Genomic DNA, 71639 nt, shown 5'->3' with positions numbered 1-71639 from the left:
CTACTATTACTCCACACATCGACCGCTATCCAGCATGCATCTAGAGTATTAAGTTCATAAGAACAGAGTAACGCTTTAAGCAAGATGACATGATGTAGAGGGATAAATTCATGCAATATGATAAAAAAAACCATCTTGTTATCCTCGATGGCAACAATACAATACGTGCCTTGCTGCCCCTACTGTCACTGGGAAAGGACACCGCAAGATTGAAACCAAAGCTAAGCACTTCTCCCATTGCAAGAAAGATCAATCTAGTAGGCCAAACCAAACTGATAATTCGAAGAGACTTGCAAAGATAACCAATCATACATAAAAGAATTCAGAGAAGATTCAAATATTGTTCATAGATAAACTTGATCATAAACCCACAATTCATCGGTCTCAACAAACACACCGCAAAAGAAGATTACATCGAAGAGATCTCCACGAGAGAGGGGAAGAACATTGTATTGAGATCCAAAAAGAGAGAAGAAGCCATCTAGCTAATAACTATGGACCCGAAGGTCTGAGGTAAACTACTCACACTTCATCGGAGAGGCTATGGTGTTGATGTAGAAGCCCTCCGTGATGGATGCCCCCTTCGATGAAGCTCCGTAACAAGCCCCAAGATGGGATCTTGTGGGTACAGAAGGTTGCGTCGGTGGAATTAGGTTTTTGGCTCCATATCTGATCGTTTGGGGGTACGTAGGTATATATAGGAGGAAGAAGTACGTCGGTGGAGCAACGTGGGGCCCACAAGGGTGGAGGGCGTGCCCTGGGGGGTAGGCGCGCCCCCCCTACCTCGTGGCTTCTTGGAAGCTTCCTTGACGTAGGGTCCAAGTCTCCTGGATCATGTTCGTTCCGAAAATCACGTTCCCGAAGGTTTCATTCCGTTTGAACTCCGTTTGATATTCTTTTTCTGCGAAACACTGAAATAGGCAAAAAACTACAATTCTGGGCTGGGCCTCCGGTTAATAGGTTAGTCCCAAAAATAATATAAAAGTGAATAATAAAGCCCAATAATGTCCAAACAGAAGATAATATAGCATGCAGCAATCAAAAATTATAGATACGTTGGAGACATATCAGCTGTGAACAGGCCTGGTCTGGTATGGGCCTCAATTTGACCCAAAACATGGCAGGTTGTTAACGGGCCAACCCACGAGTGTCTAAAAAACATGGTGGGCCTTTAGCTGGGCTGGCCTTTTTACCTAAAATGGGCCACTATTGGGCTGTGCCACATGTCGACATATCATAGGCGTCTTCCGTCCATTGTAGGAATGACATCTGTCCCAACGATTAGCTGACACGTGCATTATCCGGTGAATGAGAATTTTACACATGGAAAATCCCCATTGGTCGGGGCTGTTAACGGGTTATTGGATCCAAACCGGAACCCGATAGCTTAACGGCGACCCGTTACGGTGGATGCCACGTGTCGGTCACCCTTGACGAAAGCACTTCCATGACGTCCGATTTATTGTCATGGAAGTGGACACTTTCGTGATGATAATTTTGGTAATGTCATGGAACACTTCTATGACATCACAGGTATGACTATCTTGATTCTGTCATAAAATCGTCATGGATGTACATGCGCGACAGAAAACGTGACCTACTGTGACAAACACGTATCATCACGGAACCATATTTTTTTTGTAGTGCGCGCTCTCGCCGGAGTGGGCCACCAAAGTTGCCCTCACGACGTGGGTCCACGTGCCCATCTTTCACCGGCGACGATTGAACAGTGAAATGATATTTGGGGAGCGAGCTAGTGTGCTTGAGACGCCGGCTATGGACTATAGCCGACGCACCTTCTCGCGTAAGCCATAGGCGTACTATACACCGACGGTGCTCCAGGATATTTTGTGCTGCATCTCACATGGTTGGTGATAATAAACTGTGTGGGATCTACTTGATTTTCATCTTGATTTGAATTACATAATGGGGTCACAGCGGCAATGGACGGTGTTTGAATTGCTAGATCTTTTATCTGTAGTGAACATGCAACTATATGTGTGTCGTAAAAGAATTGGAATTATTCAGGGTTCGTTTGAACATTTTACACATTAAATTGATTTTCTAGCCATTTCAGGTGCACAAATCAAAATTAAACTACATGCACATGCTCCGGTGCACCAACATGGGTTGTAAAATCATATGTGTGTCCATGGATTTATGCTTATGTCCCATGCAAGAAATGGGGATGAAATTCGAACACCACGGCACCGTGGCTCTCCGGCAAACGTCGACGTAATTGCTTTTGTCATTCTAGTAAATCCAAAATTCATCCGAAATTCATGAAACTTGGCATGCTATCATGGACCGGCATCAACATACCATGGTAATTTTTTTGTCCCATTTGGGGGAGGTTTGGGTATATGCTTCTCACAAACCAGAGCTTCTCACAACAAGCCTGATGGTTTCGGTAGGGAACGTTTCACCTTTCTGGATGAAACGATATCCATTGCCTCTTCTCGATTCCAATTTTTGTTCCTAGTGTCAACATAGAACAACAGGAGTGTTGTGTCATTTTTGGGATTTTCGGGGTTCGTTTGGACATTTTTATGCATTAATTGAGTTTTCAATGCATTTATGTGCATAAATCAAATTTGAACTACATGCACATGCTCTAATGCATATAAAATGGTTGAAAATTCAAATATGTGTCCTTGGTTGCATGCTTAGGTCCGATGCAAGAAATGGGAATGAATGTTAAACACCCTGCCACCGTCACTCGGTCGCAAACATTAAGATACCTTGTTTTTAAATTCTAGTAAATCCAAAACTCGTCTAAAATTCATGAAACTTGGCATGCTATCATGGAGCGGCATCAACATGTCATGGTAAAAAATTGGTCCCATTTGGGGCAGGTTTGGGTATATGCTTCTCACAAACCAGAGCTTCTCACAACAAGCATGATGGCTTCGGTAGGGAATGTCCCACCTTTGGGGACGAAACAATATCCATTCCCTCTTATTTCTTTCAAAAAATTCTCGTGTCAACATAGAACAACAGGAGTGTTGTGTAAATTTTTGTGATTTTTCGGGGTTCGTTTGGACAGTTTTATGCATTAACTGAGTTTTCAATGCATTCATGTGCATAATTCAAATTTGAACTACATGCACATGCTCTAACGCATATAAATTGGTTGAAAATTCAAATTTGTGTTCTTGGTTGCATGCTTAGGTCCCATGCAAGAAATGGGAATGAATGTCAAACACCCTGCCACCGTCACTCGGCCGCAAACATTGAGATACCTTGTTTTTAAATTCTAGTAAATCCAAAACTCGTCTGAAATTCTTGAAACTTGGCATGCTATCATGGAGCGGCATCAACATGTTGTGGAAATTTTTTGTCCCATTTGGGGCAGGTTTGGCTATATGCTTCTCACAACAAGCATGATGGTTTCGGTAGGGAACGTCCCACCTTTGGGGACGAAACGATATCCATTGCCTCTTATTGCTTTCAAAAAAATTCTCGTGTCAACATAGAACAACATGAGTGTTGTGTCAATTTTTGTGATTTTTCGGGGTTCGTTTGGACATTTTTATGCATTAACTGAGTTTTCAATGCATTTATGTGCATAATTCAAATTTGAACTACATGCACATGCTCCAGTGCATATAAATTGGTTGAAAAATCAAATCTTTGTCCTTGGGTGCATGCTTAGGTCCAATGCAAGAAATGGGAATGAATTTCAAACACCAGGGCACTATGGAATGCCGGCAAAACGTTGAGATACTTTGTTTTTAAATTCTAGTAAATCCAAAACTCGTCTGAAATTCATGAAACTTGGCATGCTATCATGGAATGGCACCCGACATGCTGTGGTATTTTTTGTGTCCATTTTGAGAGAAGGCGCACTCGAATAACAGCCAACAAAGGCATTTTGAAAAAATAGTTGCCACTTTAATATCTCAAATGTTTGTATAATTCAAACCGTGTGCGTTCTGTTAACCATTCACGTGACGCCATGTGTCTTGGTTTTAATGGCTATAGGAGGTGTCGTGATGACAGGTGCTTGACCTTGACTGAAGGAGGCGTGCGAGCGCATTCCGGTGCGCAAGCTGGCCAAGAGGCGTGCAAGTTGTCCTCCAATGCGCAGGCTCACCGGGAAGCATGCGAGCTGTACGCTGCGCAGGCTCACTCGGAAGCGAGCCCTTTGACTTCCATGGCTGCCCGCCTTCCTCTACATTAATGGCGCCCGAGCCCCTGCTTAATACGGGCGGCCTTACTATTCTCCTCCCTCCCGCAGACCTCCACCAACGCCATGGCGCAGAAGGATCATCTGCCACTAGTCTTCAAGTTTGGTGAAGTCGACTCCGAGCTGGAGGAGTTAGAAAATAAGGAGGAATGGGGCCTCATGGACATGGCCCGGAATGAGCTGGTCGCAGCGGTTGCTGCCCCCGCTCCCGTCCCAGCTCCCATACCCGTGCCCGCGCTAGCGACCATCCTCGTAGCATTGACGGGCCAGTCGCCGAGCACTATCGCAGAGCTGGAAGACGCGGGCGTCAGCGAGGTCTCCGCGGACCCGCGCGAGCTCATGTACATGCCAGCGCCAGCGCCCATGCCCGTGCGGGCCCCTCCACCCACCGCGGCGCCGGTCCCCGTGCGTTTGGCTGCACCCGCCGCGTCCGTGCCCGTGCGCGCGCTCCCCTCGGTGGCATGGGACGTCGCCGTTGACCTCTACCTCTCTGCGCCGCCAGCTGCCGTCCTCCCACGCCCAGCCCGTCGATCGCGCGATGACATGATGTTTGATTTACAAGTGAAGAACATTCTGTGCTGCATTAAAGACTTCAACAACGGCATCCCGGAGGACGACAACGACAATGAAGGCACAGCACGCCGCCTCCGCTGCTGCCGGAAAAACTTTTTTTCTTGGGTTTAATACGGTATCTCGATCATATGAATATAAATTCACAGTATGACTGAATGAAAGATATGGTTTGAGCGAACTTGCGTTTTTCTCTCTTAATGTACAGACTTATCAAACAATTTTCTTTTGAAAAAAACATCAATGGTTTTTAAATATAAAACACTAATTGTAAACGTTTTAGTTAGAACACCCGTATGCAAACCGACAGCTTCCCCAGGAAGCCAAGGGAAAATGTGCCGAGCAGGATTTGTGCAACACTTGATCGCAAACGTTTTAGATAGAACAACTATATGCAAAGTGAGAGTGGGATTTGTGCATCTCTTCGATGCAAACGGTTCTTTTGGATGACCCATGTGCAACCACTTACAAACAATTTGGGTATGTTGCCATTTGTCAAACTGGAAAGATTGACATTTGTTGATCTAGTAACATTGCCATTTGTCAACCTTGTAACACTGCGATTTGTCAAAATATGAAGCTAAAAATCACTAGCAGTATCTAATTTTTGCAACTAAAATTTAGTAATTAAGCATAGATTTCATTCATAGATTAAGCAGTCGTTCTTAATTTATATAAACAGTTCAACTCGACAGCTGAACCGACCAAACTTTTCCCCAATTGTTGCCAACCACGTACTGAAATAGCTAGTTCAACTATATATACTAGCTAATTTTAAGTACGTTGTACAGTTCCACCACATCTATGGTCAGATGAACTGAACAAAATAGCCCCTAAATACTACTACTACTATGGAGGGGCTTTGTACTACTTCCGGCTGCCCCTCCTTTGCCGAGTGCGCTCAGCAAGAGGCAGAGGAGGGGGAGCCTACCGACGAGCTGGGCAACTGCAATACGGTGCCTGCCGCTGCTGCAGCTTCAGCGACGCTCACCTCGAACGCCCTCTGCCGCTCCAGACGACGCCTCTCGAAGTGGTGGTTCTCCTTGTAGATCTCCTGATTCCTCACCTCTGAGGCGGCGTGTGTCGCGGCCACGGTGGCGGTAAGGCTCTTTGCGTGCTCGACGAGGCGCTCCTCCTCCTCCCGCAGGAACTCGGTGTAGCGCGCAAGGTCGCTGACGCACGTGCGGGCATCCACCTCCGCCTCCTACCTTCGGGCGGCAGTGGCGGAGCGGGTGATGACCCGGGCGGTCGACGGTGGGCTGGAGGCCACGGCGACTGACGATGGGGTGGCGGCCACGACTACCACCTCCCGCCTTCGGGTCGCGTTGGCGGAGCGGGTGATGGCCATGGTGGCCGGCGGTGGGGTGGCGGCCACGACGACCACCTCCCGCCTTCGGGCCGCGGCGGAGGAGCGGGCGATGGCCCTGGATTTCGACGGTGGTATGGAGGCAACGACGGCCGCTAACAGCTGCCGACGGGCAGCGGCGATGGAGCGTGTGGTGAGTGTTCTGCGCACACCCAACAGCGACGCCACGCGCACTACACTACGTTGGGGACTGCGCCGCCACCGCAGTGTAGCCTCCCAGCTGGAGTTGTCCTCTGATGGCGGCGGAGTGGCTGAGCAACGACGACGGACCAGTGCCATTGGCGATTGTGGGAGAAGCAGACGAGATAAGCTACAGGGAGGGAGGGGAAAATGCGACGCAGGACTCGCCGGCCGTGAGGGTTTATATAGCAGGCCGGTAAGCATTGGGATTTTGGGGGATTTCACTGAGTCGAGCGGGAAGCTTGCGTAGGAACCTATGAGGTTGCGCGGGAACGGGCTCACCGACGATTCATTGGCGCCACCGTTTGGCCAAAAGAACACCCCCGCGCGCTGCGCAAGCTTGCGCTATAAGCCGTCTGCGGCAGCGGGGTGACAAGACGTGCGAGAGGAGGACGAAAGGCCACGTACACATATGGTTAATAAAAAAATGTTTGCGGTTTAATTACCTACTATACCCCTGTCCCGGTTTATAAGTAGGATTTAACTAATAAAATATGAATGCATGTCGCCAAAGATTATATAGTTGGATTCGTATTTGAACATAGTTTCCAATTATATAATTTTTATAACCTGCATTAACATTTTGTTGGTTAAATTTAAGGGCAAAGTATGGCATAGAATATAAAGGGGACTATAGACCAAGACGGAGGTAGTAGCACATGGCCGCTCTCTACGCAGCGACGCAACTGTCGGCCGGCTTGTAGGCGACCATTTCCTGTGTGTTCAACGGCTCTATGCATGTGGTTGCTTGCGGTTGAGGCGGCCACGACGCGCTTTGCTCGCCTCCCACCGCGCGCGCTCTTCTCTCGCGTCCCTCCGGGTGCTCTGCCTCGTCCCTCCACGCGCGTTGCCGGTGTCTGGGGCCGGCACATGATCACGCACGTTTGTGTGCATGTGGTTGCGCCGGGCGCGGCGTGATAATGCAGTTACCCGCTGCAAAAACTGCCATGCGGACGCACCGAGAATCCAGGCCGCCCGGCCCCCTTTTATTCCTACGGCCATTTACCTTCATCTCTCATGTCACACGACATAATAAGCACACCCATGAGGACACATACATAGAGGACATCCAGCGGTTCCAATGGCGCTCCCCGTGGCTCCAATGGCGCTCCCAGCGGCCGACGATGACAACGGCGGGCAGTTCACCACGCAACACGTCGTGGACACCCACATGAGGGGGAAGGCTCTCTCGGTGGTGTACACGAATGATCCGGTCTCGGTGGAGAGCTCCATCAAAACTATGGAGCAGTTCCTTGCCGAGGACAAGTACCAAGTGGTCGGCTTCGACCTCGAGTACACCATGGGTCATGCCGGGCACGATCAGAAGGTTGCCGTCGCCCAGTTGTGCGTGCGACATGACGTCCTCGTCTACCACTACCACCTGGCCAGAAGGCCTTGCGAGCATTTCTCCAGGTTTATCAACAGCTCCGACTACAATTTCGCTACGGTGGACACCACCAACGATCTAAAAGCGCTCAAGGTTTCGGGCTTGAAATGCCTGAATCTTGTGAACATCCAGCACCACTACAAGGTCTGGGGGAGCGACAACAACAAACTGAACTCCCTGGTTGACCTCGCCTCGGCCATCATCGACCCCTACTAAGCGAAGACGAAGGAAGAGAGCAAGAAGGACAAGAACGCCTAGCACAGTGTTTGGCACGAGAGACTGGATGAACAACACGTCAAGTACGCGGCCAAGGACGCGTACACAAGCTACGAGATGTATCGGCGGATCGTTGACATGAGGAATTGTCTTCTTCCTGCCCCAGATGAAGGATCGAGCCACATAGCAGTGGCGGGAGAGTCACAAGAAGTAGATGACTGGACGATCATTTCTCCTACTTTAGAATGCATGCAATTGTTTATTGAGGTGTGTGTGAATGATCTGTATAGTCACTTATGTAATTGGATGTGTATTTCAGTTTTATATATATATATATGTGTGTGTGTGCGTGTGTGTGTGTGTGTGTGTACGCATACATGTTCTTCTTCTATAGACAGAGCAAATCACACGGCTTATTAGCAGCAATCGTATGTGTTATTATTGGTCTTCGCACACATTTCTGATTACGGACCTGTTTGCCGCGTATCACACACATCTTGTTCAGTTGAACCGTTTCCACTATGTTGCCTAATCACACACAGTTCATCCTAGTGAACCGTATGTTATATATCGCACACACCTTCATCTGGTTGCCCGTTTCTTTTGTTTCTCCTTATCACAAACAGTTCATCCGAGTGAACCGTATGCTATATATCGCACACGCCTTCATCTGGCTGCCCGTTTCTTTTGTTCCGCCTCATTGAACTGAACCGTAATCCCTGCATTGCACACGCAATTAAAATCGGAACCGTGTTTGATGCATCCGTCATCGCAAACATTTTGCACCTTTTTGACGGGTTTTTTACACCACCGTTTGCGACTATGGCATCCCACACAGTTTTGTCGAAGGGTCTTGTCGGTGTGGAACGACACCTATGGGATCACAGGAATCCCTACTACGGTTGCCGGGCGCGGGGTTGCAAGAGGAGCAGGGCTAGTAGACAGCACAAGGATCGTTTACCCAGGTTCGGGCCGCGAGGATGCGTAAAACCCTAGTCCTTCTTTGGTGGGTGTATTTTAGAGAGTTCTTGAGCTCTCGAACTAGCTGTGGTGAGTGCGTGGTTCGAAAGAGCCGAATCCTTCTCCAGTATGCCATGGGCCTCCTTTTATAGTCGGAAGGGCTGCCACAGTGGCACACAGGAGGTGGAAAGGCGTACAGTGCCCTGAGCTTATCACTCGTATTACAGGACAAGACGCATTTAATGCGTAGCTTAGGTGTCCTCTTGCTTTATTGGGGACGGGGGCGAGGCCCGTCCCGTCCATCGCCGCTCCTCCTCGCTTTGACACGTGCCTTGGCCAGCGATGTGTGCGGCGCCATGTAGGCAGGCAGGCAGCTGAGGTGGCGCAGTGGTGGAGCCTTCATGAAGATCTGCATGCCGCCACGCAGGCGCTCGATGAGTTGGCCTGGGGGCTGCATATTGCCACGCAGGTGCCCGCCCAGCTGGTTGGGCTGGCAGCTGCATGTGAACGGCGGTGGAAGCTTGGTCGGCGTGGGCCTGGCGGTGGCCTTGCTGGCGTCCTTGGCGAGGGCCTTGCCGTGTGGCCCGGCAAGGGTCTCGCCGTGTGGCCCGGCAAGGGTCTTGCCATGGCGCGCTGTCGTCCCCGACAAGGGCCTTGCCGGGGGTCTGGTGGCCTCCCTCGGCAAGGATCTTGCCGAGGATCGTCGTCTTCTAATCCTCATCTGATCTTGAATATTTCTTCACAAAGATCTGCATGCCACCACGGAGGTGCCTCTCGAGCCCTGGCCCAACGTGATGTTGGAGACCGTGGGCTCAAGGGTGGCCCGCTCTGTTGGTGCGGGGCGAGCTGTCCCGGCAAGGATCTTGCCGGGGCTACTGAGGCTGCCCCAGCAAGGGTCTTGCCGGGGGAACCTGCTTCGTCCCTCTGCTCTTTGTGGACTTGGCCTTGGCATTGCTCTGATTATCTTGGGCTTTAGTCTTACCTTGGCTCACCTCCCCTGTTCTGCTTGGCGTGACCGTAGGCGCGGCTCTGACTGCCCGTGCACAGGTATAGGGGTACAAAAACGCACCCCTCTTTTTGTACACCGACAAGAGCCCTCGGGCCTGGGCCACATATAAGCGTGACACGTTGTTGGGTCAGACCCAAAACGGTGCGGGGGCAGGCGGGGCGGTTTTTACCGCGGTAAGACTTTTCACGCGCGGCGCTTCACACGACCCGCGCGCGTGGCGCGGCGTGGAGGGGCATGCGTGACGTGGGCGGCATGCGTGGGGCGGTTTCCACACGCATGCGTCATATCGTAGTAAAGAGGTGGCTCGCGCCTTCCCCGTAAAAAGAGGGAGGCGTGGAGGCGCGGCTCATTTACTGAACGGGGCTGGGTCGCGGTCTTCAAGGCGTCCACTCCCCACGATCACGGGGTGGGGAGAGGTCGCTTCACCCGTCCCCTCAGTTCTGCATGTCCGCCTCGCGTCCTTCATGCGTCTGGGATGGCAAGCGGTGGAGGCGGGAAACCGGGCCGTCGCTGGTTGGGGCAGCGGGTCGGTCCTGATTCCCTGCGCCTCCGGTGGCTGGATTGGCCGAGCGGGGCGGCCGAGCCCCGACCCCGCCCCTTTATAAAGAGGGGGAAGGGGGATGGCGTCCCGCATTCTTCTGTCATCTATCTCCTCTTGCTTCTGCTTCTTCCTTTCACTCGCCATGGAGAAAGGGAACCCGGGTCCCTCGACATTGGCGGAGAGGGTCGCCGCTCAACAGCGCGTCCCTCCTCCTCCTGAGCCCGTGGTGGTGGAACCGGCCGCGAGAGGAAGGGGGAGGGGGCGAGGCCGTGGGTGAGGCCGGGCAGAGGTCGTAGTGCTCGGGGAAGAGGAGGACGGGGCGGCGCGCCAGCTTCGCCCCCGCCAATGGTGCCTTTCCTGATGGAAGGCCATGTCGGAGACCAGCCCCGTGAGTTCTTCATCAGGCTGTGCCGGCCCCCGCGTCGCCGTCTCTTTCTTCCCGCCCTGTTTGCTCGGGAGATGGAGCATGACTGGCCCCAATCCCTCAGATTGCACATGAGGGGTTGTGGGAATGGGGGCACGTGGCTCGACGTCGACTTCCCGGCTCCTCGGGTCATGTACCTCCATCGTGGGTGGAAGATGTTTGCTCGCATCCACAGCCTGACGGCGGGGCTCGTCCTCTACTTCAAATTAATGGAGGACGGCCTGCTCTCCGTTAAGGTCTTCAGAGAGTTCGGAACTCGCCTGAAGTGCTGCATGGAGAGCTCCTCCGACGGAGATTCCGACGATGGAAGCTCTTCCTCAAGCGAAAGTGATGAGGAGGACAGCGGGGCAGATGATGGGGACGAGTCCGACTAGGCGTCGGACGCCCCGCGCCTGGGCGGGTGCGGCAGCAGCAGCATCTGCACCTAGCCGCTCCTCCGGCAGAGGTTTGCCAGGGGTGGGGCCAGCTCCTTGAACTTCTCGGGGCCGTCTCCTTGGGCGGCTGGCGTCGGGAAGCTGCAGAAGAGGAAGAGGGCGGGCGGCAAGGCCGTCAACTCAGAGTACGCGGGCACCGACGCCTTCATCGCGTATTGCCGGTCCTGTCACCTCGTCTTCCAGCTCCTTTCTCGGCACCGTCATCACCGGCCCACCCGTGGGCAGCCACCGAGGGTGTTCTCTTGGTGCTTTCTGCTGCTCGTAGCTCGCCTAGGCGCCCCTTTTGCCCTCTCGCCTCCTTGACCTGCCTCCTGAGGAGAGGGACAAGAAAGGGATTACGGGCATCTTATCTCTTTTTTAGTTTGTAAGCCTTCGGGCCTTTGTTAAATTTAGAACTTGTAATCCCCTTGCTCATGTTTTTCATTTCGTACGAACTGTACCTGTATGGGATGTTTTCAATGAAAAAGGGATGCTTGCCGGGTTTTTCGTTCGTGGGTAAATCCCACGACAAGGAGCGAATCCTTGTTATTGTTTAAGATAAACGTTTTTCGCCCGGCAACAGGCCTTGCCGTTCCCCCAGTCCACTCGACCGTTCTCGCGCTCTTGGCGGAGGCAGTGATGAAGTGGGCTTTAGGCTCCTCGTTCTACCTCCTTGCCGCCATGGCTACAACCAAATCCGGACCCAGGAAATAATCCTTAGGTATAGGAAAAAGGGGGAGCACGGCAGCCTAGAGATAAAAACGAGGTTTCACATGCCCCAGTCCTGTTCCGAAATGCATGATAGAGGATGAAAGACTTATCTGGATCTGCAGCCCCCGGCAACCTTGTCTTGCCGCGGTTGGATCCTTGTGCTTGCAGCCCCCGGCAACTCTGGTTTACCAGGGTCGATCCTTGTGCTTGCAGCCCCCGGCAACTCTGGTTCGCCGGGGTCGGGACGTCGGTCCGTTTCCTTCTTTCCAAGTAGCTCAGTAGAAGTGCTTATGTGCCCTGCGAACCAAAGGAGGACAGAAAAGGAACAGATAGACGAGCACTCGACCTCTAGGCTAGGGGTTAGTCGCCGCTAAGCACTATCAACCCTAACCACGGAATAGACGCATGCATGCTATAACTTAGGGCGCCAGCGCTTCATTTATTTATGCTCAGGGTCTGCGCCTGGCTTTGTACAAAGGGTCACATGCCTTGCCGGCAAAGCTTGTACAAAAGGTGGCTTGCCGGGAGGCCCGGCAAGCCGCGCCTTATGGGTAAAACTTGCGAAGATGCTCGATGTTCCAGGAGTTGCTCACTGGGACGGCATCTTCGGTCACCAGGCGGACTGCGCCGGGCCTGGTGACTCGCATTACCCGATAAGGGCCTTCCCACTTCATCGTCAACTTGTTGGAATTATTGGCCGACTGAACGCGCCGAAGAACAAGGTCGCCTTCCTCAAAGCTTCGGGCATGAACCTTGCGGCTATGGTAGCGGCGCAAGGCTTGCTGGTAGCATGCTGCTCTCACAGCCGCCCGAAGACGATCTTCCTCAAGGAGCGTCGCGTCATCTTGGCGCAATTGCTCTTGCTCAAGCTCATCATAAGTGAGCACTCGAGGTGACCCGTATATGAGTTCCGTGGGGAGAACTGCTTCTGCCCCGTAAACCAGGGCAAAAGGTGTCTGGCTGGTGGCTCGATTTGGCGTCGTCCTGATCGACCAAAGAACCGCCAGCAACTCATCAATCCAGCGCCTTCCACTCTTGTGCAGCTTGTCAAAGGTCTTCGTTCTTAGGCCTCGCAACACTTCAGCATTTGCCCTCTCCGCTTGGCCGTTGCTCCGTGGGTGTGCCACGGAAGCAAAACAGACCTTGCTACCGAGGTCTTGAATGTATTGCATGAAGGTGTGGCTTCTGAACTATGTGCCGTTGTCGGTGATGACTCTGTTTGGCACAGCAAAATGGCAGACCAGTCCCTTGAAGAACTTGACGGCTGACTGAGCAGTCACCTTTCTCACTGCTTCCACCTCCGGCCACTTTGTGAACTTGTCGATTGCAACGTACAAGTACTCAAAGCCCCCAACAGCGCGGGGGAAAGGGCCCAGTATATCGAGCCCCCAGACCGAGAATGGCCAGGAGAGAGGGATTGTTTGAAGGGCTTGAGCTGGTTGATGAAGCTTCTTTGAATGGAACTGGCACGCTTCACACTTGGTTACTAGTGCCGTCGCATCCTGGAGGGCGGTGGGCCAGAAGAAACCTTGCCGGAACGCCTTCCCGGCAAGGTCCCTTAACCCTATGTGGGAGCCACATATGCCTCCGTGTATCTCCGCCAATAGCTCCAGTCCTTCCTCCCAAGGGATGCACTTCCATTTCACATCATTTGGCCTTCTCCTATACAGGACGTCATCGACGAACTGGTACAGGGCGGACCGATGGGCTACTTTTTCCGCTTCTTCCTGCTCCTCAGGAAGCTCCCCTGTTTGGAGAATTGGACGGTATGATGCGCCCATCCTGGAGCCTGGGGCTCGACGGCAAGGACCAAAGGCATTTCTTCCGCCATGGGAGCGGCTGTCTCTACGGCCAGGGCTTGACGCCCTGCCGGAGCCAGCTGCTCTTGGGCAGGCTCAGCGTCCGCGGCAGCACCCTTGCCGGCAGCCCCAGGGGGCTCGGTAGGAAAGTACTTGTCGGGACCTGACTTCCTCCGCTTGTTCTGCCTCGTTGATGGCTCGACGGATGGTTGAGTTAACCGGAGCAAAAAGGTACCTGGTTCCATAGGTAGCTTGAATGCAGCACGCTTTGACAGGTAATCGGCGATGTCGTTTTCCACTCAGGGGATGTGCTCCGCTTGGATACCGTCAAAGCGTTCCTCCAGCTTCCTCACCTCATCTACGTAAGCTTCCATCAATGGGCTCTGATAATCCTTGTTGACCTGTCTGACAACGAGCTGCGAGTCACCCCTGACGATGAGCTTCTTAACCCCGAGGTCTGCCGCGATCCTGAGACCGACAAGCAATCCCTCGTACTCAGCAGTGTTGTTGGTGGACATCTCCCTGGGGAAGTGCATCTGGATCACATACTTGAGGTGCTCTCCGGTGGGTGCGACGAGCAGCAGACCGGCATCGGCGCCTTGCAGCGAGAAAGCCCCATCAAAGTACATGATCCAGTCGCGGTCTGCTTCCTTGCCGGGGAGAGTGGTCTCCTGGATTTCTTCGTCAGGCGTCAAGGTCCATTCTGCAATGAACTCCGCCAAGACTCTGCTCTGGATTGTCGAGGTACTTTCGAACTTCAAACCGAAACTTGATATCACCAAGGCCCATTCCACAATCCTTCCGGTTGCATCTGGGTTATGCAGTATCCGTTGCAACGGGAGGTGGGTGACGACAGTGATCTCGTGGGCTTGGAAGTAATGATGCAGCTTCCTCGAGGCCATAAGGAGGCCGAAGAGCAACTTTTGCACACCGGAATACCTCGACCTAGCCCCCTGCAAGAGGGAGCTGACAAAGTAAACCGGGTGCTGCATCATCTTCTTCTTCTGCACCACCTCACTCGACTGCGCGGGCACTGCCTTGGTGGCATCAGACTCTGCCGGGGGTCGTGCCTTGCTGGCACCAAGCCCTACCGAGGGAATCTTTGGCTTGCCATCCGCTGGTTCTGCCGCCGTCACTGCCTCCTCGTCGACCTCCCTCTGTGCCACCAGTGCGGCGCTGACCAACTGATCGCCGCCAGATATAGCAGCAACGGCTCTTGTGGTTTAGGCGCAACCAGTATTGGCGTGGAGGAAAGGTATTTCTTCAGATCCTGCAATGCTGCCTCGGCTTCTGGGGTCCACTCCATTGGGCCCGCCTTCTTCAAGATTTTGAAGAAAGGAAGGGCGCGCTCGGCGGACTTGGAGATGAATCGGCTCATGGCGGCAACGCAGCCGGTGAGCCGACGCACATCTTTGATCCGCTTGGGCGCCTCAATCTGCTCAATAGCCTTGATTTTGTCTGGGTTTGCCTCGATCCCGTGCTGTGACACAAAGAACCCGAGAAGCTTGCCGGACGGGACGCCGAAGACACACTTCTCAGGGTTCAGCTTGAGGTTCATCTTGCGCAGGTTGGCAAATGTCTCTTCCAGATCTTGCACAAGAGTTGGCCCGTCCTTGGTTTTGACCACTATGTCATCCATGTATGTCTCCATATTTCTATGGAGCCGAGGTTCAAATCCAATTTGGACTGCTCTTGCGAATGTTGAGCCAGCACTCTTCAACCCGAAAGGCATCCGTAAAAAGCAATACGTACCACATGGGGTGATGAATGTTGTCTTCTCTTCATCCTCTCTTGTCATGAAGATCTGGTGGTAGCCTGAGTAGGCGTCGAGGAATGACAACAGATCACACCCGGCTATGGAGTCAACAATCTGGTCGATGCGCGGCAACGGGAAGGGGTCCTTAGGACAAGCCTTATTGATATCTATGTAATCAATACACAGCCTCCACTTCCCATTCGCCTTGCGCACCACTACCGGATTGGCCAACCACGTCGGGTGGAGCACTCCTCTCACCAAACCTGCTGCTTCCAACTTCCTAATCTCCTCTGTGACGAACTCCTGCCTCTCTAGAGCCTGCTTTCTGACCTTCTGCTTGACGGGCCGCGCGTGGGGGCAGACAGCTAGGTGGTGCTCAATCACCTCCCTGGGAACACCGGGGATGTCGGATGCTTGCCACGCAAACACGTCGACATTCGCCCGCAGGAAGGTGACGGGCGCGCCTTCCTATTTGCTGTCGAGGGTGGAGCCTATGGTGAAGGCTCCTCCCGTGCCATCCTCCCTGACGGGCACCTTCTTGGTCTGCGGCGGCTCGGCTCTGGATCTCTTGCTCTTTTCGGTAGAGCTCTCGGCACGTCCTCGATGGTAGCACAACACTCCGAGGAGGTGCGCTTGCCGGAGTGGGTGCAAGAGGTCTTGCCGGGCTTCTTCTTCCCTCCCGGGCCTTCAGCGGCAGGAGCAGGTGCCTTGGCGGCAGCTGCTGCAACTGCTTCCCGGTAGAGTTGGTCGGCGCAGATCAGCACGTCCTTCTTGTCGGAGGGGACGGAGATGATGGTCAACGACCCGGGCATCTTTAGCATGTTGTAGGCGTAGTGTGACGCCGCCATGAACTTGGCTAGTGCCGGGCGGCCGAGGATCCCATTGTAGGGCAAGGGGATCTCGGCCACGTCGAAGACGATCCTCTCCGTCCTGTAGTTCAACTCTCCTCCAAATGTCACGGGCAGCGTGACCTTCCCCTTCGGCTGGCTCCTCCCCGGACTGACCCCTTGAAACGTGTCCATTTCCTCAAGGTCTCCATCAGGGATTTGCAACTTTTTGATCACGACAGGCGAGATCAGGTTCAGGCCGGCCCCGCCGTCAACCAACATCTGGTTCACCCTGAGGTTGCGTATCATTGGTGAGACCAACAATTGCAAACACCCGACCGCGGCAGTGCGGTCAGGGTGGTCCTCGGCGTCAAAGATGAGGGGCGTGCTGGACCACTTCAGCGGCTTCTGAGCATCGAACGACGGCTCTGCTGCTGTAATCTCACGCGCCCACTGCTTGAGCTGGCGGTGAGAGATATGCAGCGAGGCACCACCATCAACGCACATGGCCTCCGTAGCCTTCTAGAACCCTTGCTCACCAGACTCGTCGTCCTCGTCGTGATCATTGTCTTCTTGTTTCTTGTCGCGGCCCCGGGAGGGCCTCTCTTGCTGGTTGTCCTTGCCGGGGCAGCCTCCTTGGCCGCCACGCTTCTTGCCGGATCCCTCAGCACCGTCCTGGTCCTTCTCCTTGTCCCGCCTCTCGTACTCAGCGTTTTGCTTCTCAGCAAGCAGCTCGACTTGTCGGCAGTTCTGGAGGTCGTGGGCCTTGGTGCGGTGGATCTTGCAGTATTGCTTGCCGGAGCTTCCTGGCTTGTCGGTAGCCGCCAAGGCCCGGCAGGCGGCGCACCCGGCAATCTCCTTGCCGGGGGCGTCTGCCTTGACCTTCTTGCTGGCACCGGTATCGTCGGATCCCTCAACGGCAAGCACGGCCTTGCCTTTGCGTTTCCTGTTGCGATGCCAGCCCTTCTTCGTCAGGGTGGCGGCGTCTTCATCGGTAGAGTTGGTTTCCGCGCCGGCGTCTTCGCCGGGGTACTTCCTTCCCTCTTCAGCTCGGGCGCACCTATCGGCCAGAACGTAGAGCTCCGCCACATCCTTAACTTTGGTCATCGCCAGCTCCTCGCGCATCTTGCGATTGCGCATGTTCTGATGGAACACGCTAATCACAGCGGCGGGATGAACGTCGGGGATGTTGTACTGCACCCGGCTGAATCTCTGGATGTACTTGCGCAGGGTCTCCCCTTCCTTCTGGGGAATGATATGCAGATCACTGGCCTGGCCATGAGCTTGGTGGCCTCCTGTGAAGGCGCCAATGAACTCATGGCACAGATCTGACAAAGAAGAAATGGAATCCACTGGCAAGTGCATCAACCAAGATATCACATTGGGCTTCAGCGCCAGCGGGAAATAGTTGGCGAGCACCTTGTAGTCGCGAGCTCCAGCAGCCTGCATTGCGATGGTCTAGATGCTGAGGAACTCGGACGGATGGGTCTTGCCAGTGTACTTCTCGCCGACGTCGGGCTTGAACGTGCGGTGGGACGGCCACTGGAACTGCCGCAGCTCACGGGTAAAGGCCGGGCAGCCCACCTCGTAAGGTAGGCCGCCGGGGCCCCCCGGTGCCGGGTGGTCCATAGCGGGCCCCGCCCGCTTGTCCGACTGGCGGCGCGTTTCGCGCCGGCGCTCGGCGGTGGTTCGAGCGTCTTCGTGAGCTCGCTCCCGAAGGACCTGGCGCTGGTCGCGGAGGGTCCGCGGGTCGGACGACGTGATGGAGATGTTATCGCAAGCGTCGTCGCGCCGGGCCGACGCCCGCGGCGGCTGGCGAGGAGGAGGAGAGTGCACCGTGGCCGCAGATCCCCCGGTCCTCCCAGCGCCAGCATGTGGTGGCTCGGTGGAGCGCCGACCCGAGGGCCCCGCCGGTCGCGGATCGTCTTTGTTTGCGACGGCGACGAGGCTCCGGATGGTGGCCCTCCACTCGTCGAGCTTCTCCGCAGCAGGAGGGAAGTCGAGGAGCAGCTGCGCGCGCGCCAAAAGCTTCCGCTGGCGTGGGCGGCGGCGACAGCTGCATGGATCGCAGCGCGCTTCGACTTCTAACCATGTTAGAAGGAGCTCCGTTACGACCTAGCGGTTGTGTGCCATTTTCGCCAGCGCTTTGGCGAGCGTGCTGAACCCCTTCATCTTGCGGATGACGCACAGGGCTCTTCCCACGGCGGTGCCCAGGGTCACCAACGTGGTGACGGTGTGCACACCATGGGAAGAGCGCGCGGTGGTCGCCGGTGTGGCCGTCTTGGAGGTCGCTGCGCCGCCCGGAGGTGGCACAACGACACCCCTGGAGGGCCCCGAGCTGCCTGCGGGGGGGCCGGCTCTGTCTTTGGATCTGGCGACATGCGGCCGGTCGTCTGGCATGTGAACGACGCCGTTCGCCAGGCTCTGACTGCCTGGGCGATGCTGGTGCTCGCGGACCGCGACCCGGGTCCTGTCCGCGACCGGTCCACAGCTCGTGTGCACCGGCACGGGCCGTTCGGCTCCCAACGAGCCGATCGCCGTGGCCGTCTTCTTCTTATGAGCCATGGCGACGAAGAACTGCTAGGCTAACTACTAGATCAGATTCTCACAATTGCGCCCCCTACCCGGTGCGCCAAAGATGTCGGTGTGGAACGACATCTATGGGATCACAAGAATCCCTACTACGGTTGCCGGGGTGCGGGGTTGCAAGAAGAGCAGGGCTAGTAGACAGCACAAGGATCGTTTACCCAGGTTCGGGCCGCGAGGATGCGTAAAACCCTAGTCCTGCTTTGGTGGGTGTATTTCAGAGAGTTCTTGAGCTCTCGAACTAGCTGTGGTGAGTGTGTGGTTCGAAAGAGCCGAATCCTTCTCCAGTATGCCATGGGCCTCCTTTTATAGTCGGAAGGGCTGCCACAGTGGCACACAGGAGGTGGCAAGGCGTACAGTGCCCTGAGCTTATCGCTCGTATTACAGGACAAGACGCATTTCATGCGTAGCTTAGGTGTCCTCTTGCTTTATTAGGGACGGGGGCGAGGCCCGTCCCGTCCGTCGCCGCTCCTCCTTGCTTTGACACGCGCCTTGGCCAGCAATGCGTGCGGCGCCATGTAGGCAGGCAGGCAGCTGAGGTGGCACGGTGGTGGAGCATTCACGAAGATCTGCATGCCGCCACGCAGGCGCTCGATGAGTTGGCCTGGGGGCTGCATGTTGCCACGCAGGTGCCCGCCCAGCTGGTTGGGCTGGCAGCTGCATGGAAACGGCGGTGGAAGCTTGGTCGGTGTGGGCCTGGCGGTGGCCTTGCTGGCGTCCTTGGCGAGGGCCTTGCCGGGTGACCCGGCAAGGGTCTCGCCGTGTGGCCCGGCAAGGGTCTTGCCGTGGCGCGCTGTCATCGCCGACAAGGGCCTTGCCGGGGGTCTGGTGGCCTCCCTTGGCAAGGATCTTGCCGAGGATCGTCGTCTTCTAATCCTCATCTGATCTTGAATATGTCTTCACAAAGATCTGCATGCCACCACGGAGGTGCCTCCCGAGCCCTGGCCCAACGTGATGTTGGAGACCGTGGGCTCAAGGGTGGCCCGCTCTGTTGGTGCGGGGCGAGCTGTCCCGGCAAGGATCTTGCCGGGGCTGCTGAGGCTGCCCCGGCAAGGGTCTTGCCGGGGGAACCTGCTTCGTCCCTCTGCTCTTTGTTGTCTTGGCCTTGGCGTTGCTCTGATTATCTTGGGCTTTGGTCTTACCTTGGCTCACCTCCCCTGTTCTGCTTGGCGTGACCGTAGGCGCGGCTCTGACTGCCCGTGCACAGGTATAGGGGTACAAAAACGCACCCCTCTTTTTGTACACCGACAGGTCTCTGATCATAGTGTCGCGTTTGGACCATCCTGCAGTAGTGTCATACCATGGCACCACACAGGGCGTCATGTTTTCCAAGAATGTATTTCATTTTTGTATAGTTGTAAACCCAGTAAACGACGCGTTTATGGTTGACTATTGCCACACATTTCCTTGGAATATATGTCCATTCCTTGTAAAAGGCATGAGAATGTACTAAATAGCACGAGCATGGTTTTCCAGACCGTTCTTGTGCACCTTTTCATGCACCGATTGTTCGAATTTGAATTATGTGCATAATTAATTCCTAGAAAATGCACATAATTCCCTAAATATGGTAAATGAGTTCGGAAAAATGTCAAATTTGAACACGTTGCATTTGAGGCGGTATGTTGATCGTTGGAAAAAAACTGAATGACAAACTAGGACGGAAATTTTGATTCCCCTTCAATCTTAGTGATTTCCCTCTCGAAAGCATTGAACTTCCTCGGTGATGGTTCGATTTATGAAGGGCGTGCATGACGACATAAATCAAACCTTCTTAGCTTTTAACCAGGGCACGGTGAGGCCATACCATGGCACCATGCCAGGCGTCATGTTTTTCAAGCACGTATTTCATTGTTCTATAGTTGATGACCCAGTAAATGACACGTTTGTGGTTGACTATTGCCACGCATTTCATTGAAATCTCTGCCCATTCCTTGTAAAGGCTTGAGAAATTACTAAATACCACGAGTATGGTTTTTCCAGACCGTTCTTGTGCACCTTTTCAAGCACCAATTGTTTGAATTTGAATTATGTGCATTAATGCCTACAAAATGCACATAATCCCCTAAATATTGTAAATGAACCCAGAAAAGTGTCAAATTTGAACATGGTGATTAGCAGGGTTTATGTTCATCGTAGAAAAAAACTCATGGATGAAGGACAAAGGAAATTTGGATTCCCATTCAATCTTGGTGATTTACTATCGCACATGATTCATCTTCGTCGCCTCTGCAAACCGTGTGTGTTCACTCACACATGCAAAAGGAAAAAAGAAAACCCTCGCCCACTTCGTCCCCACTCACTCGTCGCGGACTCCTCCGCAACTCTGCACCCTAAGCTCGACGGCTGTTGGTGGCGGGCGTAGGCCGCGCTCCAAACGGCACATGATTTCGCCCCTACCGTTTTCCGCCGCCTATCTTCACCGACATTCTAGACTCTGGTCGACTGGGGTTTTCTGCGGAATTGGGCCGGGGATTTTTCTCAAGGAGAAGGTAATCAACTTAGTAAAATATTCACTCATCTCTTATCGCAATCCATGTGTCGCTGTTAATCAACCGGCAGAAATCTCCGTGGAATCATTTTTGTTCTAGCTGATTCATGGGTGTTCATTCATGTGTCCACAGTGCGAGCACAAATCGGGCAACTGTGGTCGTGGCCAGTCAGAAACGAAGTTCTATCTCACCATTCCGGATGACTTCAGGGAGTGCTCGGTATATTCAATCTCAACCTACCACGGTCGGCATGGCCTAAATTTGTGAACATATACCGTCTGTTGCTACATTATCTATATATTTGCATCAAATCTTTGTTACATTATCTATTTTTAATTCTATAATTTTGTACTTTGCTTTCATCTATATAATGATCTGTTCTGCCAGTTACTCCCATATTTGCATCTTGCTCTATTATTTCAATATATCTAATTTACGATCTTAATTTTCATTTCAAGCAGTACATCCCTTGCTTTGCAAGAACAGGAGTAGAAGGAAATCTTGGGCTTTACTTTAGTGATGACTCCCGGGATGTCATATTGGCAATGCAACATGGATTTACAATGCCAGTTAGCGTAAAACTTGATAAAGATGGTCACTCCTATTTTAATGCGGACCTTTGGAGAAAAATGTCTAAGTGTTATGAACTGAAAGCTAGCAATAAAATTCTAGTGCGTGCACCACAGCCTGGTCTAGTTAACATGGATGTTTACTTCCCCAACGTCATCAGCTGATCAAAGTCTGATCGAGGTTAGTGTCCTTTCAACTTTCTCCATGTTGTCATATTACTTAGCAAAATTGGGGTATTTGTTCTCACTAGTTGATCACTATTTAAGCAACCAATTGTGATTTCATATTCTGACTCCGTTCCTAGGCAGTAACAAATTCTATTTACCAATTTATGCGCACTATATATTCTTCCGCCATGTTCTGAATAAATAATACCTTTCCACTATATATATGTTGGATGCATAGTGAACGATCTGTATGTTACTAAGCGTACCAAATTTCACTGGAAGGACTTGAAGCATGTCATAAACTTTGTTGATAATCTGACAGAGATAGCACAATGTATGAACCCTGGATTTTGGATGAGATTAATTAGACCTATGGTGCACACACTGAACAAGACCAATTGTGTGCACAAAACGCTGGTAAAAAGTCTTATTTTAATGTTGATGCTCATAAACAATATATATCTCCAACGATATGTTACAATTGGTTTTTATTCTACATGTCAACAGAAATTGCCCCTGTAGCAGTTCATGGATCGATTTCCCGGCGTGGTCGAATTACACTTGTGCCTGCTAATAACGCCAAAGTGATTGCAAGGTACTGCATTTCCCGCAGAAATGGAACCATTCAAATTAACAAGTTCTCGCTTCTCGTGGCAATGCATCCATATTAGAAAATTGGAGACACTATTCTACTCATGCTCTACCAAGGCACATGAGGGCTCTTTCTTTTCATTGACGAGATGCCGAGTCGCTGTGATCAAGCTGCTTCTAGTGGATAGTTGTGGTTGTTGGCCCTCAGCCTCTTAAAATGTGCTAGGTGTTACTATATATGTTAAGTATGTAGATATGACCATATGGTTGTTGGCCCTTAGACCCTTAAAATGTGATAGTTGTTACTATGTTAAGTATGTAGATATGGACCATATGGTTGTGAAAATCGTGTTACGAAGATCCTCCTTTTGTCGAATAGTGTAACCACTATATATATGTTATTCAAATGCTGTTACCTAAGTTCATAAATTTTCATGGAAAGTATTAGTATCATACGCAGTTCATAGAGTTTAAGCGTGTGCCCGATGTCCAGAAGGCATTTGCATATTAACTGTCCATATTGCAAATTCACACACATGTTAACATAAGGAAATGTATGTGTAACATACTAATCATCGCACACGAGTACTCACAGACGCATCGTGTGCGATACTCCTAGCCACCGCAAGCAACTAGTTTGCATTTTTCAAAGTTTTTGTGTACACAGAATCGCACACGAACTAACTGTATTGACCGTCTGTGTTGTAATTTCTCATCGCAAACAGTTCATCTGAGTCGGTTGTTTGCCACGTATCACACACATCTTGTTTACACGACTCGTTTGTGTTCTTTTGGCTCATCGCAAACAGTTCATCCATGTGAACTGTATGCCGCATATCACACACATCTTGTTAAGTTGAACCATTTCTGTTGTGTTCCCTAATCAAAAATAGTTCGTCCGAGTGAACCGTATGCCGTATATCGCATGCACATTGATATGGCTGCCCGTTTCTGTTGTTCTACCTCATCGCAAATAGTTCGAATAAATTAACCGTGTGTCCTGCATGGCCCACACATTGATATGGCTGCCCGTTTCTGTTGTTCTGCCTCATCGCAAACAGTTTGAATGGATTAACCGTGTGCCCTGCATCGCACACGCAACTAAAATCTGAACTGTGTTTGATGGCTCCGCCATCGCAAATGTTTTGCACCTTTTTGACGGTTTACACCATCGTTTGCGATTATTGCATCGCACACAGTTTCGGCAAAAGGGTCTCTGATCTTAGTGTCGCGTTAGCAGTATCCTGCAGTAGTGTAGTCTTCCATGATTACTACCACTCAAAGCATATTTTTAGAAAAAAATAGCATCCATTGAACATAGAGAAAGACAAGGGCTTAATGTTTCGCCTCCCAACTTATTTATCATATAGATAATTGTCAACAATAATAATTCATGATCAAATATATTTGAATGGCCATATATTCTTAGATCTTTCCCCATCACATGATGCTTGCCAACTAAAGAGTAGGTTGGAATGAGAAGGAATACTACTGACTCTTGCATAAAAGTAAATGATAGGGCCTTCGCAGAGGGAAGCAGGGATTTGCAGAGGTGCCAGAGCTCGAAGCTTTTAAAACAGAGATGAAAATAATTTTGAGAGGTATGCTTTCATTGTCAACATAACAACCAAGAGTTCTCACTATCTTCCATGCTAGACACATTATAGGCGGTTCTCATACAGAATGGTAAAGTTTTTACTCCCCCACCACCAACAAGCACATTACACGGTTGGTCCGAAACAATGGGTACCGTCCAACTATCAACAATCCTGGGGGAGTTTTGTTTGCAATTATAATTTGATTTCATTTGAGCATGGAACTGGGCATCCCGGTTACCAGCCATTTTCTCGTGAATGATGAGCGGAGTCCACTTCTCGTGAGAATAACCCACCTAGCATGGAAGATACTGACAGCCCCTAGTCGCTACATGAGCGATTCGGGCATACAAAACAGATTATTATTTGAAGGTTTAGAGTTTGGCACATGCAAATTTACTTGGAACGGCAGGTTAATACCGCAATAAGGTAGATATGGTGGGCACTCATGGAAGAAACTTGGTTCAAGGGTTTTTTGGATGCACAAGTAGTATCTCTACTTAGTACAGAAATTTTGGCTAGCAAAAGATTATAAAAAGCAAGCACCACATGTTGGAGGATCTATAACAATATAACTTCTATACAAATATACCGAAACATAACTCATTAAGTTGTCTTCATTGTCCAACTTCAGCTAATTTGAGCAAGTTTGAAAATAATTAATGGGGCTCACAATCATAGAAGAAGTCCAAGATAGTATATTTATATGTGAAATCTTTCTTCCTTCAATATTCTTTCATGAATTGTTCAAGTGACCAATACTATGTTTGCTAACTTTCAATAAATTTACCACCTCTACTTCTTATATGTGAAGTCATTACTCCCCATGGTATAAGCATATGAAACATATATAAATTCAGATTTATGATATTCAATTCATTCAACCATTTACTCATGGGATATAAGTGAAGCATGAGAGTAAATGACAAACTACTCCAAAAAGATATAAGTGAAGATCAATGAGTATTAAAATAATTATTTAGCTATGTGAGGACTCTCTCTCATTTAAGTATTTCAGATCTTAATATTTTATTCAAACAATAAGAAAATCCTAATAAATAAAATTACGCTCCAAGCAAAACACATATCATGCGGTGAATAAAAATATAGCTCTAAGTAAGGTTACCAATGAACGAAGACGAAAGAGGGGATGCCATCCGGGGCATCCCCAAGCAAAGATGCTTGGTTGTCCTTGAATATTACCTTGGGGTGCCTTGGGCATCCGCAAGCTTAGGCTCTCCTTATTCCATAGTCCATCAAAACTTCACCAAAACTTGGAAACTTCACAACACGAAACTCAACAGAAAACTCGTAAGCTCCATTAGTATAACAAAGTGAATCACCACTTAGGTACTGTTATGAACTCATTCTAATTTTATATTGGTGTTATCTCTACTGTATTCCAATTTCTCCATGGTTCATATTCTCCGATACTACCCATAGATTCATCAAAATAAGTAAACAACACGATGAAAACAGAATATGTCAAAAACATAACAGTCTGTAGTAATCTGGAAGCTTTCCATACTTCTGTAAGTCCAAAAAAATCTGAAAAGCTAGGAAAACCTGGGCAATTTGTATATCAATATACTGTAAAAAAATCAGAATTTTTCGACGCTCCAGTGATTTTTAACAATTCTTTGACTGGGCGCAAAATTTCTGTTTTTGCACAAAATCAAGTCAACTATCATTCACACTATCCCAACGGCTTTACTTGGCACTTTATTGAAACAAACGCTATAAAACATGTACAGTAGCTTAATCATGTGAACACACAAGAACAATAGGGGTAAATATTCGCTTGTCTCCCAACACGCGCTTTTCTTTAATGCCTATTTAGCTAGGCATGATGATTTCAATGATGCTCGCATAAAAGTAAAGAATTGAAACACAAAGAGAGCATCATGAAACATATGTGGCAAGCACATTTAAGTCTAGCCCACTTCCTATGCATAGTGATTTTGTGAACGAACAACTTATGGGAACAAGAATCAACTAGCATAGAAAGGTAAAACAAGCATAACTTCAAGATTTTCAACACATAGAGAGGAAACTTGATATTATTGCAATATGTAAAAGAATATGTTCCTATCTCATAATAATTTTCAGTGGCATCATGAATGAATTCAACAATATAACTATCACATAAATCATTATTTTCATGATCTACAAGCATAGAAATTTTACTACTCTCCACATAAGCAAAATTCTTCTCATTCGGAATAGTGGGAGTATCATAAGAAACTCGAATACTATAAATTGTTTCCAAATTAAAAGAGTAACATTCAGAAAAAGGGTAATCATAATCATGACAAGTTTTATAAATATAATCATCACTACTTTTTATAACATAAGTATCATCACAATAATCATCATAAGTAGCAACTTCGTTCTCATCATAATCAATTGAAACCTCTTCCAAGATAGTGGAATCATTACTAAATAAAGTCATGACCTCTCCAAATCCACTTTTATCAATATTATGAAAAGATTCAACACCCTCCAAAATAGTGGGATCATTAGTACCTAGAGTTGACAATCTTCCAAACCCACTTTCACCAATATAATCATCATAAATAGGAGGCATGCTATCATCATAATAAATTTGCTCATCAAAACTTGGGGGACAAAAAATATCATATTCATCAAACATAGCATCCCCAAGCTTGTGTCTTTGCATATCATTAGCTTCATGGATATTTAAGAAATTCATACTAACAACACTGCAATCATGCTCATCATTCAAAGATTTAGTACCAACCATTTTATAGACTTCTTCCTCTAACACTTGAGCACTATTTTCATTTCCATCATCTTCACGACAGACGCTAAAAAGATGAAGCATATGAGGAAACCTCAATTTCATTTTTTTGTAGTTTTCTTTTATAAACTAAACTAGTGATAAAACAAGAAACTAAAAGATTCAATTGCAAGATCTAAAGATATACCTTCAAGCACTAACCTCCCCGGCATCGGCGCCAGAAAAGAGCTTGATGTCTACTACGCAACCTTCTTCTTGTAGACTCGTGTTGGGCCTCCAAGCGCAGAGTTTTGTAGGACAGTAGCAATTTCCCTCAAGTGGATGACCTAAAGTTTATCAATCCGTGGGAGGCGTCGGATGAAGATGGTCTCTCTTAAACAACCCCGCATCCAAATAACAAAGAGTCTCTTGTGTCCCCAACACACCCAATACAATGGTAAATTGTATAGGTGCACTAGTTCGGTGAAGAGATGGTGATACAAGTGTAATATGGATGGTAGATATAGGTTTTTGTAATCTGAAAATATAAAACAGCAACATGGCAAGTGGTAAAAGTGAGTGAAAACGGTATTGCAGTTCTTGGAAACAAGGCCTAGGGTTCATACTTTCACTAGTGCAAGTTCTCTCAACAATGATAACATAATAAAATCATATGGCAATCCCTCAACGTGTGACAAAAGTCACTCCAAAGTTCCTATCGCGGAGAACATAAGATGAAATTGCTTGTAGGGTACGAAACCACCTCAAAGTTATTCGTTCCGATCAATCCATTGAGCTATTACTACAAGTGTCACGAACAACCCTAGAGTTCATAGTAAAATAACACCATATGACACACATCAATCAACCCTAATGCCACCTACATACTCCAATGTCACCACAAGTATCCGTGGGTCAATTATACGATATGCATCAAATAACTTCAGATTCATAATATTCAATCCAACATAAAGAACCTCAAAGAGTGCCCCAAGATTCCTATTGGAGAAACAAGGACGAAAACGTGCATCAAACCCCATGCATAGATTACCCCAATGTCACCTCGGGATTCCGCGAGTTGAGTGCCAAAACATACATCAAGTGAATCAATAGAATACCCCATTGTCACCACGGGTATCCCACGCAAGACATACATCAAGTGTTCTCAAATCCATAATTCAATCCGATAATAGTGAAACCTCAAAGGTAAAACTCAATTCATCACAAGAAGGTAGAGGGGGAGAAACACCATACGATTCAACCATAGTAACAAAGCTCGCGGTACATCAAGATCGTGCCAAATGAAGAACATGAGAGAGAGATCAAACACATAGCTACTGGTGCATACCCTCAGCCCCGAGGGTGAACTACTCCCTCCTCTTCATGGAGAGCGCCGGAATGGTGAAGATGGCCACCGGTGATTGTTTCCCCCTCCGGCAGGGTGCCGGAACGGGCTCCCGATTGGTTTTTTGTGGCTACAGAGGTTTGCGGCGGCGGAACTCCCGATTTAGGTTTATTTCTAGAGGTTTTGGGATTTATAGGAGGTGTTGGTGCCAGGGACAAGTCAAGGGGGCCCACGAGGCGATGACAAGGCAGGGGCGCCCCCACACTTGTGGTTGTCTCGGGACTCCTCTCCGACCCCAGGGCGCACCCCCACCCTTGTGGTTGCCTCGGGACTCCTCTCCGATATCTTTTCATTTCAGTATTTTTTATATTTTTCAAAAATATTCTCCGTAAAATTTCAGCTCGTTCCATGAACTTCTATTTCTGCACAAAACAAAATGACACCACGGTAGTTCTGCTGAAAACATCGTCAGTCCGGGTTAGTTCTAATCAAATCATACCAAAATCATATAGAATTGTTGTAAACATGGCATGAATACTTCATAAATTATAGATACGTTGGGGACATACCAGTCTGCTCTACATCCAAATCACTATTTACCTCCGCCCTCACTTTGTTTGTAATCTACAGTCATTTGCAGGCACAAATCCATAACTCACTACAAGAGGCAACACTCCATTCCTATGCGCCACGTGGGATCAATACTCTTACTTTGAAAAGGCTACAATTAAACCATGTGCACTTGCAGGCCATCATCACCTATCATGGGTGACGTCCTGGTCATAAAGCTAAGGTCGCCCCAATAGAAGGTGACAAATGGTCATGGGCACCATATTACATTCCAAAGTATCCTCATAGGCTCCAAGTTTTAAAAACACTTGCACCATGTGCTCCACTTGGATGTTGCCGGAGTCGCTCAACCATTGAATCTTGTAAGGACGAGGATGGCGCTTCTTTGAGAGATGCAAATTGGTGCAAAGTTCTTCATTTTCTAAGTTTTGTCAACTTTCACCGTGGATTATGACCTTGATAGATCATCCGTGGATGCCTGCTTTGGCGTGGAAGATGTTGCACCATTGGTCATCATCATTGTGTTGTTGAAGTGTCAAAACCTTGTAGACAACTAGAGCGGGGCTCGTGTCATTGTCACAAAACACTCGAGCATCTTCATGTTGATTGAGTTGGCGATGACGAGCGACTTGTTGCAAAGCTTCCATTTCTCCTTCACTCAAAGCTTCATAATCTCCATCTTCATTGATCATCATGGTTCGCTTTGTTGGGCACTCAAATGACTTATGGCCGAGTCTCGTGCAAGTGAAGCACTCAATCTTGCTTGGATTGTCGTTTGAGTCCCTTGGGCCTTGTACAATGCAAGACACTTAGGGGAGGTGCTTAAAGAAATAAACCACTCTTTCTTTAAGCATTGATGCTTATTTGTAGAGGGTAGACGCTTAATTAGGCGTCTCTCTTGTAAAAATAGGCACTAGTGCTTCATAAAAATCATGTTTATTTTTCTAAGCACCTCCCTAAGCATCTAGCATTGTACAAGGCCTTAGAGGATTGTCACTTGTAGTAGTTGTCGGCGTCTTGAAGCATAAAGTACCACCACTAGTGGGTGTAGCTCGAGGACATGGTGGAGTACTTGGCATTGAATCTGACTACTCCCAAGTTATCTCGTCCCCGCAAAAAAAAGTTATCTAGCCCCTTGATTCTTTTTTTGTGAGGTTCTAGCCCCTTGATTCTAATGCTCCAAACAAGATTGTTTTATTTCCGATTCTTGCTGACATAAAGAACAAGATGGATAACTTTCAAGAGATGATGCTCATGTCAAATAAAAAGGGCAGCAACAGACTTGTCGACGAGCTTGGGGCGCATGCAAGGATATATGGATATCTGGTGATGCTTGCTAACATTACCCTGACTTGAAAATTTTCCTCCTGAAAGAGCGCAACCAGTTGAATGTTCCCCCTTAATGTATGGATGTGCACCTAATCTTAAAATAAACTAGATTATTGATGGCACACGTTGCCGCACCCGTCTATTTGAACAATAAATATACAAATGCATGAAATATATAAATTTTGCACAATCTATTAGTCAATCAATTATCATTGGTGATTCAACTTCGCGGCTGTTCGTCGCCACACCCCATCCCGCCGCGCCGCTCGCGTCCGTGCAACCGATCGAACCAACGAGGCGTTGTCCTTCGTGCCCATGCAACTAAACAAACCGACCAGGCGATGTCCCTCGCATCGGTGCAAACTCAGCCAGTCGCTATTGCAGTCCAAGTCCCACATCGGTCGGCACCTAGATCGGTCAACCATGGAGAGGCGCCGCCAGGCAAGGTTGCGAGCGCAGGAAACCAGGGTCACGAGTGTCCAGATTATTTTAGTTTTTCCGCTTTTGCGTTGCACAGTAGCCTAATACTGACCCAGTAGGCCCAACAGAATCTCAGAGGGCCGAAGAAACTACCGGAGCAACCCGAGAATGCGCTTGTTAGGCTGGGAACGAAGCATGTACGCGCGATGGTGCTATTTAAAATCAATCGGACGGCCGAGGAAGCCTGAAAGTGATGATCCAACGGATACAAATGCAGTTATAAGGTATCTATCTAAATTTCTAAATTAATAAAAGATGACTATTGAATTTAGTATCTGCTTGTCAGCCATCAAGGTCCCCTACCTAGCAGTATACAAGCGGAGAATGAAAATATGTATCTTCATAATGGGGAGTATTATAAGCGGTATCATCCATGTTAACTAGACTTTTTAGATGATACGGCACACAATTAAATGAGGAAAGAGAGGGTGTGGTATCATATCATGATACCGTATCATATTAAATGTTATACTACTTTGTGTTATGCATGACAATTAATAAGGCAACATATAAGATACTAATTTATGATACTATGCATTAGATACTAGTATATGATACTTCCCATTACAACCAGCCTTATGTTTTGGAGGGGAGGAAGTAGACAACCTTTTCTTTACTGTACAAACCAAGCATGTTCTTCGTGGTACTACGTCAAACTTCTTTGAAGAACCTGTTCGCAAAAAGAGAGAGAAAAACTTTTATGAAGAACCGCAAATTAGATGGCCTCAGAGCGATTCAGGAGGAGGGAAATCCTGGGGTCTGCCCGTCGTGCCTGAGGAAAGCATAGTGCGATAAATTAGGGTCTCTTCTCAAGGAAAGCATAGGGGCGAGAAATTATGTTTCATTTTATAAAGAGAAAAAATCTCACAAAAATAATTGACCAGAGTGGGATTTGAACCCACGCCCAAATCCTGGGGTCTGCCCGAGGAAAGCATAGTGCGATAAATTAGGGTCTCTTCTCGAGGAAGCATAGGGGCGAGAAATTATGTTTCATTTTATAGAGAGAAAAAATCTCACAAAAATAATTGACCAGAGTGGGATTTGAACCCACGCCCTTTCGGACCAGAGCCTTAATCTGGCGCCTTAGACCAACTCGGCCATCTGATCTTGTTGTGTGATTTTACTTTTAAATTCTTATAAACTCTGAGACGTAATTGTGCTCGTTGTTCTCCCTCGTCAAAACCATGTCTGCATGAAAGCATGAAAATTCTCGACATGTCTCCCCTTTTGTTCAGAAAACATCTCTCCCCTCGCCAACTGCCCTTCCCTATTCCCAGTTCAAAGAAAATGCCTTTTTTTAGAAATAAAAAATTGCTCTTCCCTATTCCCAATTCAAAGTTTTTTTTTTAGAAATTAAAAAAACTGCTCTTGCCCATCCACGGCCCGAGCCGCAATTATTCTTTTTTGTAGAAACGCCGCAATTATTCTTGCAAGAGCTTTGCGGCCCAGCATAAATGCTTAGACGCGCTTTACAGCCCAAAAAAACAAAAATCCTTGTGGCTCACCCAATCGGCCCATTATCCTCCAGGCGCACCTCCCCGGCCGAAATCGACGGCGCCCCACTGCTCCGCCCCGAGGAGACAGGCGTACGAGCGACAGAAGCACCGCACCACCGGCAGCGCAGAGGAAGAGAGAGGCGCAGCCAAAGCACCCTCGCCGCCAGCCTCCTCCCCCCCCCCCCCCCCCCCCCGGCGGCCGCCAACGCCCTGCTCGACCCGCGCGCGTGATCACGGTACAGGTTCCCCCCTCCCCCTGCTTCTCCCCTCCCGATGTTAATTTTGAATTAATTGGCCGCACCCTCACGCCTGGCCTCGCGCGTACGAATCCGGCCTACGATGGTACCTCGCATTGGTTGGCCTCCCTCCCCAGCCGAATTGATTAGCCATTTTGGTGGGGGAGTGGGTGGATTGATCTCTGTTCCTGCGTTTGCTGCTGCAGCGGTCACCACCAATGCAGCTTCGGTCAATCACGGCGATGTTTTTCCCCACCAATGCCCCGGTGTTTCGCTGCATCTGCCCTGACAGCGAGGGGTTTGCTAGGGTACTGGCAAGGTTCAACGTCCCTTGACTCCTTTGCTGGCGGTCTCCTCAGGGAGTCAGGGTGCGGTCTTGAGTCCTGGGCTCACTTCATTGTTACTTGTGGATATGGACCGTGATGCCCATGCCGACATTGCTATTTGCTGGTCGAAATAAATAATTGATCAGTGTTCACGACCCGTACGTACAATCATGCTTTGTAAGCTTGTGACCCCAGCCAGTTACCTGTACTTTGTCTGAACTATTGCTTTCAGGAAAGCAGGACGCCTTGCTTTTATAAAAACAACACTGCGTTAGTCGTTTTTGAATCAAAGTTGGATAAGTTGGGTGTTTTCGTGTAAAAAGACAACTCAGCTGTCAAAACCTTAATGGTTCGTTGATAAAAAAAAAACCTTAAAGGTTTGTAGGCTTTGGAGCTGAACCCAGTTTCTAGTGCTGTAGGGTTTGCATATAATTACAGCACCGTTGTGATAGTTGAGTGCTTGCAAGAGCAGCACCGAAGGAATACATTGGGTCTTAATTTCTTAATCCTGGAGTAGAGAGTTATTATTAGCTTAATCTCTTGATCCTAGACTAGTTTCTTTAGCTTCAAATGATACATTTATGTTTTTGTATGTGCATATGTGGTAGCTATAACGTCCTAAGTATACATCGTAATCATGAATTTAAATTTTCTTATGGTAATATTCATATATATATTTTACTACAGATAGGGTCTACAGTGGCCATACTTAATCCTTTTCCATATATCCTTGTTACCCGTCAGTTTTGCTTTTGCATGTCTTGTGTGGTCAGTGTCATTCTTCACTTCCTTGAGATGTCACACCTTGCTCTCCCTCACCTGTGTCAATTCAATATTTAACATCTTCTTTTGACATATTTCAAGCATCACTCATTGCTTCTTTTCTTACCTAATTGCTATAGGGACCTAGAAGTGACTGTTTGAAACAAGAAATTCCGTGTTACCTACATTTTCTCCTAACTGACAACTATGTTGAAAATGTGATACAGTTTCCTTTCTGATACCTGTGCTGTGATCTTATCATCTATTGAATATGGTTTCTCCGATCAGCATCTGGAAATTATTCAGAATGACGGGCTCTCAAGTTCCATAGAGTTCTATAAAATTTGTTTGCTGTACTGGCCGTTTCCAGTTTCTAGAACAAACAGTAACAGAAAAGGATCGAACTAGGTCTACTGCCATTTGGATACTGCCTTGTGTAACTGATGTAATGTTGATCAATATTATTGTGTTATCTAGTAATTTACTCTATTTGTTTCAGTGGATTTATGTTCAAGCCTGTTGACATTGTGCAATGTTATTTTTCACCTGTTCAATTAAGTACATGTTAAACCTAATGCGTCCAAAAAATAATAATTTTCATTTTACAGTATCACCTAAACTGGCTAAACATGTTGACATATTTTTAGATTGAACACCGGTTGTGGTTTGTACTTTTGTTCCATGAATCTTCTGGAAATGCAGTGTGTTTAAGTTGATAATAGGTTATAGATACAACGTTTTGGCCTGTTTGGCACCGCTATAAATTTCTGAAATTTGCAGACCGCTGCTCAATGAGACATTGTTGGAGATATTCTAGATCGTCCCTAAGTTGTTAAAGAGAGTAAGATAACTTCCTTGTCCTGGGCGCATGTTTGTGATTTACATAGTAGGCTCACAAGAATGACCCTTAAACTGCTGGTACGCTAATGAGAAGATGGCCTTGATTTCCCAGGACTCGTGCTCCCGAACATAGCAGCCAGCCTGTGAAGGAGGAAAGTGCAGCAGTACTCTTGACAAGGCCTATTGACTCATCCTCACCAGCAAAATGTGTCATAGAGGTAAAACGAAAACCCAGAAGAAAAAAGAAGCATGATGCCTTGCCATATGATTCCATGAATTAAATTGTTGAATGCACATACACTTGGGTTGTATATTAGATACATTCATTGCCACTGAGTTAGGCTGTATCTAGTTGTTATTATTCTCTTGGTTGATGATACCATCTACTTGCACACCTTCATTAGTAGACAGTCAACTGAAGGATGGTTCCAACTAATTAAGCTGCTCATATTTGCTGCTTCCTCCTACCTTATGCCATTGGGCCATTCATTTTGATTGAGTGGACCTATTGAGTAGTGGCTACGTATACACTGTTGAAACTCTGCAAATGCTATTCTTCTCCCTCTACCTGATCCTGGCATGGTTCATAGAACCATAATCTCATCTTAGTTCTTTGAGCTTCTTATGGACTATATAAGAAGAGATTGCTAACATGAGCACAAAGATGTACCAGCTTTGACATTTGCCTTTACATATCTGTGAATTCACAGTTTAATAATAACTGATGGAACTATTCGTAGTCAGTTAGTCATGTCTCCAGTCTGTAATTGACACATGTTGACTGCAGAGACAGATAGTGTTGAAGACAGGGAAATTAACTTGACACGTGCAGCCCCAAGATGGAGAAGCCTTTTATAATTACAGAATTCCAAACTTAAAAGCTGTGCCAATATGCTTTCCTATTTCCATCATCATGCTGATGTCAAAGGGAGGCTGAGAGGAAAGAACTATTTGCAAGTACATATATCATGCAGCAGTAGATTCGTGTCTTGCTTTTAGTTATTTGCTTGTAAAACAAGAACTGTATGGCTTTTATTTTTTGCTTTACCTAAATTTTATGTTTCTGTCAAACCAAAGCAATACTTGATCACAAATTCACAATCAATTGCAGTGTGGGTTGTGTCAAATAGAATGGGTGAACTGGCTGTTGATTGTTCCTTTGCTCCATTTGGACCTCATAATAGTACACACATTACAATATCTCAAATCTAATGTTGCGAAGTTACTGTTGCTTGAGTAATTATGCAAAACGACATGCAGTCCGGTGCATGTTCGAGGAAAAAAAAACTGCTGATTGTGTAATTTGTGATATTATTCCTTCTCATCTGTTATCTTCCATTCGTTAATGATGATGTTAGGTGGTCATTATTGCAGTCTACTGCTGCTGGCAATCTTGACACTAAATATCAAATTATTAAATTAAATGTCCTTTTTCATCTGGAAGAGCACTAGCATCCTCCTTTTTGAACAGTTGCTATTTTCCCGTCTTGTTACTTCTTCCTTTTCAACCTTTTGTTTTTTCTGTCAACTGATGTGTCAATTTCTAAAACATGCAGATGCATCCAATAATACAGCTCATACGTCCAAGAAGACACAGGATATAAACAAAGCGAATTAAAGTGCATATGCCACATAAGTTGAAACGGCATGGTACGCAACCAAGCTCTTATGAAGTGTAATTCATTGTGAATTATTTATCAGAATCTAGAGATAGATATTTACTCCCTCCGTCCCATAATATAAGAGCATTTTTTACACTAGTGTAGTGTAAAAAATGCTCTTATATTATGGGACGGAGGGAGTAGTATTTATCACTGCATTCCAGAATTATTGGGCTTCTCTAATTTTCCTTTAGGTGCTAATGGTCCTTATGAGCATTATTGGTCTCATCGTGTCTTTGAAAATGAAAGTGTCAATCACTTTATGCCAGCCTTTTTTTACACATGACCGAGCCCTGTTAGTTGTGTGATGTAAATATAGTCTGTAACTTCTAAAGCTAATCTATTGTTTGGGAACCTGATTTCATAGGTCCATTAGTTAGCACTATTGCAACCCATAGAAATAAACCCATATTTGAGGGTTTGAACAGGAGGAGTCATAAAGAAAGGATCCCACCAAGGCCAAGCCAAATTGGTTAACAATCTAACTCAGCCCATGACATGGTCCCTCAATTGTATTATTAGCAGGAGCATTAGTATTATCGCCCGCCCTTGGTACAGCGATGTTGAATGTTGAAACCAAGTTTTGGTACTCTATTTGGCCTTTTTAAGTAAAGGCTAGCTTTTCTGGAGGTTAGTTGTGGGTTACTTACAGTGTCACCTAGCTCGTACCACAACTAGTTTGTGATAAACCAAGTAAGCACCCAAAATGGCTTCAGTTCTATGGTTGCTGAATGGTGAGCTCCTGGCCAAGTTTAGGTACATTTGCAGCACTATGATGTAATCATGAACAAACCATAATGCACAGCCATAGTTGAGCATATGTTGAGTGCTCACCACAAAATGAGGCTTCATATGCTACCCATCTGCATGGTAGGTAGATATTCATAAATACTTGCCTCCTTTTCTCGCAGCCGTGCTTACTCTCTCCTGAGGATGGTTACCTCTTTAGACCATATCAAATCAACCAATCCTTTTCCATGCTGGTATTGAAGTAGAAAGCGATCAAGTAGCTTCGGATTCTCCACAGGGAAAAGATTAAGACAGAAACAGGAAAGGGAAAGCCAGAGAAAAATTGCTCATGGGTCAATATATTCCAATTTTCTGCCTTTACAAATATACGACTGCAGTTTGTCGGCAACTTCTCAAAAGATATAAAAATACAACTTGCAATAATTAATTCCCATCTACGTGCATGGCAGCAGTTGAAAAGTTTGGGACTACTAGTATGGTCTGTGATAGCTACCGACACATGCAGTTTTTCCCATTCCTGTCTATTTATTTGATAAACAGAGAGTGAACAAAAACTCAAGTATCCAAAAGTTGAGCTGTCGTGTACAGAAGAAAACAACAATTTTCAAGAGAAAGAAAGGGAGACTCCAGAATGTACTTTTCTGTGCAATTTGACGCCACTCCTGATGACAGAGCTGTCTTTTCCGTGGCACTGCATGATCTTTATAACCAAGGAAGGTTGTGGAGGGTTGATTTCTGTATCAACCCACATATGTATCTATGCAAGCACCTCAGCATAGCCTGCTCACGAAATTGTGAGACAAGTCTCAGCTTCTGCTGATCTTCTCTGTTCCATGTATGGCAGAACATGGTACCTAGATATGCTCAAAAGACAAGGGCATTCTTTGCAAGTCTTTATCATACATGTCTGATGCTGCTTGCAGCTGTTGCTGTGGCTGCTGATTCTGGAACCAAGAAGCACATATCCCTTCCATGTTGAACTGGCTCTCTGCTTTGATCACATCATCGTATAGTGATTGGCTCTGGTTCTGCATCGCTGTGGTTGCCTCTGCAAAGGTTCCATGAAGCAAGTCAGGCCACTTGAGTTCCTCCACTAACTGAACTCTGGTATCCTTTTCTTGCCCAACTCCGATATCTGTCCATGGGAATACACTGTTCTCCAGAATTGAGTTCGTGCTCTGTGGCTCGAACCCCATGCTGTTGCTTCCGCTGCTCCCGGTACTACCGCTGCTGCTAGGATTAACACCATCCCAGTAGAAAGGGGCACTGCCGATGCCAGTGCCCCCATGGCGGTGATTGTCTGGTGGGAGGTTCAGTCCCATCGGCGTCGAGAGGGCTGATGGTGAAACTGTTGGCATCACAGTGGAAATTGTGTTGCAACTGAAATCATTCTGGTTAAACCAGAGTGAGTTCATATTTGCACCATCTCCACTGCCACACTCGTTGCTGTAGCCTAATTGCTGCTGAAAAGGAAAATACAGCGTTGGACCTGATGAACGGCAGCTTGATGGGCTCTCATGACCAGCAGTAAGCTGGTCCAGGAACAACTCCTTTGCTGGCACCTTAGGTCGTGCCAAGCTTGGAGTTTCAGGGCGCTTCTTGTCATACACCGGCAGCAGCATTGAAGATTGGGCTGTCTCGCTGAGGAGGTGACCGAAGTTCCCTAGAGCACCAGCGCTTGACGGGTTGACATCACTGGAACCAGAGGTCCTCTCGGTGCTGATGGTGGGAGCTGCTCCACTGCGATCAGCCTCAGTGAGGGGCTTGTGGGTGTTGGGGTCAATGCCCTTCTGCCGCAGCTTCTTCTTGAGGGACGAGTTCCAGAGGTTCTTAATCTCATTGTCAGTCCTCCCAGGCATCTGTGCTGCAATTTGAGACCACCTTCTCATGGAAAAAAAGAGGCGTATTAGTTGAATTATCAAGGTTTGCTCTGCAGTTACTAATGCTGAATTCTGTTAGGGTCCTCCTAGTACAACTATAGGCTTAAAATTCACCTGTTCCCGAGCACAGCATGGAGTTCAACGATGAGGTCTTCCTCGTCCTGAGCGAAGGCACCTCTCTTAAGGTCTGGCCTTAGGTAGTTTATCCACCTCAGCCTGCAGCTCTTGCCGCACCTTTGGAGCCCTGCAGAAATTTACGAGGCAAATTTAGATAATTGGATTGACTAAGAGAGGGGAGCCTTCTTAGGAGGAGAAGAAGGGGGGAAAGACTGGAAGTTGCTAATTGACGAGTGAAATGCAGAAGATTAGTTTTTGCTCACCTGCAAGTTTAGGGACAGAGCTCCAGCAGCCATGGCCATGCTTGGTGATGTGGTTCATGAGCTTCTCATCCTCCTCAGGGGACCAGAGCCCCTTCCTCAGCTTCTGCTTGTAGCAGCATGAATGCCTCCCCATTTCAGTGCAATGCAGAGCCTGCGAGCTTGAAATTCGCAGACCCGACGGGTTTGCGGAACTCACGCAGCTTGCAATCACGCACAGCAGAAGTCTCCTCTGGTAGCGCAGAGCTTCTTCAGGAATCCATGGCTGAAGGGGTGTGAAATGCAGAGGGTATAGTGACTTATATATGGGGAAATGATTGCTGAGAGCAGAATTGAGCAAGAAGAGCAACAGTGTGTATGGTTGCAGATAGGAGATTTCAGTGGAAAGCAGGGAAAGGTTAGGGGGCACTCCTCTCCTTTTCTTTGCAGGACACCCCCCCTTTAGCACCTTCTTTTAAAGGTGGTGGTGGTGGAGGTGGTTGCGAGAGGGGAAGGGGGTGGGGGTTTAACCCTTCTTCTTCTTCTTCACTTGGTTGCTTCCGGCTACGCGTGGGGGTACGTCTCGTCATCTCTCCTAAGAATCTATGTCTGGTGCCAAAACCGGTGGGGTAGCCGCCTCCACCGATATTTTAATTGTCGCGGCCTTGTTTATGAAACTCTACTTTCATCTTCTCCTTCCTTGTGTTTCTTTGAGCACAAGCCAGTGAAAGTAAAATGGGTCCATCTGCCTCTGCATTATCAGGAAAGGGACTGCCTGCTCCTGCTCCTCCCATGGCGAATGACCACGACCCCCCAGAGCAGCATGCAGTGTACACCACTCCTCCTCCTCCTGCTACAGAAGCCTTGTCTTTTTATTTATGTTGCCTTCTTTTCTGCAGCTACTTCTACGTCACGAGTGTTCCATGCAGGGTAAAGCACACACACGGTTGGGGGAGGCGGCCATGCCCACCTTTCTTCTGCTGCTAATTAAAACTCATCTTTGTTAGCTGCTGCTGCCGCTGCTGTTCGTTCGTGCATGTGCACCTCGTTTTCCCCCACCTGCAAGAAAATTTTATGTGTCAGGCCCAAGAATTGTCCTCTATCTCCGTTGCTTTTCAGGTAAGTCACTGGATCACTTCTATGTGGGGGAAAAGCCATCGGCAATCAATCATCACAGTTGGGGTCCTGGGGAGAAAGAGGTGGCACCAGATGTTCGTATTCCAGGACAGAGGGCATCTCCCCTTTTGTTTACCCGGAGCAGCAAGCTGCTAGCTAGCAATTTCCAATCACAAATCTTTGCTTCTCCAATCCCGGACGGAGCACGTTGCCGCCGCTGGACCTGTCCGCGATCAGTGAAGAACCGGGGCTTTCTATAATGACACAGGTACACAGCATAATGATTTGCCTGCTGACTGTCGCTAGCCTCGTCAATGGATGATACGCCGATCATTGTAGAAAGGAAATTAAAAACCATTTGTTTTCTAATTCCGGATACAAAATAGGTCCATAGGAGGGGGACAAATATTCGCGGCACAGTAGTATTCCCCAATGAGCCAGTCAATGCACGTATTATTGTTCCCATCCTTGCATGTCTTCCAATACAAAGGAGAGAGTTTAATCCATGGTTCCATGATTAGGATCGTAATGGCATCCTTGTGTGCCCATGTGATGGCCGATACTCGTCCCCATTAAACAAGACGCGGGGCGGGGACGAATCAAAAGGCATTGATGATTGGGCGTTTTATTTAGTCTGGTTTCCAGCTGATCGTCTTGTCCTTTGATTCCCCATGCAGCGGATCTCATCCGTTCTGGAGGCTTGCATTGTCTGTTCTGATAGACTCTTGTATATATTGTTTATGCAGGTTTTTGGAGCAATTAGCACATCCCCGCTTGTTTCGTATCGCAACGATTAAAACCAACCGGTGCGTGTGCGTGCCCGTGGGGGTTAATGTCACCATCTGTTCTTCCTCCATGCAGGACTTGCAGTTGGGCCGAGATAAACCGACTTTTAGGTAACAACAACCTGCCTTTTGCTGGGCACTGCTCTAGATGTTCCATTCACTAATTTGTTGGCTCTGTGTCTTTTCTTCTCCAGCACCTTGAGCCAGGAGGAGAAAGCTCGCTCACTGGCACACTCCGGGTGACCCTGCTGTCATGGTAAGGATGCAGCTTAACGTTCAAATAGGCGTATTACGGCGTAATTATGATCCTTCCGTCTGTATGTTACAGGTGCATGCATTATGTAGAAGGGGTGGGAGATAAGGGACGGCAGCGGCGTGGCGATTAGCAAGGCTGGCATTAGAAGATCACGGGGGTAGGGCGAGTTTGACGAATGAACGGGAGGGCATCTTTTCCGGGGTCCCCAACAGGACATAGGTCCACCCCCTCCCTCCCTACAGCACCACACAGGCACAGGCCCAAGGTGACTTACTCCCCCACTTTTCAATTCATCCGTTCCAATTGGGCTTACGATAATACTATTGTTACGATCAGCAGCATTATGCATGAGAGAGAAAGAGGAGAGAGAGAGAGGGAGAGGCGTTAAATTTGTGATGCATGGGTCCTGCCGTCCTGGCGATGATGAACGAATGATCGGTACAGCCGGGATTCAAGAGGGCTAAAAGAAGAGATCAGAACAGGACGGACGGCATCCAATAGTACGCCCGGCGGGCCCGTCGAAGCCAACACTGCTGCATGCGTACCTTTCGTCTCATTTCCTCTCCTCTCTAGTCTCTAGAAGAGAGAGAAAAGAAGAGGGAGGAGAGAGAGTCGTAGGACACTGGGCCGTCGTCGGTAGGGGTAGGGGTACCGTCCAACCCAATCCAATCCACCCATCCATTGCTCCCATGTAGACAGTCAGTGGCTACCCATCGATGGATGGAGCGAACGATGCAGCTAGCGAGGCTGCTATGGGGCCAAAGGGGAAAAGCGACCACGCCGCGCGCGCCCGCGCGTGTGTGCCAACCAACTCGACGCGCACTCGCGGTATAGGCTGCTAAGCTACTGTACAAACCTCCTACGAATGAGTATGTTCATGTCGCAAATAGTTGGCAGCTGCCCTGGGCCTGGGGTAGCTACCCCGGCCACTTCCCCTTGCCCGCTCTCTCGCTCGATTCCCCGTTGAATTCGGACGGACCATGGATGAAACGCTTGAAAGTTGCCCTCAATTCATACGGCGAAACTTCAACGACGATGCGACGCGGAACATCGGTGAAACTTCTCTCAAACATGTGCGTGTAGATGCATCTTTTATCTTTCTGTGTATATATCTGTTCTTCTGGTAGAAAGAATAATCTATCTGTATGCGTAGAAGATGCTTTATTTTACGTGGTCGGAGCAAGTGAATGAATACTGCTGTCGTCCCTTTTTAGCCGTGCTTCGTCCCTGTCCGTGGCTAGCTGTCAGCCGTGCGCGCGTGTGTGTGGTATCCATGCGTCCGTAGCCAATTCTGCGCCTCCTGTATCCCACATAACCCCAATGCATGCCTCTGTGGAAAGCATGCATGTGAGCGCTATAGAATGGCGTAATCGGCAAGAATCTGGGGTAACATGGCCTGCTTGCCATAGGTTTGCGGCAAGGAGTGCATTCTAAGTACAAGAGGACATACATTCCACGCCACACAAACACACACGAATGCCACTCTACTAAACATGCTACAAATACTATTCGCATAGCGTGGGCACGCGCTTTAATTACTGCCCTGATTAAAATGCGCGATGTGTCGATTTCAATTTGTTTTCGTGACCCTAGCCTCTTGTTTTTGCCCTTTGTGTATCTCGGCGGCCGATTTGAACAGTTTCGATGTTCTCGTTTCTGAGTCCTGCAACTATGTGAAGATTTTAGGAGTTTTGTGACCGTGCTCAATCGAACGGCCCTCTTGCCATTTCCCCTTCTCATGCACTCCGAAAGAAGCGGTATCTACTTTTATGCGAAGTGGATGCGTTTTGGGATATGTGTGACAACACATGAACAATTTCCGCATGCACGCCCACTTCTCCACCGATCCGGTGGCCAGCAGTTAGGATAACCTTTTTAATCAACTATAAATTGTTTGTCAAGACTACACCATGATTGCCCAACCATTTGTAGCTGTCTCTTACCTTCCTAATGGAGTCTATCTAGGATTAAAATATGTAATTAAGGACGAGATCCATGCATGGCTTTCTCGCCGTCGTCCTTTTCATGGCAAACAAATGGCCTATATCAATTTGCTTTCATGTAGTATTCTGGAGAATTTGCTTTCATGCGATTGGCATCACTTTCTCCAGCCTAGTATATCCATGTAGCTCGAAAAGTGCCCGCGTCCGACCTTAAATTCTATTCTAGTCTCTTTCTTTCTCCCTTCACTCTCAACGAAAGACACCCGCAAGACCAGTAATAGATGTTGCATTCTTGGTGAAAGGCGACATCATGTTAAATGTTCTCTAATCGCAAGAAATTGCTCATGGTTGGTGCTTTGGTTTCATTCCAACACGGTAATATGAAGTCTGTTATAATATTATTATAACCAAGTTTCATATAATTTGTTGTGAAGGGTTTATATGATTTCAAGATTCTATTATCAATGTGAGGTTAAAAAGTTTCCACATTTGCTCTGAACATGCTAAAATTTATTGTAAAAAAGGAGAACGAGCTACGTTATTCATCTACGAGCATATGTTATAAGTTAAGATGGAGATTAGTCAGATGTACATAGAGACTCGTCACATCTCTTATACAAATAGTAGATTTCTTTTAAGAGTATACACAGAGTAAGAATGCATCTACAGTCAACAAACTTGTCTTTCCGATCAGCTTTGGGCAGTGAAAAATGCAAATAAAGTTGCCAATGGAGTTCACTATGGTCTGGCTTGCATTTTGTACATATGTTAGAAGGGCTCCACATGTTCGCCTTCTCCACCCTCCGTCCCCATAACTCTCTGCCCTCTCTCGCCATGTTGCCATCACGTTGTTCGATTTAGGATCGCTGGCACCAGTGAAACGCTGCTCCTATAGCACCACATCTAGTGACTCTATGTCCTTAGTTTTAAGCTTCCATCCATCCCTCACCATTATAACAATTAATAAGAAGTGTGCACGAGATAGAAAAAAGAGAGAGATGAGATTTCTTGCCCTAGAGATTGGGCAATACAACAACACCTTCGCGCTGCTAGATCTATGTTTAATGATCTCACTGGTATGCGGCTAAGGACAAGGAGTAATGGGCGAGGGCGCTGACACAAACATGTCGAGGAAGACAATATATGCTTCAACGTGGTAGTGTTCGGCAACATAGGAGATTGACGTAGATGTCAATTGGCACGAGGATATCGGAGAGGACATGTAACACAACCTGTTACATCCGCCCATGCCAAGGTACCGTGCTGTCATGGATGGACATCAGGGACGACATAGCAAGAGTGGCGCAGGCGCCCTTGGGTGGGGCATGCCAGAGAGCGTGCATTACACAGGCGGTCGCTTTGCTTAGGCCTCCATGAGCTCCATGGCTGCCTGGCTGTAGAGAGAGGGTAGGAAAAATCTAAGGTGCCCGGCCATTCTAATGTACATACACTAATATGTATAGGAGGTGTGTTAGTAACGTATTGGACCTCTGAAGCGTAGTGACCATATATATTCTGCAATTTCCTGTATACAATGGCCAAATTGATTGAGATGAAAAGGTTCGTTGACGATAGATGAACCTTATACTCTCAAGAGAATACAACTACCCCCCAACATAGAAATGGCATTGTTTGTGGGCAGAGCTTAGCTAGTTAAGAAAATGATAACAAGTCACATGTACTTACGCTATACATGCTTCAAAGATGTAGAATACACAATTGTTCTTCGTGTAATATAGAGTATATACGTACCAACCGACAGATTCCCTCCCATCTCTCTCCTCTCTCTTCTCTCGTCCATGCATAACCTCCTAATTATGGTCAACATGTAAGTTAAGATAACAAAATAACACAATTTCGGAGTGGCAAAAGGCTGCAAATGCATGATTAGTTGGTTGTCAGTGTTGGGGGGTCCAAATTACCCTACTACTTTTAGCAGGACATGACAGCAGACAGCACGGCTGGGCTCCATTTCCACGATAACATCACTTTCCATGACCCCCTTTTAATTCGTAAACAAAACCTAATTAATGCTGTGCCGGATATGTACATGCATGACTGCAACTCGCACTACCACTCTAGTCTCCGAGATCTTATTCGTATAGTCAAGCTAAGCGCAAACTGTGGCACGAGAGAGAGCCACGTCACCTTATTTTCGGATACACGTAAGAAAGCCATATAGTGTGCATCATACCTATAGCACAACCCTTAGACTTTTTTGCCTACAATTTGTTTCAAAAGGTTTGCATATATACTCTTTCACCACTGATGATAATACAAGATTCACTCATGCTCCTGTCCTGTACAACACACCTAGTCCACACAATCGAGTTATCGATAACCCTCCTGCTTATATCCATCTTCATTATGCTGAAAATCCTTGATTAATTATGGCTGTGGTTAACCCGCAAGCCCTGGCCACCCTTGTTGACAAGCCATCAATTAATTAAGAGGGTCCAATTCGTAATAATACTAATTAATCCCCTGTCCCTACGTGATGTGAGGCCGCACCTTCCACGCATATGGTCCCCCCCATGCATCATGCATGAGTGTCACTCGTAGTGTAGCGCTTTTAGCAGCTAGCTGCCGCTAGCGTACCACTGCACAGTTTTCTTCTTAGTTTCTTTCCAGTGTCACCATACAATGCCCTGTCTGTGCATGTATCCGTCGACATCCGTGTAATCCCGTCAATCCCTTCATGCTTGTATGCATCACGTTCGCTGTCCTAAGAAAAATGTATGTATCACGCACGTACACGTACGATGACACATCAGTGTGCTCGCTCGTACACCGGTTTGTCCTACTGGCAAACATTAATACTGCTCTGTAACATAATACTCCCTCCGTCCCAAATATAAGTCTTTCTAGAGATTCCAACAAGTGACTACATACGGAGCAAAATAAGTGAATCTACACTTTAAAATATGTCTACATACATCCGTATGTTGTAGTTCATTTGAAATGTCTAAAAAGACTTATATTTAGGAACGGAGGAAGTATAAGACGTTTTTTGTCACTGATATTATGATACGTCTTATATTATGATACGGACGGAGTATATACATGCATTTTATTTATGCATGTACCCTACCTACCACTGTAAATACATTAATATGAATGCGTATTGTTGTATCTTTAGCTGGCTGCCCAGCCGTATTAATAGTTCTTTGCAGGTCTGTATGCTTGTGTATTGTTGCACTTGTTGTATAGCTGGTGCACGCCCACGCGCGTGCATGCATTATGAAGATCACATGCAGGATATCTACTCCCTCCGTTCCTAAATATAAGTCTTTTTAGACATTTCAAATGAACTACAACATACGGATGTATGTAGACATATTTTAGAGTATAGATTCACTTATTTGACTCCGTATGTAGTCACTTGTTGAAATCTCTAAAAAGACTTATATTTTGGAACGGAGGGAGTACATGCGTGGTCCATTCTCTCCATCTTTGTTGGAAATTTTGCACGGTCCATTTTCCTTTTCGTCTGCATATCCTCAAGGCTAGCTAAGATCACAACTGTCCATTGGTGTAGCTCGAAGAGGGAGTGTACGCGTGGCCTCCAGTAGTATACGTAGCTATGGTATCCTCCTACCATGCACGCCAGCGTCTTGTTCAGACGTCGTTTTTCCTGTCCAAGAGTATCTCCATCGGGTCCTAGGATGAGTGCTTACAAATAAAAGATGCCAGCTATGAATGGTCGAGCTTTTCTTGCTAGCTGCTAGCTAATTGATACGTATGCATGCGCATGGGCATATTCCACGTTGCCCAATATTCATCAAGAATTATGGGACAGGCAATTACAATAATTTTACATGCATGAAGATGTTCAATTCCAATCCATAAGAGCATTTACATCCGGACTTGACAAACCCGATCCCTCAAACGCCCGCGGACGCGACCGGGCGTGTCCGCGGGCAGTGACCGATCACGCCTTAATTTTGCTACTCTATATCCGAGTCTCTCAAGTTTCAACCCCTAGATCCATACAAAGCATGCAAAAAAAATCCTACGTACTACATACTATGTATTACCCTAGCTAATCTTCGTCGTCGGAGATGTCCACGACGTCGGTGCCGAGCGCCAGGTGGATGGGCGCGTAGGAGGGCTCCGGCTCCTCCTCGACCTCATCCATGTAGGCGACCATCTCCTCTCGTCTGCGGCGTGCTCCGCCTTCATCTCCTGCCGACGACGGTGTTTGCCCTCCGCATCTGACTCCGAGCGGAGGGAATCGAAGATGGCCTGTTGCTCCGTGTCCCCGGCGTCCCCCACACCCCCTCCTCCTCAGCCTCAACCTCCTCCTCCAACCCCAAATCCTCCGGATCCACTGCATCCGGAGGTAGCCCCGGGCGATCCGGGCTTCGGGCCTTGCCCGGATCTGCTCAAGGAGCTGCAGCCGGTGCTTCGGCGCTAGAAATGGGTAGCCCCTCACCCGGCGGCGTGGGGGCATGGCTACTAGTGGTGGCGGATAGAGAGTGGAAAGTGGCGGCGACGGCCGACGGGAGGAGGAAAATGTGGAGGGGTAGGGTTTCGGTGCCGGCCATCGACTTAAATAGCCAGGCTAGGCAGTACGCGGCCCGCCGAAGCGGCGCCACGCGGCGACATCGGTTTGATGGAGGGGACGAGCGTCGGACGCCGGATTTCGGACTATTTTCTTGTGGAACCCTAGCGTCAGTCCGACGTGGCGGACGCTCCCGGGCGCCCCCACATCCATCCATATTTGGGCTGGATATGAGGGGTGTCGGTCAGCCCGGGTGTTTGAGACCCGTTTGACGCGCCCATCTGGGTTGGAATTTGATGACTGGCCAGTGATCGGGCGGTCCTCCCGGGCGTATGAGACGGGTTTAGGTAGCCCGGCTGTAGATGCTCTAACACCCACAAAATAAAACGGACCATTACATCGAAACCTTATGAAAAAAGCTGGCAACACATTGTTTGTGCTACATCTTATATCGTTAGTTGCGAATAAATGGAGCAAGTGTCCATGATGCACTGATGCCCACCTTGATTATTTCTGCCGCCTGCAACTAGTGTACATGTTAATTAATTATCTGCTTTAAACACACTGGTCATCGATGCTAAAATGACTGCATGTTATGTTCTCCTCACAATTATGATTGAATTAGCTAGGGACCTAGGGTACGTCTCAATAATTCTACACTTACGGAAAACCCATACGGACTTGTTCTTACGGATCCATTTCGCACAATTTGCCACGCTCGTCCGTAACTTCAATCCCGTACGAATGTTCCCGTAGGCCGTAGCTCTGGCGTACACGTTTTCATCCGCAGACTGGTCTTAGTTTAATTTGGACACTGCGTGACATGAAAGCAAGGCCAGTGGAGTTTTCATCTAATGGGAAATAGGGTTAAAATATAATGTCAATCCAACACGGCACAAGCATACGCCAAGTGGTATGTACAACGATCAGTAGAGTTCATATGCTAGAAACCGTTGAGGTGCAACAGAGAAGGCAAGGTGGGGGACACAATTATTTGTACAATCCACTTTAGCCGTGTGAACCAAGAGAACCTGGTCTTAATTTGGTAGAGCAATTGCTGTTACAAGGATGCAGTACTCATGTATGGTCAACTATCAGGTATAGTCCTTCCCTTGTCTTGCGCTTCTGTTTATATTCAAAACACAGCTAGAGATCAACAGTATGGTCATTATGAACATGATTTAGTGTGGTTCGAATCACATAATCACTTTAGGCCATCTCTAGCCGATCCCCTAAAAGTTAACGGAGTAAAACCCTTAGACTTTGTCTGACAGGAAGGGATCGTGGGGGTTTTGGGAGAAGTGGATTTAATGAGATTTGGTGAATCCCCCTCTTTCACCCAATCCCCTTGAAAGCTTAAATTCTTCTTCAGCCACACATCCCCTCCAGCCACGCATCCCCTCCGCGAGGACGGCTGTTGCCGACGGTGGCGCGAGGAGAAGGCTCGGTCTCGTGCGTGGCTCCAATTCCTCGAGGGCCTCCTCGTGCCTTCTGACCAGACTTTGTTTGACAGGAAGGGATCGTGGGGGTTTTGGGAGAAGTGGATTTAAGGAGATTTGGTGAATCCCCCTCTTTCACCCAATCCCCTTGAAAGCTTAAATTCTGCTTCAGCCACACATCCCCTCCAGCCACGCATCCCCTCCGCGAGGACGGCTGCTGCCGACGGTGGCGCGAGGAGAAGGCTCGGTCTCGTGCGTGGCTCCAATTCCTCGAGGGCCTCCTCGTGCCTTCTGACCCGCGTGGGTTGAGGCGGATCGAGGGGGAATCAGGTGGATTGGGCCACTGAAACCTCGTGTGGAAAATCCACTCGATTCCCACCGAAACCTCGTGGGGAATCAGAGGATTGTAGAGGGTTCTGGGCCACGCGTGGAAAATCCACTCGATTCCCCCCGAAACCTCTCGTGTCAAACGAAGCCTTAGTGGAGTATATATACTCCACTAATTTTTGGCCGTTTTTAGCCGATCCCCTAAACTTAACGAAGTAAACTTCAATTTGATCAAATTCAAAGCAATTTGAACCGAAAGTAGCATGCATTCAAATATAAACATAGATAGTTTTGCACAACCGAACATAAAACATAAATTTAAACTAAACAAAAGCAACTAAACTACTTTCGGTCGAAGTGGACGTCGAGCCAACCCTTCCTTGTCAAGTACGGTGTGCCGCGAGCCGTCGAGCCGGTCCGGACCGGTGCCGTCGTCGGGGTCGTTGGCGAAGACACTCCTCCACTCGTCGACGTCGATCTCCTCGTCGTGGCCGTCCACCTCGCCGCCTTGGACCTCGTCGGAGGAGGAGATAACGATAACCTCGCCGCTGGCGTTGGCAAAGATCATCCGCTCCAGGTGCTCCCGGCCAAGCTCTTCCATGTAGGCCTTGTCGGCGGCCTCAACCTCGAGGCACTCCCTCACCTCGCGGTCCTCCCGCGCCATAGCCGAGCTCACCACCCCCGGCTCCGGCGGGATGAGGTGGACCGGACGTGTGCCCTGGTAGGAAATTGAGCCGAGCCGCCTCACCGTGGAAGCGGACCTGTCAGCGGTCGTATTCCATGGCCGCGATCTCGGTCATGTGGAAGGTCCCGAGCCACCGCTTGGTGTGGGTCTCCCGATCCGTGATTTCGGCCACCCATGTCCCCCCGTGTTGCTGCCGGACCCCGAGGTAGGTCCTCATCGACGGCCGAGGCGGAGGGAGGACGGGAAAGTCCTCGAACCGGTGTAGGGGCGCGGCGGCGGGCAGATCGGGCGACCAGCGACAGTGGCTCGATGAAGAGCCCATGGAGGACGACTGCGCGCGTAGCGGCGCAGACTGGCGGCCACCACGTCCGGCCATCGGAGGGGTGGGGGAGGGCGGGGGGCGTGTCGGAGGCGATGCGGGGGGGGGGGGGGGGGGGGGGGGGGGGGAAGAGGCATCGATTTTACTCGGCCGCGCAACGATGGAGTAAATATACTTAGATTTTTAGGAACGGAGTAAAATATTTATTCCACTAAGCCATATAGGGATCGGCTAGGTCAAACTTAGTGGAGTAAGAAGCCAAATTTACTCTACTAAGGATATATATGGGATCGGTTAGAAACTAAGGAAATATATTGGATCGGTTAGAAATGCTTTCAGCAGATGGATGTGCTCACAGGTGTATTACCGGTATGTATCTGCGTATCTCACAGGCTGCATTTCTATGTATATATTGATATGCTTTCAATCTAGTAAATGTGCATGCACATGCAATTATACTGTTCATCCTGTTGATGTTCTAGAACTTGGAAATTGAGCCATGCATGTATTTGTACGTGCGAACATACGTAGATGCCTCCAGAAGGCGTGCGATTTCTTTCGCTCCTCCCTTTGATGCTCGCCATTTTGCATGTGCTCTCTCGTCTCGTACTACTGTGCATATATGATGTCAAATACGACCGAGATTCCAGTCGTACGCCCATCGTCGTCCGATGTGTACTGTCACTGTAGCTTAATTTACGTTTAATTATGCTACAATTAGCCAACCAGATTAATCACGCTCGCTTGTTTTTGTCGACGAGGGACAGCGATGCGTGGAACGGACGGCTCACGATTAGCGTCTGCATGCGGGCCCTGCTGTACTGTCAAGAACGGACAAACTCACAAGCGCACCTGTAAAACTTTGTTAATCCGTTGCTTTTGGTTAGTACAGCATCGAATATAGTTGCGTGGATTGTTGTGGTATTAGGTGAGTGGTGATGATGCGGCAGTACTGTTAGTTCGGTATATGTCCAGCGTGCAGGACTCATGTGCAGTGGCGCGCGCATCTTGAACAAATATCCCTTCCCTTCTCAAACGATGAATGGATCCCACATGCTTAACTTAGGGCATCTATAATCGGATTTGGCAAATCCGGCATCTGAAACGCCCACGAATGCATTTGGACGGCCACTCATATCTTGAGTTCAGTATCCACATATCTTAAATCTCTGCACGTCCATCGAACACCCCAATTTCACAAGTAAATAACAAATGTTGGTACTGAAAATACATAGTTCTTATATAAAATTTATTTTAAGTGCAAAACTCAAACATTAGCTCTTTGGTTTCCATTGTGGGTCCACATGCTTCACAAAATCATTGAGTAGCTGTGCATGCATCTGATGATGTCGAAGATTTTGATGCACCTGTAGAAAGTTCATAAGCTGATTTGCATCTTGATCTTTCGGGAATTGAACTTGTTCTCCAGGTGCTTCAAAACCATTGGTTTGGGCAACACCTTCACCCTCATTCTCGACAATCACGTTGTGCAAAATAACACAACATGCCATGAGTTGCCACAAAGTTTCTGATTCCCACATCATTACAGCTCCACGAACAATTCCCCAACAAGCTTGAAGCACCCGAATGCCCTCTCCACATTCTTCTTGGCTGCTTTCTGCATTGTTGCAAAGTGATTTTATTTGTTGCCCTGTGGTTTGGATACGGTCTTCACAAACGCCGCCCACTGAGGATAGATGCCATCGGCAAGGTAGTACCCCATGTTGTAGTCACAGCCGTTGACAGTGTAGTTGCATGGCGGAAATTCCCCATTACAAAGCCTCCTTAACACCGTAGATCATTGAAGCACGTTGATGTCGTTGTGCGAACCCGACATTTCAAAGAAAGCATGCCAAATCCATAAGTCATGTGATGCCACTGCTTCTAGTATGATGGTGGCCTCATTGGTGTGACATTGATACATTCCCTGCAAACCTTTGGGGGCAGTTCTTCCATTGCCAGTGAATGCAATCAATTGATTCGACCATTCCTGAAAACCCTCTGGCCTCTTCAATAACCAACAAATTTTCTGCGTTGGCCCTCTCAGATACTTTGTCAAACACCTGCACCACGGCACAGACAAACTTGACAGTAGTCTCGAGGCATGTGCTCTCCCCCATTCTAACCATCTCATCAACGGCATATGCGGCAGTACCAAGTGCAAGCATCCTCAGAGCAGCCGTGCATTTCTGCTTAGCACAGAAAGATAGTTGGCCGCAGCAATCCCTTATGAGCTTGCAGTAGTCATCGCGTGCCTCCACTCCCTCCACAATAAGCAAAAACAATGGTTTCGGCATGCGAAAACGGCGACGAAACCATGGATCATCCGGGAAAGTTGGGTTCGGAGCAAAGTAGTCCTTCTGCATGAGCGTGCTCTAGACACCCTATCCCGATTGATCACTCTTCTCCCTTTGATTGAGCCCTTGAAGTTGAGGATATGCTCCACCTAACGGTCCATTTCCTCTTGCATGCTCATGAGCACGATCATGTCCAGTTCTCCGCCCGAATCCGACGAATCGAAGAACTCATCTTGAATGATTTGATTATGCTTCGTCGGTCCATACTTCTTGTCCGACGAAGCATCATAATTCATCGCTTTCCCTAAAAAATTCACAAAAAACCAGGTCGGACAATATGTCGAACACATAGAGTGCAAGGGGGAGCCCGAGAGTTGTTGGACGTACCGCGGTGGCGTCCGGGCCGCCGCTGATGTCCTCGGCGGCGAGGACGGGAGAGAGGAGTGTTGTGCCGGTGCTGGCGGCGCAGAGGCTCGGAGTGGCTGTGGAGCGTGCGCGGCGGCGGAGCTGCGAGACGGACGTCGCAGAGGAGGAAGAAGAGATGAGAGAGCACATGGATCCGGTATGTCGAGGGGGTGGATTTGGTGCAATATGAGGTAAGGTAGGGCTGTCGGGTCCGACATGGTGGACGCACCCGAGGTGCCCCCATATTCGCGCTAGATATGAGGGGTGCCGGTCAGCTCGGGCGTTTGAGGCCCGTTTGAGGCGTTCGTCTGGGTCGCATTAGCGTGACCGGTCAATGATCGGGCCGTCCGCCCGGGCATTTGAGGCAGGTTTGGGGGCCCAGCAGTAGATGCTCTTAACTCCACACATTCACGTCTGAATGCCTTCAACCTTTATTTTCTCCAATACATAGAGCTTGCGTACCATTCTACTGATAAAAGGAGTTTGAGCAAGTACAAAGGATGGTACATCACGTGACACGTGCGATAGGAGGCGTACGTACGGTGACGAGAGCAGAAGGCAACGAGTGTGCTGAGCCCCGAGAACAAAAGGGCTACATCATAGGCACTAGCTTGACAATTCCTTTGGCGCTGGCTTTGGCCCAAAGACGCGCTTCGTGTTGGATCTCCTGTAGCAGGCACGAGATGGACAATCTCTTACCATAAAAAATGCATTGCGGTGGCACCCGATGGACCTCGCTGTGAGCAAAATGATGAAGGAAAGGGCTCGACGATGATTGTGGGGGCATTGGCGCAAGGAGGTGCCCACCATTCAGAGAAGCTCGTCACCGAGCCGGGCAACGATGATGTGGATCGGCACCAAGAAAACGCGTGCCAAACTTGCTGGAAGAAAGAGCATCCAACAAGGAGGTGTTGCAAGTCTTCAGGAGCTTGGCTGCAAAGGACACACCGGTTGTCGTGTGGGAGACTACAGTGGGCAAGCTGATCTGCCGTCCAACTTCTATCTTGGAAGGCGAGACTTGTGAACACCTTGATATGGAGAGATGCCCAAGTTTTTCATGTGATACTGTGGATGTCAAGGATCCAAGCCCGATCCTTCAGAGTTTGGCACACAGTGCGGTTGCGGTGACGCCGCTTGGGCACCATGTTGAGAATCGGGGGGGGGGGGGGGGGTGGGGTCAGCGATGGAACTCCCATCGATCCAATGATCCGACTAGAACAGGCAGGTGTTTCCATCCCGGCGAACCACAACGTAGAGGCACGAAAGATCTACATTGCCTCGACATCGGCAGGGAGGTGGAACTGGCTCCACGGGCGAGAGGGATCTGTGTGTTTGAGTAGCCAACGAGTATGAAGTGCTATGCCCGCCCGATGGAGATCTTGAATGCCGAGGCCGCCTAGGAAGGTAGGCCGACAAACCTTAGCCCAATTGGCCACGGTTGGCATCCTTGCAATCTACCTCAAGGAAGCCATAGATGATCCGGTTAAGCTTGGCGAGGCTGGGTTTGTTGAAGACGATGGCCACGAGTAGATGTGTAGGCATTGCACAAAGAATGTGTCGGATGAGCACAAGCCTGTTGCTGAGAGATAGCATAGAAGCCTGCCAACTGGTAGTGGGCCAAGCGGACTATCGGGACTCCCCTAAATCCACCAGATATGGTACAAAGCTATGGAATTCTGACATTCGGATTGGTCCACAGATGTTTAATGCACGACGTTGTAGGGCAAAATGTGTCCAAACCACGCGGTCTAGACATTTAGGGTCGTTTTGATGGACCGGGTTGGAAATTCCCTTATAACCCTATACACCGTGGATGTTACACCTCCCTTTGCTACATTACTTGTCCCTCTATTTTAAATCATTACTTGTCCCCAAGCAAACACGGACGAAATTTTGGACGTGAGCATAATGACATCCTCCCACCGCGTGGATTGCCCAAACTCTGCTATTGATGAGAGCTTGAAGGATCACATTGTTTCCTTTCTTGACTAATCTAGTGGCTAGCATTTCTTCTGGTTTAGGTCAACGAATGTCCAATTGTACCGCCTATAACAATTCAGAATAGAAGAAAGTCTGCAATAAGATTAGAACTCCTTGAACTATGAGACATGTAATATAGGGTGAACAAAAATTGTTGCCTGGTATGTCCAGTTGAGAAGGGATTGCGTAAGCGGGCGACAAATATGCATGCCACCTTGGGAAAGGGTCAATTGGCGCATGAAGATTGAACGTACGATAGCAATTTCAATAGTACTTGAAACTGTTTGTCAGTTTGAATTCTTGTTTGCCTGCAGCTTCATCCAATTCTGCACTGTGACAATGGAGTTAGTGCTAACGTAGACAAAGAGGCGTCACACAAAAATCGAGATTGTGTAACCATATAAAGATTTGAATGCCAGACAATAAAGAGAGGTGTGGTATTTTGGATTTGTACAATAACTCAAGGAGTAAAAGCCAGGCTCACCATTTCTCGGGCATGTGTCATGCATGACACATTAGAGATATATTCGAAGCATTTATCATGATCCATTTGGCTAACCGTGAATGGATGGTATGCCATAGAGAAGAGCATCGTTGTGCCAAAGACGGCGAGAAAATCCGCCCACATGTGGTTCTTATTGCGATTGAAGATGATCGTGAATGGCACGACATGAAGCTTCACAACATTTTCAAGGAAGACCTTGGCAATTTTATGTGCCTTGAATGGATTATGTAGATGCATGAAGTATGGATATCTTGAAAAATGATCCACAAGGGAAAGCCCCTGGATGGAGTTAACACTGATATCCTGCCAAGCCCCCTATGAATTTTATGCAGTGATCAAGGGACCGTCCCAGTCACATGGCATGGCGCTATGCACATGAGGACAATCCTTCCCCAAAATTGTGTTTTAGTTGCCTAGCCAGACTGTGCATCACAATGGAAAATGTGTTGTCTTGGGACCACAAAGTTTAAGTTTTGTACATGTTCCATACCTTGGAGCACTTGGCAATTGACGATACGAACTTAGCCAAGTGTATTGGCATGTTGCGTTGAACGTACTATGCACCACATATAATCATGGTGGTACTCAGAGTCAATGAGGACACACTAGCACCTTGAACCACCAGAGCGTCATCGTCCATGTAACTTGTCGATTTGCGTTGTGGCGAGCCACCCAGTTGCCATCACCGCTTCTAGAACTGAATCATCCTCATTGTGTGTCACCACCACCTTTGTAACCTAGAGACACGTACTGCCGCTGCCATCAGATCAATCTGTCGGTCCAATAACTATAAGCACTTGTTCCTCCATCTTAACGACAAATGAAGCCTCCATACAACCTTCTCTCTTGCCCATCACCTTCAAGCAAGGTGGGTCTAGGTTAAGGTTTAAGATGTGTTATCGTAATTTCTTATCAATACCAGCCAACCAACACAAGGATTTACAAGGTTCTCCAAAACCGTCCGCTAGGATTTTTGCGATTGCGGACTAAACAAATCCCGTGATCAACTAACCTCGATGACCAAGGCAGAAGATCTGTTTCAACTATGAGAGAGAGTGAGAGAGAGAGAGGGAGGGAGGGAGGGAGGGAGAGGGAGAGAGAGAGAGAGAGGGATATATATATATATATATATATATATATATATATATAGAGAGAGAGAGAGAGAGAGAGAGAGAGAGTTTTCACTTGGTTGCCCATCTTGTTCTTCTGGTCTAGAAGAGACGAAACATATGGTGTTTCAATGCCAGAAGTAAAAGGAGGTCAGAAGAAGGCTGGATTTGAACAAGATTATTGATAGAGTGTGTGAAGTTGATTGTGCTGGTGGGGATTCATCTAGAATTCTTATTAGACTTGCCAAGTGAAGACTTATCTATCATGGGCCTTCAGAATACGTGTGAGATGATCCTCATTACTGCTTGGTATTTGTTGTGGGAAAGGTGTAAGCTAGTGCATAAAGAGAAGATGCAAGATGCTACCTGGATTTCTATTGGGATTCTTGCTCTAACATCTAATTATGTTTTTGCTTCGTCTCCAAATGCTTCTATTAAAAACGGGGTTGGATTTGCCCACCTGTGGTTTTTGTGAATCTTAATGTTGATGAACCCTTTGATATCGACTTTCATAAGGCTATGGCCGGGGCGGTCCTGAGGGATGATAAAGAAAAAATCATTGCGGGGGGAAATTAGAGAGTAGATTGATGTGTGGAAGTTCTGACGGTGGAAGCTTAGGCGCTCATGATCGGTCTGTCCCTCGCGCAAAGCGCGGGGGGGGGGGGGGGGGGGGTGTAATCGACTCATTATTAACTCTGATAATTATGGAGGACGATCGGTAGAAGCGGCAGCGGTAGTTTTTGATGATTATTAGTATATGGCATGTGATTTTCCTATCTCTAGTTTCGATTATTGTAATAGAGAAGCTAATAAAGTTGCTAGGTTGGCCAGATTTATTTGAATTTTGATTGGTTTGAGGATTCTTTGAACGAAATTGTATCCCTCATCATGAACCATGTAACTATTGTTTCGATTGAATAAAGCCGTCTGTTTTCTAAAAAAGAAAGGTGCTAAAGTCATAGAGAGGATCGCCCCTAAAAAGGTCATAGAGAGGATCAATATTGATATGTAAGCAATATCCTGGAAAAAGAGCGAGAAGAAACATCGAATGCATGGTGGAGTCAATCACCGGCAGCAAACTGGGTTGGTGAGTTGACGTTATAAAACCATATCATATCACACGATCGATTTGATCAACGCGCCGGCTTATATATATAGTCGATGATTAGATTTGGGTATGGAACCATATACTATCTTCTTGGCTTGTTGTCCTGGCGGGGCGGCCGACGGCGATAGCGCTGGGCACTACTGTCGGTCCAGTGAAAAACAGTCACAACTGCCAATTTTACAGTGTCTGGGCATGATATGCGTGAGCGGTTCAACCGTGGAAAATTGTTGTCAGGTATACGTTATGGTTACACAAACCTGGTGTCAGTTGTTTATTATTTACAAGTATTTTCTGTGATTGTGGTTCTGCAAGTTATATGAATAAAAATTGTAGGAAGTATTGTACTCCCTCTGTTCACATATATAAAATGTTTTAGATATTTCAATATGAACTATGTACAGACTGAAATAAGTGAACAGACACACTCAAACATGTCTCTATACATCTGATTTAAAAAAAATTAGAACATCTTATATTTGTGAACAGAAGGAGTGTTTTATTGTCAATATGAACAACCAAGCATTAATTAAAGCACAAAAAAGAAACAAAACATTAAAACAAGATATACACTCGCACGTAAACAATTACAATTATGATGGGCTAACTCGTGATAAATCTAGGCATACCAAGTTATTATGTTGGATACTAGTAATTGCTTTAATGGGGAGGTGATGTTCCCGTTCACAACAAGGCGTCTGTGATAACTTTATCAATCTTGAAACTTCGTAACTCCAACCTGGTCTTCAGTAGACATTGTATGAGTGCACACGTCGACATTATAATTGGTGTTTCTTAAAAAAGGTAGAATTTGTATGGCCCGGTCTTCAATATAATTATGAAAGGACAAACATTTTGGATCGAATGTGATAGATATTCCTAACATTAGTCACCGCGGATTAGTCATGCTTGTAATTTTAGTACGAATCCAGGTCCTAATTGAAGAGCAAAAACTACGTATGAGACGACACTAATGACAGGAGAGGGGTGCCAACGACAAAGAGAGGTGTATGCCAGTATTATAGTGCCCTCTAAATGCATCTTTCGTGTGCTTGCATGCGTACTTGTGCACCGACAGGAAGAACCGGCAAAGCAAGCTAAAAAAGCTTCCCAAGAAACAACGCCAAAAGGAAGAAAAGAAAAAGGTTTCTCCATTTATATATGCCCCTCCAATCAACGCGAAAAGTCTCTTCCAAGATTCTATTGATATTCATCATCACTCGCCAAGAAGATCAGATCGCGCGATATGCAAGGGATCGTTTCATCCATCACTACTAGTGGCTAACTAACTTTAGTAAAGCCGCAAAAAAAAAAAAACTAACTTTAGTGAACTTTTTTAGTATTATTTGACGGCAGGGTGTCTAATGAACTAAATTATTGTAGCTATGAAGAAAAAAAATGATGCGTGTGCATGGATAAGAATGGTCCATAACCGCAGCTTCGTATGTGGCTGGCCACATGAAGATTCTATATAGAAATAGCCGTTATATACAGCAAGGTCGATATAAGATAATTAAGTGGTGCATGCGCACTAGCTATCTAGGCCAGGTAATCGGTTTGCCTTTCATTTAGAAGAAAGATATAAGCTAATAAGGGAAACGGGTCAGTACCGATACAGAGAGTCGCACACTGTCATGTCATGGGCCGTCCCAGGGCGACGGCCCAAAGCGACAAGACGCAACCGAAGGCTGGCAAGGGAATTCGAACCCCAAGAGAAGGAGAAGCAGAGCACGGCAAGGGAGCAAGCTATATGAAGCGAGAGGAGGAAGACAGAGGCGTCAAGCAACAGAAGGATAACCCAACCACTCTGTTCCCCTAGTATCTTTCCTCCTCCCTCCTTCTCCAATTTGTACCAACCCCAATTGAGAGGGAGAATTCTGCTGTGAGCATAACAATTGATATCAGAGCTCGATTCGTTCCTCATCGATTCGTGCGTGATCCGTCAGTCCGATTGGGGTGAGCAGCGGATCCGTCTGCTGCTGTAATTCCTATCCTTCGGGAGGAACTGCCGTCTCGGGTGGGCGATCTGGCGCCGAAGAAGCGGGGGCCGAGTGCTGTGGAGCTCTAGATTTCGGCGGCGATGGGCACCGTGGAGCAGCAAGGGGTGGAGACGAACGCCAAGCTCGACTCCATCTTCGAGCAGCTCAAGGGCGTCACCGCGTGGATGAAGACCATGGACTCGACAGCCAAATCCCTCAGCGAGTCCGCCTCCCTCCTGCAACTCCATGCGGAGGACGCGTCGGCGCGTCTGGATGCGCGGGAAGCGTCGCCCACACCACCTCAAGGTCCAGCCAACAACCGCATCCCGCCAACCACCGTGGAAGGACGCACGGACGGCGTGGATCGGCCCCATGGGCACGGCGGGCTTCTGCTACATCGGGGGTCAGTTCTCGGGGATCCACGATTCCCCGGACTGCCTCCGGACAACGGTATGCGACCCGCACCCAACCTGTTCGACAGAGAGCCACATACACCACATCGTCCTCACTTTGGTAGCACTCCCAAAATGGATTTCCCCAAGTTTGATGGGACCGATTATCAAGTATGGCTTGATAATTGTGAGTTGTACTTCGAGATTTACAGTGTATCCGACACGATGAAGGTCAAATTTGCCTCCCTGAATTGTGTGGGTAATGCTGCGCTCTGGCTCAAAATGATTCAGAAGCGCCGGGCGTTTGCAACCTGGCAGGAGTTCTGCACTTCAGTTAGAGAGAAATGGGGACGCGATAAACACAAATTTTACATGAGACAAATGTTGCTGCTAAGTCAAGTAGGCACGGTAGAGGATTACACAGCAAAATTTGACACACTTAAACATCAAATCCTGTTAGCTGATCCCCATACTCATGAAGTTTTCTTTGTGGAACGTTACACATCGGGGCTGCGTCCTGATATTCGTGCTGCTGTAGTTTTGCATCGTCCTGAAGACGTCGATACTACTAGTTGTTTGGCGTTGTTGCAGGAAGCGGAGCTGGCGCATGATCAAGGCACTTCTTCTGCTTCAACTAAGTCATTCCGCCAACAGCACAAGCAAAGCTCCTATGGGGACAAAACCAAGCAGTCCTCGGGTACTGATGATTCACGTAAAATGGCAGAGAAGCTGGAAGCCCTGCGCAACTATAGAAAGGCCAAGAATCTCTGTTTTACCTGCGGTGATCCATGGGCGCGAGGGCACAAATGCCCAGACAAGGTGCCTATTCATGTCATGGAAGAATTGCTTGAGGTCTTGCAACTGGACGACCCCCCTGATCCGCAACACCTCTCGGACTCGAGCTCTGACGAGGAAGTGATGTTGATGTCGGCAGCCGTACAACCGGAGACACGAGTTAAACGACGCACTATGCGTCTACACGGCATGATTGGCAAGCGCCGGATACTGATATTGGTCGACTCAGGTGCGAACTGCTCGTTCGTGGATGCCAAACTTGTGGCTGATCTCAGGTTGACACCCCAGGAGATGGCACCAACACAATATGTAGTGGCGAGAGGATCCACATTGACAAGCTCGCAATGGATTCCTAAGTTGGCGTGGTGGACACAAGGGCATACATTTCAGCAAGATGTTAAGGTATTACCCTTGGGCTGTTATGATCTGATTGTGGGCGCCGATTGGCTGGAGGAGCACAGCCCTATGTGGATACATTGGCGCAACAGAACAATGCGCTTCACGCATGAAGGGCGACGCATATCTCTGTCGGAATCAAGGACAATGGTGTTGAATGCAAGCAGATTTCACCAAGGAAAATGAGAGGGTTGCTACGCCGAGGTGCAGTACAACACGGTATTCAGGTCCGTGCAATTCACCAGGAACAGGAACTGCAAGCCCTGACATCGAGCACTACAGCAACGTCGGTACGGCCCTCAGAAATGGACATGCCACCAGGGGTTGCGGCTCTTATAGTGGAGTTCCAAGATCTGTTCCAAGCACCTTCAAGTTTGCCGCCTCGACGCCCACAAGATCACAGGATACCACTGGTCGAAGGAGCCCAGCCTGTTAGTGCTCGGCCGTATCGCTATACGCCGCAACAGAAAGATGAGATTCAACGGCAGATTAAAGAGATGCTCAGCCAAGGTTTCATCAGATTGAGCACCAGTCCCTTCGCCTCTCCGGTGCTACTTGTGCACACAAAGGATGGCTCCTGGCGTTTTTGCGTCGACTACCGGATGTTGAATGCAATCACGGTCAAAAACAAATACCCCATGCCAATAGTCGATGAGCTCTTGGATGAGTTGGCAGGTGCCTGCTGGTTTACAAAGCTGGACATGCTGTCAGGCTATCATCAGATACGTATGGCCGAAGGGGAAGAGTTCAAGACAGCCTTCCGCACCCACCAAGGATTGTATGAGTTTTTGGTTATGCCGTTCGGGGTCACCGGAGGCCCAAGCACTTTTCAAGGAGTGGTCAACTTCACCTTTGATAATCTTTTGCGCAAAGGGGTGCTCCTCTTTATGGACGACATCTTGGTGCACACCAAAACTCTAGAGGAACATATTAAGTTGCTCAAGGAAGTCTTCAGGAAACTACAGGAGCACCAGTTCGTTATCAAAAGATCTAAATGCGTGTTTGCCCAGCAGAAATTGGAGTATCTGGGGCATATTATTGGAGCTGACGGTGTGGCCACAGAGCCATGCAAGGTAGCAGCAGTAGCAGCTTGGCCAGTGCCCAACAACTTGAAGCAATTGCGAGGATTCCTCGGGCTCACAGGGTACTACCGCAAATTTATTCAGAATTATGGGATCATCAGCCGCCCTCTAACAGAACTGTTAAAGAAGGGGCTCATCTTCCAATGGACACCGCAGGCGGACAAGGCATTTACCCTGTTGAAACAAGCAATGATCAGCGCACCTGTGTTAGCAGTTCCAGATTTCTCCAAGACATTTGTCCTCGAGACAGGCGCTTGCAAGGATGGAGTAGGCGCAGTCCTGATGCAACAAGGTCACCCATTAGCATATCTGAGTAAGGCACTCTGCCCCAAAAATCAGGCTCTTAGTACATATGAAAAAGAATGCTTGGCATTATTGTTGGCAGTGGAAAAGTGGCGCCCGTATCTGCAACATCAACGCTTCATCATCCGCACTGATCACCAGGCATTGCGGCACTTATCTGAGCAACGATTGAGCATGGGCATTCAACATAAAGCGTTTGTGAAGCTGATGGGACTAGATTACACCATCCAGTACAAGAAAGGAGTACATAATGCAGCGGCTGACTCATTATCTCGTTGTCCCCAGTTGGAGCCATTCTTGGCAATTTCTGCTCCGGTACCTGTTTGGTTGGATCAATTGGTCCAGGGTTATGCAGAGGACTCGCAATCCATGAAACTGTTAACTGAATTGGCCATCTCTTCTGACAACAGCCAAGGATTCACCCTATCGCAAGGTGTTCTCCGTTACAAGGGACGAGTGTGGGTTGGAACAAACAAGCTGGCCCAACAACATATCATCAAAAGCATGCATGATAGCGCGGTGGGAGGGCACTCAGGTGTACTAGCAACGTATCAACGGATCAGACGCTTGTTTGCGTGGCCCAGACTGAAGAAAACGGTCACTGATTATGTGCAGCACTGTGAAGTTTGCCAGCGTGCTAAGGTTGAGCACTGTCGCCAGCCAGGGCTCCTGCAACCCCACGACATTCCACCCCACCCGTGGCATACCCTGAGCTGGGATTTTGTGGAAGGGCTGCCTCGCTCGCAAGGGATGGACGTCGTCCTGGTGGTTATCGACAAGTTAACAAAATATGGCCACTTCATTCCCCTCAAGCATCCGTATACAGCCCAGCAAGTGGCGCAAGTCTTCTTCGATCAGGTTTATCGTCTGCACGGTATGCCTTTTCGTATCATCTCTGATCGTGATCCGGTATTTACCAGTTTGTTTTGGCAAGAACTCTTCCGTCTCTCGGATACAATTCTGAATATGAGCTCAGCACGGCATCCGGAGACCGACGGACAGACGGAAAAACTGAACCAATGCATGGAAGCATTTCTGCGGTGCTTTGCTCATGACACACCGGTTCGTTGGGCGCGGTGGCTGCCCTTAGCGGAGCATTGGTACAATACATCCTTCCATACAGCAATGGGTCACTCCCCATTCGTAGCCTTATATGGGTATTCCCCTAGACCATTTGCATTGGAGGCGCCAGCAACCAACCCCGAGGTGGCGGAATTAGCAAGTGAGAGGGCATCCACGCTCGAGCTGCTGCGCCAACATCTGCTCCTAGCGCAGCAGAGGATGAAATGCCAAGCGGACAAGCATCGCAGCGAGAGATCATTTGCAGTGGGCGACAAAGTGTATCTGAAAGTCCAACCTTATTTGCAGAACTCCCTGGCAGCAAGGCGCAACCACAAACTCGCTCTTAAGTACTATGGTCCCTATACAGTGCTGCAAAAGATTGGGGCGGTCTCCTATCGCCTGGAGCTGCCGCCACAGTCCAAGATCCACGATGTTATCCATGTGTCGCAATTGAAGAAATGTCTGCCACCCAATACTGAGGCCATCGTCGAGGACAACACTCCACCTCCAAAGGACCTGCAACTGCTCACTCCCGAAATCATTCTGCAGACCAAGTTGGTACCAATCAGCGGCAAGACCACACCGCGCGTCAAGGTACGTTAGGCAGGCAGGCCAGACACACACGACACCTGGGAAGACGCGTTCAGGCTGCAACGTCGTTTCCCTGTCCTGGCAACTTGGGGGCAAGTCGCTGCTCAAGGGGTGGGGAATGTCATGTCATGGGCCGGCCCAGGGCGACGGCCCAAAGCGACAAGACGCAACCGAAGGCTGGCAAGGGAATTCGAAGCCCAAGAGAAGGAGAAGCAGAGCACGGCAAGGGAGCGAGCTATATGAAGCGAGAGGAGGAAGACAGAGGCGTCAAGCAACAGAAGGATAACCCAACCACTCTGTTCCCCTAGTATCTTTCCTCCTCCCTCCTTCCCCAATTTGTACCAACCCCAATTGAGAGGGAGAATTCTGCTGTGAGCATAACACACACACTAGCCCTGAGGTTGCGCACCAAATCAGCCAAAGACTTTGTCACCTACGCGATCAGTCTCCACACCCTTGAACATAACCTGAAACCGCCGCCCTGGCTTATAGATCCCGCAACACACATTCATCGGTCTTGAGGTTACACACCAAATAGGTCGACGACTCGTCACCCAAGCGATCATATTCGACACCTCGCACGACGACCGAAGCCGTCACTCCGGCTTACAAACCTCAGCAACGCACACTCATCTGCCTCGAGACAACCTGATAATGTACCAGACGATCAGAGTAAACACCCTTCAAGACAGAGGCAATCTGTTTGAAATATGAGCAATTTACCGAATGATTTTATTAACAGAAACACTAGATAAAGCATGACTAGTATAGCAGTGATAAAATAAGCCATGCGGTTTGACAAAGAGAAGATAAACATCATCTTCATATATGAACCGTAACTAAACATATCTAGAGCAGACAGTATAGCAAGTTGCAAATATGAAATAGAGTCTAACATATCTAGGGCAAACACTAGAACAAGGAACTGTAGCAGGGCCTCTAATAGAAAGAGGAAGAACACGTACGGGACAGCAGCAGCAGAAGCGCTGGACTTGGGGTCGGTGTCCTCGCCAGCCATGTCGTCGAGGAGGTTGTCGACGTCGGGGAAGAAGTCATCGTCGGGGAAGTAGTCGTCGGAGTCCGGGGCGTCCGTGATGAAGAAGTCAGTAATCGCGCGTAGCGCTTCCCAAAAACCTTATCACCCTTCTCCCGTACATGACTCAAAAGGTGCGGTTTCGGAGGCCTACTGTCCCGACCTGCGGTGCACGCCGCAAGCCGGGATGGGGAAGATCGTAGCAGTAGCTCAGTGGTCGGGAACTCTGAGGCGAGAGGGTTGTGTTGTTCTGGTGCGTCTCTCTGGGAGGAGCGACCTCCCTTTTATAGGCACAAGAGAAGAAGGTGAGAGGGCAGAGACGGGAGGTGAACGAAGAGAGGGAGGCGAAGTGAACAGGCAGCAGGCGAAGAGATGCGTCGTTCGTATACAGTCTCCACTTCAGCAAAAACGTTTCAGCTCCCGTTCGTATACCCGTCGTGCGTGGCAAAAAATTTAGACATCGGCTCATTCTCGCAACCCGCGGCATGGCGTGGCGTGGCGTGACGAGGCGTGGCGTGGCGTGGCGAGGCGAGCGGCGGAGGAGGAGCGCGCGTGGATGTCCCTCTTGTTCTCATGCTCATACATGTGGGGAAAGAACCTCCCTTATAAAGAGGTCCAACTCCCTCTAAACTAGCAGGACTAAACTTTAGTAGTGCCCCTTGCCTTGCACGAATGGGCTAAGTGGGCCTCTAGTATTTATTAGGAATTTCTTAAATTGTTATTGGGCTGGCCCATAAATAGATAAAATTCCAGCAATCCCCCACCAGATCCTAGAGGCACATAGAATTTGCCTTTAGTTCCAAAATACTGTTTTATATATCGGTACTGCAGTGGAGACTGTTAAGTTGAACTTCCACCTAGAACTCTACGCTACACTAGTAAGCAACTTGAACAGTGGACTAGGCCTTGAACTGCAAGTTTTCTACGAATCTAGTTTCACACAAAGCCTTGACCGATACTTGGCTACCGTGGGGTCTTCCGCGCGGGTGGAGCTTATGCGTCATACTCCGAGACCTTTCATGAGTTTACTAGAGAGAACTCTACTCTCATAAGATTGCGACGTTTAACAATCAGACTCATATAGGTGTGTTCGTCAAAAGATGTTTTGCAGGACAACATCTTTGCTTAAAAGAGCCACTTAGAACACATTAAGATATACATCAACCTGCCTTGCAGATTAGGAGAGTATTGCATCTTCATGGAGTGGTATTGTTACTAGTAAGGATACTCTCCTCTCCGTTGACCAACAGCTTGTCTTCCACATCTAATTCACGGGATCTCCGATCACAAAGAATAGGTTACTACCGTGAACAACTCATATTGTGGGTCCCATACCCATCTCCCTCGATGCATTATCTATCACATTACGTGATAGACCCTTAGTAAAAGGATCTGCCAGATTCTTAGACGTTTGGATATAATCCAATGCAATAACTCCGGAGTTTCTCATTTTCCTGACAGATTTTAACCTTCTCTGAACGTGTCTTGATGACTTCATGTTATCCTTTGAGCTGCTCACTTTCGTGATCATAGTTGGATTGTCGCAGTTCATAAGGATGCCCGGTACAGGTTTCTCAACAACCGGCAAGTCATTCAAGAGCCGACGAAGCCAATCTGCTTCGACCGTAGCTGTATCTAGGGCTGTGAGTTCTGCTTCCATTGTTGACCTCGTTAAGATGGTCTGCTTGCAAGACTTCCAAGAAACAGCGCCACCTCCATGAGTGAATGCATATCCGCTCGTGGCCTTTATCTCGTCAGCATCTGAGATCCAGTTTGAGTCACTATACCCTTCAAGCACCTTTGGGTGCCCAGTGTAGTGAATTCCATAATTCGCAGTACCTTTCAAGTAACGCAAAACTCTCTCTAGAGCTTTCCAATGCACATCTGCTGGTTTTGAGACAAACCGACTCAGTTTGCTAACAGCAAAAGAGATGCCAGGTCCTGTAGCACTGGCTAAGTACATAAGCGAGCCAATAATCTGAAAATACTTTAATTGATCTCTAGCAATTCTTTGATCTTTTGAAGCAGCACGCTAACATCATTTGGTGTTGGAGAGGGCTTGCAGTCACTATAGCCAAAGCGACTCAAGATCTTTTCCACATAGTGAGATTGAAGCAATGTAACCCACCATCATCGTCTCTCAACAACTTGATATTTAGAATGACATCAGCCACTCCTAAATCCTTCATCTCAAAACAGCGAGATAGGAAATCCTTGACCTCAATAACATTCAGATTTGTTCCGAAAATCAGTATGTCATTAACATACAAGCAAATGATAACTCCCTCGCCCCCACCATGGCGATATCACACACATTTGTCAGCTTCGTTCACAACAAAGCCTGCAGCTGTTAAAGTTCTTTCAAACTTCTCATGCCACTGTTTGGGTGCTTGCTTGAGTCCATACAAAGACTTCAACAACTTGCACACTTTCCCTTCCTGACCATCTAGTACAAACCCATCTGGTTGTTCCATATAAATTTCCTCGTCCAACTCTCCATTTAGGAAAGCAGTCTTAACATCCATTTGATGAACGAGAAGACCATGTGAGGCAGCTAGTGCAAGTAGAACTCGAATAGTGGTCAGTCGAGCCACAGGTGAGTAAGTATCAAAGAAGTCTTCACCTTCCTTTTGGGTATAACCCTTAGCCACGAGTCGAGCCTTGTACTTTTCAATAGTACCATCAGGCCTAAGCTCCTTCTTGAATAAACATTTGCATCCTATAGGTCTGCACCCATAAGGACAATCAGTTATCTCCCAAGTTTCATTCGCCAAGATGGAATCCATCTCTCTACGAACTGCTTCCTTCTAGTAGTCAGCATCTTCAGATCCATATGCCTCTGAAATAGAATTGGGAGTGTCATCTATGAGATACACAAGAAAATCATCACCAAAGGACTTTGCAGTCCTCTGTCTCTTGCTCCTGGTATGAATTTCATTGTTCTCCTCCACAGGATTTTCAAAGTGTTCCATCGAAATAGCAGGGTCAGTAATTGTAACTGGTTCCTGATTTGATGAACTAGGCATTTCCTGATTAGATGAGGTAGCCATATCCTTCATGGGAAAGATATCTTCAAAGAAAGTCACATCATTCGACTCCATGATCGTACCGACATGCATGTCAGGTACCTCAGATTTTACAACCAAGAATCTATAACCAATGCTATGAAAAGCATATCCCAGGAAAACACAATCCACGGTCTTTGGTCCAAGCTTGCGCTTCTATGGAATTGGCACATTGACTTTCGCCAAACAACCCCAGGTTCGTAGATAAGAGAGCTTTAACCTTTTCTTCTCCCATTCCTCGAATGGAGTTATCTCTTTGTTCTTTGTGGGAACTCGGTTTAGGACATGACATGCTGTCAATATCGCCTCCCCCACCATGCCTTGGAGAGACACGATGTGTCTAACATGGCGTTAACCAAATCTGTTAGAGTACGGTTCTTTCTTTCGGCCACCCCATTTGACTGAGGTGAATAGGGAGGCGTCCTCTCATGGATTATACCATGTTCCGCACAAAAGGAATCAAATTCATTTGAGAAAAATTCTCCACCACGATCGGACCTAAGCCTCTTGATCTTTCGATCAAGTTGGTTTTCCGCTTCAGCTTTATAGATCTTGAAATAGTTCAAAGCCTCATCCTTAGATTTCAGAAGATACACATGGCAATATCTAGTGGAGTCATCAATTAACGTCATAAAATATTTCTTTCCACCTTTTGTCAGAACACCATTCATTTCACATAGATCTGAATGTATGAGCTCTAGTGGTGCAAGATTTCTCGTTTCCGCAGTCACATGAGACTTACGAGGTTCCTTAGCTTGCATACACATTTCACTTGGATCCCTTGACAGTGGTGAAACTAGGGATTAAGTTCAACTTCGCTAGTCGCGACATGCAACCAAAGTTAACAGGACAAAGATGTGAATGCCACACATTAGATTCACTATTGTTGCAAATATGATTAACAACTTTATTGCAAACGTCTGATAAGGATAAACGAAACAGTCCTCCTGACTCATAGCCTTTACCAACAAAGGTTCCATACCTAGATATTAAAAATTTATTCGACCCAAAGACAAGCTTGTAGCCATGTCTACACAAAAGAGATCCGCTAACAAGATTTTTATTGACGGAGGGGACATAATGCACGTTCTTCAGCCGCATGATCTTCCCCGAAGTAGACTTTAGATCGACCGTGCCAACACCATGAACATAAGCACTTGAACCGTTGCCCATCAGCACGGTTGAAGTCCCTGCGGTCTGATAAGACGAAAACATGGAAATAACACCACATATATGCACATTAGCACCCGTGTCAATCAACCAATCAGGAGAATGACATACTGAAAGAATAGTGGGAAATATACCATACCCAGCATCCTTCATGTCAGTGTCTCCAATGACAACATTAGCGGTCTTGCCGCCTCTCCCAGGATGACGCTTGTCATAGTGATTAGGGCAACTAGGAGCCCAATGATCAGGATCCCCACACACATGACAAGCACCTTTCTTCTTGTCATTCTTGTTCTTGAAGTTCGTGTGCTGCACAGCCTTGTTCTTCCCATCAAACTTTGCTTTACCATCAAACTTGCCCTTGTTCTTGAACTTGTGGGGCTGGAAGTTCTTCTATACCAGATTGGCACTAGATCCTCCCTCAATACCTCGATCACGTGTGTCCTTTGCTCTCGCCATTTCTTCCACATCAAGAGTACCAATGAGACCCAGAATGGAAAACTCCTGTCTCTTATGCTTCAGTAAGGTAGCAAAGTTCCTCCACGAAGGAGGAAGCTTAGTGATGATACCTCCGGCAACAAACTTGTCCAGTAGCATACAATTGAAGTGCTCAAGTTCTCTAGCAAATGACTGTATCTCATGAGCTTGCGCAACTACGGAGCGCTCTTCAGTCATCCTGTAATCATAGAATTGCTCCATGATGTACAGCTCAGTGCCGGCATCCGAGACCCCAAACTTGGCCTCGAGTGCATCCCACATATCTTTTCCATTGTCAATTGACGCATAAGCATCAACTATGTTCTCACCAAGAACACTCAAGAGAGCATCCTTAAACAGAGTATCCATTTTCTGAAAAGCTTGTTCCTGTTGGGCATCATACTCCCCTTCAGGTTTGCCAAGCGTGGCGTCATAGCAACTCATGGTTTGAAACCATAAGACTGCTCTCACGCGCCACCTCTTATAGTGGATACCCTCAAACATAGGAGGTCTCATGGAAGCAGCAAAACCACTTGGGGTAAATTTCCTATAATAAGGTTTTTGGATTGTTGGAAATGTGAGCAATTTACCGAATGATTTTATTAACAGAAATACTAGATAAAGCACGACTAGTATAGCAGTGATAAAACAAGCCATGCGATTTGACAAAGAGAAGGTAAACAACATCTTCATATATGAACCGTAACTAAACATATCTAGAGCAGACAGTATAGCGAGTTGCAAATATGAAATAGAGTCTAACATATCTACGGCAAACACTAGAACAAGGAACTGTAGCAGGGCCTCTAATAGAAAGAGGAAGAACACGTACGGGACAACAGCAGCAGAAGCGCTGGACTTGGGGTCGGTGTCCTCGCCAGCCATGTCATCGAGGAGGTTGTCGACGTCGGGGAAGAAGTCATCGTCGGGGAAGTAGTCGTCAGAGTCCGGCTCGTCCGTGAATAAGAAGTCAGTAGTTGCGCGAAGTGCTCCCCAAAAACCTTATCACCCTTCTCCCGTACATGACTCAAAAGGTGCGGTTTCGGAGGCCTGCTGTCCCGACCTGCGGTGTACGCCGCAAGCCGGGATGGGGAAGATCGTAGCAGTAGCCGGGATGGGGAATTTAGACATCGGCTCAGCTCATTCCCACAACCCGCGGCGCGTCGTGACGAGGCGTGGCGAGGCGGGCGGGCGGGGGAGGAGGAGCGCGCGTGGATGTCCCTCTTGTTCTCATGCAAATACATGTGGGGAAAGAACCTCCCTTATAAAGCGGTCCAACTCCCTCTAAACTAGCAATGTGGGACTAAACTTTAGTAGTGCCCCTTGCCTTGCACGAATGGGCTAAGTGGGCCTCTAGGATTTATTAGGAATTTCTGAAATTGTTATTGGGCTAGCCCAT

General features: G+C 48.0%; 2 protein-coding genes, 1 long non-coding RNA gene and 1 other non-coding gene across 5 annotated transcripts; 1 reads left to right on the top strand and 3 right to left on the bottom strand.

Moving 5' to 3' along the window:
* Nucleotides 1-31839: 31839 nt before the first annotated feature.
* Nucleotides 31840-31920, bottom strand: TRNAL-AAG (transfer RNA leucine (anticodon AAG)). Its single transcript has one exon. It is a non-coding gene; the product is annotated as a tRNA-Leu (tRNA).
* Nucleotides 31921-32348: 428 nt separating this feature from the next.
* Nucleotides 32349-51555, top strand: LOC109774417 (uncharacterized). Of its 2 annotated transcripts, XR_005768018.3 has the most exons (10): nucleotides 32349-32545; nucleotides 34414-34474; nucleotides 34586-34691; nucleotides 36030-36123; nucleotides 39884-39950; nucleotides 40020-40504; nucleotides 40983-41132; nucleotides 41216-41277; nucleotides 41350-41542; nucleotides 51262-51555. It is a non-coding gene; the product is annotated as an uncharacterized lncRNA (long non-coding RNA). The 2 variants fall into 2 exon arrangements; XR_006669547.2 differs by lacking the exons at nucleotides 39884-39950; nucleotides 40020-40504.
* Nucleotides 37390-39618, bottom strand: LOC109774416 (transcription factor MYB61). The gene is made up of 3 exons (XM_020333135.4): nucleotides 39145-39618; nucleotides 38879-39008; nucleotides 37390-38765 (listed from the first exon to the last, which is right to left on the bottom strand). The coding sequence occupies exons 1-3, from the start codon at nucleotides 39275-39277 to the stop codon at nucleotides 37739-37741; spliced, it is 1290 nt and encodes a 429-aa protein (XP_020188724.1). The 5' UTR covers nucleotides 39278-39618; the 3' UTR covers nucleotides 37390-37738.
* A 482-nt stretch (nucleotides 51556-52037) lies between the features above and the next one.
* On the bottom strand, nucleotides 52038-53346 carry LOC123494890 (uncharacterized). The gene is made up of 4 exons (XM_045231376.1): nucleotides 53179-53346; nucleotides 52430-52758; nucleotides 52161-52278; nucleotides 52038-52112 (listed from the first exon to the last, which is right to left on the bottom strand). The coding sequence occupies exons 1-4, from the start codon at nucleotides 53344-53346 to the stop codon at nucleotides 52038-52040; spliced, it is 690 nt and encodes a 229-aa protein (XP_045087311.1).
* Nucleotides 53347-71639: the final 18293 nt, after the last annotated feature.

Source organism: Aegilops tauschii, chromosome 1, assembly GCF_002575655.3.
Source record: "Aegilops tauschii subsp. strangulata cultivar AL8/78 chromosome 1, Aet v6.0, whole genome shotgun sequence".
Classification (NCBI taxonomy): Eukaryota; Viridiplantae; Streptophyta; class Magnoliopsida; order Poales; family Poaceae; genus Aegilops; species Aegilops tauschii.
This window is presented reverse-complemented; position numbering and strand designations above follow the sequence as displayed.

Excerpts from the sequence above, each read along its gene's own strand:
- LOC109774416 (XM_020333135.4), bottom strand. The coding sequence starts at position 39,277 with ATGGGGAGGCATTCATGCTGCTACAAGCAGAAGCTGAGGAAGGGGCTC. Across the intron at positions 39,009-39,144 it reads CTCTGTCCCTAAACTTGCAG|GGCTCCAAAGGTGCGGCAAG; the intron begins GTGAGCAAAAAC and ends AAATTTCTGCAG. Across the intron at positions 38,766-38,878 it reads CATGCTGTGCTCGGGAACAG|GTGGTCTCAAATTGCAGCAC; the intron begins GTGAATTTTAAG and ends TTCCATGAGAAG.
- LOC123494890 (XM_045231376.1), bottom strand. The coding sequence starts at position 53,346 with ATGTGCTCTCTCATCTCTTCTTCCTCCTCTGCGACGTCCGTCTCGCAG. Across the intron at positions 52,759-53,178 it reads GCGGCCCGGACGCCACCGCG|GGAGTGGAGGCACGCGATGA; the intron begins GTACGTCCAACA and ends CTTATTGTGGAG. Across the intron at positions 52,279-52,429 it reads TGGAAGAACTGCCCCCAAAG|GAGGCTTTGTAATGGGGAAT; the intron begins GTTTGCAGGGAA and ends TACGGTGTTAAG.